General features: G+C 43.5%; 1 protein-coding gene across 1 annotated transcript; it reads left to right on the top strand.

Moving 5' to 3' along the window:
- Nucleotides 1–9,278: 9,278 nt before the first annotated feature.
- On the top strand, nucleotides 9,279–16,321 carry NMUR2 (neuromedin U receptor 2). Its single transcript, XM_042826631.1, has 4 exons — nucleotides 9,279–9,995; nucleotides 14,326–14,410; nucleotides 15,121–15,246; nucleotides 16,062–16,321. The coding sequence occupies exons 1-4, from the start codon at nucleotides 9,279–9,281 to the stop codon at nucleotides 16,319–16,321; spliced, it is 1,188 nt and encodes a 395-aa protein (XP_042682565.1).
- The last annotated feature ends 55,768 nt before the right edge of the window (nucleotides 16,322–72,089 follow it).

Raw genomic sequence — 72,089 nt, forward strand, 5'->3', positions numbered from 1 at the left:
TGGTTTGAGCCTTTTTTCCAGCTAACCAGTAAGTGTGGTTCTTCTTTACTCTCTGGCTGTTCAGTATTATTTAAACATTGTACCTTCACAAATTTGAGCATATTCTCTGGTTTTCCCTTTGCTTAGAGGCACGTACAGTGCTGTCAGACTGACTGATTGCCTTCACTATTCTACAGACCCAATAAAACTATTAGCAAAAATGAGAGACGCACCAAGTATTACCTGTATGTCCTCTTTCAGTTCTGTGATAAATCACTGCTTGTCAGCTTTGAGACTTCGTTTCAAAAGGATGTTACTAAGACCATGTATTTCAAAAGATGTGACTGTCAAACAAAAGAAAGAACATATAGATCCTTCGGATGACATGAAGGGCTGGATCTTCTGGGAAGTGGAATACCTAGGACTTACTTATACCTTGAGCAAAAGTCCGGATTGATCTCTATACGCCATTTATTAGTGCTAACAGACTAACCAGGACCAACTCATTGTGCATTATATCCTCCAGAGAAACCGCAAGGTTAATTTAAGTAGGGCATCCACAGTGCTGGGAAAAGTTGTATTTCTCTTCTGTTGCCAGTAATATAAGGCTAGGAACTAAATTGAACAGCCTTTAAGACTCAAAGTCTCCTGAGTACCTGCAATGCTATAATATGATAGAAAGCTACTTACCTTCGGAAGGCCTTAGGTACACAGGAAGCTCCAGCCAGACCTCCTCACCTCCACTGCCAAGCCTTAAATGAAGTCTGGGAAGGGGTGGATCCTGGGTCCATCCCTTCCAGTCACTCAGGAATACTGCATACACCTGAGCTCTCTTGGGTTGGCCCTGCCTTCTCACCAGGTGCTCAATCACTGGTTCAAGATGGGACTTAGCATTTCCAGTACAGTACTAGAGAGACCTGGGCTCCCAGACACCGCATAAATCTGTGCTGTGGAGACCATTTCCTTTCTCTTCTGGGATGATTGAATCATTTGAAACGGCAGAAGAGAGAATAATGAATAACAATGCAGGACTAATTGGGGCTTATCCACGGTGTTATCTTGGAAATAGCAATGGAAAAAAAGCCATTTCTCAAATATTAGCAGTAACAGCTTCCACTCAGGGGAATGCAGGGAAAGACAGACCAGTGCATAATAAAGTTAAGCTCTGGGAAGCAACTCTGCTGAAACAGACCTGGGGGTGTTGGTAGGAAGCAATCTGAGCAGCAGCAACCTAAGCAGAAGAACTTGTTAGCACTTATCTAGAATGCTACATCCAATTCTGGACCCTCCAGTGCAGGAAAGACAATGGTAAACTGGAGCAAGGTTAGCAGAGGTCACCAAGATGTTTGGGGCTGGAGCACTTGCCCTATAAAGAGATGCTGGAAGAACAGGTCTGGCTCTGCCGGTGAAGAAAAGTCTTTGGGGTACTTCGTAGCAGCAGTGCCTATGAGGAGGTCAGCCTGTGGTCCAGTTTGTGGTCTGAGTCCACAGCAGACACTGCTCTGAGCAGAAGGTTGGATTACAGCCTTCCAGAGGTTCATTCCAAGCTGCATTAATCTATGATGCTTTGTTCCTATTTCTCTCCAAATTCTTTGTTGTTTCCTTTCTTTTTGTCTCCCATTTTTACACCTACATGTTTTTCATTTTTTATATTCTGTTCTTTTCCCTGTCCTAAATTCATAGAAATCATTTGAGTTGGAAGGGATCTTTAGATGCCATCTGGTCCAACTCTCTTGCACTGAATAGGGACATCCACAGCTCCATCAGTGCTCAGAGCCCCTCCAGCCTGATCTCGGGTGACTGCTGGGATGGGGCACCACCACCTCTCTGGGTAACCTGTGCCACTGCCTCATCGGTTTTCATTAATTTTTTTCCACTTCTATTCCCCAGCACATTGTTTAGTTTCCTAAAAAGCTATTGTTTCAAGGTTGTTAGGTCTTATCCTCCTCCATTTTACCTCCCTTCTTCATCCTTTGCTGGTCAACGTTTTTCTTTCAAGCAATGTGAGCCATCGATCTTTAAACAAAACTGAAAAATAAAACATCAGGTTTCCTAGTTTTCCTTGCTTAATTTCTGATGCCATTTCAGATTTAATAACATTGTCCATTTAAATACAGCTTGCTGTGTTGGAAGAATAATAAGTTGACTCATACTTGAGTCATTTCTATCTGCAGCAGAAATCTGTTTTATTAAAAGATTGTAGAACATGTTCAGATTTTCATCAATGAAAAGACGTGTTTAGCACTTACTGTAATCAGAGCAAATCGATAGAATTCTGGGTCAGCTCAGATCCAGTTGTGCATCAGCATTCACAAACGAACACCAATAATGGAATTGTCTTGGCGAGGGAAAGCATCTATCAGACTGGACGTTACCCTACTGGGTAACTGGATAAAATGAATTTGTGCAGCCTCATCTTCTGCTTTAGCATTAGAAATGAGGCTCCCAGCTCATGGAGTGTGCTGAGTTCTGGTAGAGAATTGATCTTAAAAAAACTGCTGAATCCAAAACCACCATGGCACTGAGGGGCTCCAGCCAGCCAGCACTGCACACAAGAGCTGATCTCATCACATCACACTCCTCCTCTCTTGCTCCTCAGCTCCAGAGGGCACTGATGTCTTACTTTACCTTATTTTGTAGGTCTGCCTCTCAATTCTGAGCGGGCTGCAAACCACGAGAACATTTCTGAGAGGTACACAGCAATTTGAAACACGCTTCTTGATAGGATGACTCAGTTTGCTGCATGTGTCTAAGGCCTGTTAGATTATTTGAAAACTATGGTAAAACATCCCTCTGGCATGTATCTTTCTCATCACTGTTGTGTCTAGAGCTTTCTCTCTGTCTCTAACCTTGTAACAGGAGACATTCAGAAGAACAGAGCCATCCCTCGCTGCATTTAGCTGAGCCAAGATTTGGCTCCTGGGGATAGTATAATGGAGAAACGAGCAGGAAGAGAACATCATCTGCCAGCACATTAATGTTCCAAATTATGCACATCCTTCTTCATAGAAATGGTTTCATTAATTCCAAGTCAAATAATATTGATTCTCAATGTGACACGAAGGCAGGTGATCACAATAACCTTAACCTGCTTTGCAAAGGGATCCAAACAGCTGCTGAGGAAGGGAACATAAACTCTCAACAAGTGTTTTTGACAGCTACCCTAACGAGCAGAATAGTATCCTAATTACCCTAATGAGTAGAATCATAATTTTTCTGGAGCCAAGAAAATTTTACATGCACAGATAGTTTAAACATGTCCTGTCTAAAAACAGACAAGGAAAAATGCGGTTTCATTCCCAGTTGATGTAAGTTGCATTATTATCACGTAAGAAGCTCTGAGCTCCTTGCTTGTTAGAATATAAAATAACACACCACTGCATTTCAGGAAGGAAATGGAAGGTATACATAGTTTTCCAATACGAGCAAGACTTTTAGCACAAAATTTATAATTCTTCTAGCAAGTGCACCTCTGCACAAAACCTAAAACAAAGGGAAGTTCAGCTAAGGGACTCTCTTAATATTTATTTATTGTTTCCTTTATATATGATAAGTGTTATGTAAGTTCCATGTGTCCCACTGACCATATTCATTGATAGATTCAGCTCTCCTACAAGAAATGCCATACTTTTTACCATCTTCAGTTGTACAATGCATCACTGCACTGTGTTTCTTTCAGTGTGTAAAGACTCTTCTGTCATAGAATCATTAAGGTTGGAAAAGACCCCCAAGGTCCCCAGGTCCAATCCCAGCCCATCCCACCATGCCCATAACCACATCCCTCAGTGCCACATCTCCACAGTGCTCAAACACCTCCAGGGATGGTGACCCCCCACCTCCCTGGGCAGCAGTGCCACAGCATCACCACTCTTTTTCCTAATACTCAACCTGAACCTCCCCTGGTGCAACTTGAGCCCAATGCCTCTAACCTTAAGAGCACACTGTGTATCTGTGTGATATACACCAAGGCTATATAGACTCTATGATGTAGGTGTTTTGCAGTCTAGTAGAGAAAAGTTCATGCCCAGTCCCAAGGTGAAGAAAAAGTGAAATGGATACGAGCTGAAAAATAAAATTCATGAGTCAGATCAGGGAAAAAAAAGAAACTAGTTAAGTGTCTTGTGGGTCAGGCAATTAAGTGAGTCGCGCTCTCCAGAGGAACATATAAATCAAAGGAGGAATGAACTGCAATAGAGTATCAATACATTTAGATTAGATGCAAAAAGCCACAGACTGAATAATGTGATTTCTCCTGCATAAGTCAAAGTCTTGCAGTACCAGATCCCCCCTGACTCAAGCAATCTGAGTCATTCTTGGAGTTTCAATACATTTTCTGCTGTGACAATCCTTTCGTCTTCCCCCATATAAATCCATATCACTTCATCGTGACGGATGCACTCAGTATGACAGGATTTTCTGCATCAGTGTACTTTTTCAGCTCTTGTTGCAGTTCACCTGCCCATTAAGCCTGCACCACATCCATACCTGCCACCCACTGCATATTCAAAGCAAGAACACACACACATACAAACAACAGGTAAAAATGCCTTCCGTAAAGGACAGAATTCCCATTAATTTTCATCACTAACAAAGCAATCCATCGCTGGAAGTCCTCTCAGCAAACACATCCCCTCTGTCAGACAAGAGAGGACCAGGGGGTGACTGGGAGCACTGGGCTGCCCTTGCTGCCTCTCTGGTCCTGTTTGTAGCTGATCCAACACCTCCTTCAAGAAAAAGCCTGAACACAGCTCCCTCCTAAGGCTGGTTTTGCTGGGAAGATGGGTGAGCCTGCACATTCAGGTCTAACTCCATCTTGGCTTTTAACAGCTTTCTATTAAACCTTGTTATCCACCTTCCCTCTGCAGACAGCAAGAAAACAACAAGAAGCTTTTCTGTACCTCTTACATACCTTGTTCTGTGGTTTAGGACAGATCACTTTCTGCATGTTCTCCTCATTACTGACTAAAGTAAAGAATTGAAGAACCAGCATCGGCTCATTTGCTGTCTTTAACCTCTAAAATTAGATAAAATGGGTTCTACTCCTGAAGTGGCCTGAGTCTACAGTGTCTGCAGATTGCCAGGTGCTCCAGGCAGAGAGGTGCTCCTTGATATTTTCCACTGTAGGCATGAAATCCTCTTCTTATTTGTGTTGATTGATATCCTAGGGACTTCAGATATCACGCACAGCCATGGAGAAGCTGTCTGTCAAGAGCCTAGATAATTCTGAAATAGCTTACAATAAGGCATAGAAAGACTGCTGCAGATGCAACTATTATTATAGTGCAGCTCACTCCTCCAGCCTGGAGGGAGAGAAAACATACCCAATATATCTATGCATTTGGTGGCATGTTGAGTGTTATACTAAATACTTAGGAAAACAACAACTCACGTTGTAGCTACTGCAGTGAACATTCAAAGGAGAAAATAATAAAAAAAATCAAACCAATGAGTTATAAACTGTATGTGATTTGGAAGGGGAGTGGGGCAATTGTGTTAACACATACAATGCAGTGAGGCTGAATATTTCTGCTTACCAGCTCTGTGCTCTCTAATTTGCATCTCCTTCTTCTTGTATGGGCCTGAGGTTCTTGGTACAAGTTCTTATTTTCAACCTGCAGTTCACATTGCTCAGGGGCTCTGTGTGCAGACCCTGAGCCATGTCCCAGGGCTGGCCAAAGAGGTCAGCTCAGGTCCAGGATGCCAAGCAGATGTGCTGGCGTAGTACTGCATGTCATCTAATCAACAGAATTAATTAGGGTCACACAGCACAGCATTAGCACAGTGCCATTACTTCCCAGTTCCACAACCACATTGTATGAAAACGGATGGGTAGCCTCTGCCTAACCACAGAGATGTAAATATCTAAAAGAGCTTGTTTAGCATGAGTAGATTTCTATATTCTGAGACGAGTAACTTCAAATTAGACCATTAAAATGGTCCATATTTCTTCAAAATATATCCCTCTGTAGCATGACCCATGAAGGATTTCTGCATTTGTTATACTCTTGATTACCTCTACCATTCTCTGTCTCTTTTTTATGAATATGTCCAATTTTCCCTGAAATAAAAAATTGCTCATCATTTACTAACCTAATAGACAGCCGGTAATTGGTGCCCTTGCAGAGGCTTTGGGAAACATGGAAGCATTTGTATTTACCTGTTCTTAAAAGTGCAATTTGCTGCCATTAATGGAACACAGCAGTGTGCCATGGTGCTATTACATTAGCTAAGGAAAAGACTCCATAACATAAAAGTGGCAAGGGAAATGCCACAAGCAGTGAGGGTGTAGTCAATGCCTGAGGAGTCACTGGCACACTCGGAATAAGGTTGGGACATAACTGTGCCAAGAAAACTTGTCTGGCTTTTATCCTGCCAAATAGTATTATAATAGAATTAATAACAGGGCAATAATTAATAAATAATTAAATATTAATAGCATTATTACTGCATTCATGTACATTACGTAACACACATCACAGTCATGTAAATATTGCATTACATGAACTGACACATTTTTATTTGAAACTGCACACTTCTACAGCCAGCTCACTGTCAGCATCCCCCTTTAGCGCAGAACAGCAAACAATGAAGTGTGCGTTCAACTGAAAAATCCCAGATGCTTTAATGTTAATTTCAAAAGGAAAAATCTCTATTTATTTTCCATCTCAACTGTAAAAATAAAATATTTCTAATCATGCAGAGCAAGAACTAATCTTTATCTTCGAGATACATTCTCCTATCCTTGTTGGGATAGATACAATAAAGAACACTGAATAAAGCTTCAAGAAATGAACTGCAATATATTTTTCACTCTCCTGGCCCTTCTTGCCCTCTCCATCTGCCATTTAATTGAGGTCATAGTGACACAGTTCCAGGAGTGGCCTGATAGACCAGTAATCCTGGTTTCCTCCTGAGCTCCTACACTTACAGCCACTCAGCATCATGTCCCTGGCGGGGTCAGAAAGTTTCCAGGAGAGAGAAAAGTGGGAGTAGGTGCAGGTGGAACATTCACTTCTTCAAGTGCCCTCCTGTGTTTCTACAGCCCATAATTTTCCTCTCAAGATCAGCCTGGCTGCCTTGTTGGCATTTTAGTAATAACTCAAATCAATTTTGTTCCCTTATCTGTAAGATTGAGTTCAAGCTGAACAGATCTCAAGTTTCTTTCTCAGTTTCCATAGAGTGCTTAATGTATGTGGATCAAAACACAGACCAATTTGGTGGCTATTTTAGAAGTGTTTACTCACCTCAGTTATGATGCTATGGAACCTACAGGGAAGAAGAAAAAAAAAAAGGAGAAATAGAAATAAATGCGATATCAGTGAGAGACTGGGGATGAGAAAAACCCTGAAATGTAAGTAGAGGTGCAGAAGGTGTCCAGTCCTGCAATGTTCCCCTCCCACAGAACTCTGACATAGTCAATCTCAGCCTCAACCCAGCACTCTAGCAATGATTTCCCTTTTTAGTGCCAACAGTAGTTCAAGATCTAATTCACATTATTTTGACAGTGTTAAAAAGCAAAGTAACCTTTTCCAGGTGAATCCCTAAGGAAGGCAGAAGCAGGTCAAAGGAGCACACTTGCAGCTCCCCAAGCCAAGTAAACTCAGCGGTGTGCTGAGCAAAAATGCCTCCGTGCAACGCTAGAATCAATCAGCAGATTCTTTTTAATGGAGATAGTTTGTGTGAGAGACAATTTCAGCAGGTCTGAAAGGTATCATAGGAAAAGTGTTTCTGTCCTTTAGCATAGCTCTTGTGGTATGCTAGATGCCGCTAACAATTTAAATGAATGCTCAGTCGTAAGGCAAAAAAAATCCTTTGAGCTCCACACGTCAGATGCTGCAGTGGGACTGGACCTTTGTTCCTTACCTCCCGCTGCTATTTTTTGAGGACAACTGTGCTTTTTGCAACATTTTTCTTTAATTTCCAAAGTTTCTGGACTACTACTAATCTAGAAGTTAAAGCAGGAAGAAGTATAAATCAGAAAAACTGTTTGAAAGTGATAAGACACTTCACTGTGATGCCTTCTGTCACAGAATCACAGAATCATTAAAGATGGAAAAGACCCCAAAGATCCCCAAATCCAAACCCAGGCCACCCCCCCCATGCCCACTGACCATGTCCCTCGATGCCACATCTCCACAGTTCTGGAACATCCCCAGGGATGGTGATCCCCCCACTTTCCTGAGCAGCTGTGACACTGCATCACTGCTCTTTCAGAGAAAAAATTTTTCCTAATATCCAAACTGAACGTCCCCTAGTTCAACTTGAGGCCACCATCTCAACCAAGGATCAAGAATTGATCAGGAGTTAAATACTCTATTGTGACACAGTCATCGTCCTTGTAGATCAGAAAGTTCATTTACAGAATAGTTTTCATTCAAGAAGAAGCAATTTACGAGCATCCAAGTAACTTTCATTCTAGAGGCATTAAATACATCTTTGGAGTAACATGATCTTCAGAAAGATCCCTGATCTGATCCCCAAATGAGATCAAATTCCATAATTCTCTAATCTCCTATCAGCCCTTTTTGCAACCCTCAGTGCAAATTCCATGTGCACTTTGACACAATGCTCCCTTATAAACGCTGTGAAATATTGTATTGTGAGAAGAGCAGTTAAAACCCTGTGTCAGATTTCAGGAGAAAAAAATATATAGTCCTTAAAAAGAGGCTGAAACTGTATAGATTGCCATATAGATGTCATTCCATAGGAATGACTACAAAGACAGGATGACTTTCTGCCAATCACACTCTGTTTCCAAGCATTTACTGCTGCAGAAAACAGAGAATAAAAATCAGCAGAGATATGAAAGATAAAATCATGTCAGATTTTCTTTTTGTGCTTGTGGATAGCAGAATGTAGTATGAACACAGTTTTTTTGTGCCTGGCTTCCCACCACATGACAAATACAAGCGTCTCACAGCAAGCTTCTCATCCTATATTTCACATCCCCACCTCTCTGAATCCCACATCTTTCATTCAGTAAATGTATCTGCTACAGGAGGTAATACAAGTAGCCAAAACCTCTTTTCTTACTCTATAATCTAATGCACTTAGTGAGCCAATGAATATGTGTGAAAGGAGGGGCTTTCTGGCTTAGGGACTCCTCACAGGGGAACAGCTGTTACAACAGCAAACCCTCAACCGAAGCCAGGCAAACACTCATCTCTCCGTGGTTGTGTGCATCGAGGTCTGGCAAGAAAACTCCTCTCTCCTTCTCCCTGCAAAAAGTGAGTGAACGACCACAGAGGGACTTAAAGAAGGCTGGATATCAGCTGTGGGACATTTCAGCAAGTCCAGTGATGGCCTGGATCGGCAATTCCTCCTGGTTTAATCACCTTGCTCTGCAGGAACATTTCAGGAGGTACTTAAACAGCACTGAGGATTATTTAGCCTTCCTATGTGGGCCCAAACGCAGCCATCTGTTCTTGCCTATGGCTCTGGTGTACTCTGTGATCTTCGTTGTTGGGGTGATTGGTAACTTCTTAGTTTGCCTGGTGATCCTTACTCACCGGAACATGAAGACCCCAACCAACTACTACCTCTTCAGCCTTGCCGTGTCAGACCTGCTTGTGCTACTTTTTGGGATGCCTCTGGAAGTCTACGAGATGTGGAGCAACTACCCCTTCTTATTCGGTCCCATCGGCTGCTATTTCAAGACAGCTCTCTTTGAGACGGTGTGCTTTGCCTCCATCCTCAGCGTCACCACAGTCAGCGTGGAGAGATACTTTGCCATCCTCCATCCCTTCCGTGCCAAGCTGGAAAGCACTCGCAAGCGTGCCCTGAGGACCATCGTGGTGCTCTGGGTCCTCTCCATCCTCTTTGCCCTCCCCAACACAGGCACCCATGGTATCATGCTGCAGTATTTCCCCAACGGCACCCTGGTCCCTGGCTCTGCCACCTGCACTGTGGTCGTGCCCATGTGGATCTACAACTGGATTGTCCAGATTACTTCCTTCCTCTTCTATGTGCTGCCTATGGGGGTCATAAGTGTGCTGTATTATCTGATGGGGCTAAGAGTAAGTCCTGCTCAAGTGCTCAGTGTTTCTGTAACCCATTCTTGTGTGTTTGTGTCTGTGATTTCAACATTTTCTTGCCCATCTGTCTCGCCAAAAGTATATATATATAAATACGTATCCATTTGAAACCCCTGGAAACACCCCTTCTTTGCTGTAATCCTATTCTCAAAAGAATACAGCTATGCTTTGGAATAATATACCCCAACCTTTTTCTAAAAATGAACATATTGCTTCTCACATTCAAACGTTATTTAAACATCCCATTGATGATTCCAGCCTCTCAGAGATTTACACCTCTGTGACAGGGACTAGAAAGAAATAAAACAGAAAGAAAATGTGAAAAGAATGAAAAGGAGTGGGCTGGTGATAGAATCCCGTGTATGATTTGTTTTCCCTCTTCTTGTGACTGTGGAATTTCCATTACACCACTTTATTTTTTTCCTTCCCTGGAGAGGATGTTAATACTCAGTTGTTAAAACTCACAAAGCTGTCACAAACTGAAATGCTACTTGCTGCTGCAGCCAGCGATTTCAGCAGTCTTCTCTTTGGATAACTATAGCACAGCTTAGCCACTGATTAAGGCTACCTTAGAGCTCACATTTGGGATCTTTTCAGAAAGTGAGACTAGTTTTGCCAATTGTCATTATTTAAATAGAAGGAGAAAATAGCCAGCATCACAGCATTATTAACCTGTGTAGCCCAGTGTTAATAATCATAGAGAGTCTGTGGGTTTTTTTCTTCTCTTATGTTACATACATTTCAGAAATATGAATCCTATCTCACTGCACTGCATATAATTTAGAGTTTAAAATGCTGTGTCTGATCACAGAGAAAGAAAGGAATGCAACATGCTTGTAAAGACTGCTTAACTTACCAAACAACATGCAAGAAATTTAACCCCATCTGTGCTAGTTCGTACACCATTCTATTGTTGTGGCTGGTATTTACTACTCTCTGGCACTACAGAAAAGCAATTCTTCCCTAAGCAGGAAAAGCCACAGGGATTATCTACCAGAAATCTATACATGCAGAAGATCTTTGAAGCAACTACTTTTCAGTGGCTGCTGTGAAATCTTTGCATCGTTTCATAGTTCCTAATCCTCACCCTAGAAGAGAAGCCAGGTGCCAAACAAGGGCTGCTATCCAGGGGTATCTGTTTATTGACAGATTTGTTTGAGCTGTCTTTCCTAAGGGCTGCAATATTTATCGTATAATGCCTTTGCTTTCCTGTATATCCAATTGTTATTTCCAAATTTTAACAATACGCACCCCTGGTTTGTCTGCATTGCATCCCAAATTGTGCTGGGCAAAGGTTTCATTTTTATGTTCAACAGAAATGACAGGGGAATGGTGTGTGTGTGATTTCCAACAGAAGACTTTTTTTCTCTACTCACAGCTGATGAAAGCCTTGAAGCTTCAGCAACACTGCAGAATCTCCTGAGTGCCATACATTGCTCACAGAGAGCAGTGGAAAAGTTCAGAGTTGATCCAAAGGTTGGACAACAATTCCAATTCAGCAAACAGCTCCAGTTCAGCAGGCAGTTCTAGCTGACTTTGTGGAAGGGGCATCTTATTGATATAGTTTCTCCTTCAAGCTTTGTCAAGGCTCCAGAGTTTGTGCCTCAGGATAAAACAGAAGGAAGCACGTGTGACACATTAGGCAGTTGTGAAAGGTTACCCTGTCATACGGTCAATTACTTAATTATTAATTTTATTACTTTTAAAAATAAATAAGTATATATTTCTCTTTCTCAAGAGGTAATTCATGGCCAGCAAAGACTTCAGGTTACTTCATCACCATTGCCTCATGATCAACCTGGATTTAATTTGACAACGTTCTGGTTTAATATCACAACCTAAGAGTCAATAAATAGTTCCAACACTTGAGGTAGTTAGGATTTTTGATATTCAGTGAGGAGTGCAGAGAGTCCAGAGACTTGATTACCCATCTATCTGAGACACCTACAGAGGTGAAATAGATGACAAGATGTGACCAGACTGATCACATCTAAGCAAAATTCTCCTCGGAGTCCAACACTTCTCTTGTTGTCACAATGGGCACATTTTAACTGATTTGAGTCAAAGCAACTTATTCATGCCGCTGTGGAGCTTTTCTTGATCTTCTCACCAAAACCTGCTCTGTCCCTCAAACACCCTGCTGTTAAAACCAAAACCACTTGTTGATGTTGGCTACCTTTGGCTAATTTGTGCAGAGCTCAGTACTGTACCTCCAGAGTTCTGTCTCCCTTTACATGGAGTTATGCAAGCCCTGTCCCCACTAACACATTTCCCTTTGCAATGAGGTGAGCTGAGAACACACAGGGCAGCAATGGCATTTCAGCAGCTGGGTCCCAACAGCACCGACAAATCACTCGGGTTGGCAGGACTGCATGCCCTAGTATAAGGCATGTACCTTCTAAACACCACATTTTTAATCATCTGGAGTGAACATTTGATCATTGTTTGTGTCAGTAACTTGCAGGAAACTTACTGAAAAATGTTGTCCTGCTTCTGCTGAATGGCTCCATCATCTTTGTCCAGGGATAGGTGAGGCCCTAATTTCACTCTGCCTGCTGACTTCCAACATGAAATGCTATAGCTAATAAAGATGTCAAAGTTAAAAGCCAATTTTCAACTTCTTGCTCCAGACACTTCTAAGTCTCTTGCATTGACTGCGTAACATCCATCTCCAGGCAACTCTATATAGCCTCGTATATCCACAGTGATGTAAAAGTAGCCACCACCTTGGTAGTACTTCTGTTACACCATTGGCATGAACTCAGGCTTTGCCATGAACTCATTTCCTTTTTCCTTTCTCATGACTCATTGTTCTACTAAATTGCAACTGCTGAGCTGTTCTTACCAGTTACACCCCCATATATTACCACTGGAGGCTAAAGAGGAGCCTTAAAGCATATTCAAAATGACAAGAGGAGGGTGAAAAATAAAGATACGTGTGCCTCCGTTTCATTATAACATCAGAGCACTGTATTCTACCAGGCTTTGGAATATTCCTGGGATAAATTACTGCTGAGGCAGAAAATCACTGGAGGGAATCTTGGGATTTTAATCAATCCGAACAGACATCTATCACCAGATATGTTACAAATCAGCTGATCCTATTCTTAAGCAACAGCTATTCTTAAAGTGACAAAAGGGAATAATGTAAAATGTGGGAAACTATAATTGAATATAATTCAATTTGCATGTGTTTCTCTTTTATTGGCTTTACTAATAAATAGAGTATTGGCAGAAGGTCTCTTTGACTGTGGTTACAACAATAGCAGATAAATACTGTCAATCAAACACCTGGAAACAAAATCACTGTGCTGGATAAGAAAACGGCACAACTGATGTGTTTTCAAGCCCACACTGATCTTTATCTTCTCCCTCATTCCTGCTACTCTTCCCCACGTAATTTAAAGTTCTGTTTCCAGTCTCTCTGTCAAAAAAGCACTGCTCTGAAGATGTAGTATAATCAGCAGCCCTCTCTGCAAGAAGCTGGGTGCAATTATGCAGTCTCCATAGATGATTCCTTTTATAATCAAAGCAAAAACGTGTTTTCATCCTGATTATCTAGCTGTTGTTTTTCATCTCCAAAGCATCAGTGCTTTCACCATAAGTATGTGGGGGGAGAAGCATTTGGGGGGGATAAATTGTTGTTCTTTGTATCTATTTTTTCAGAAAACTGATTAAAACAGCAACCAAAACCAAAGAAAACAAAGCAAAAGTATAAATCCTTGTAATTGAGCAGTGGGTGCTTGGATCTGTGCTGATCGCATGCACTGGCTGCTTGCTATAGAGTATCCATGGATCTTTTTCATCAGATGGATGGAATATCAATTAGTCCAAACACTCAGGGCATGAAACGAACTCCTTTGAATGGCACACAATTCTTTCCAGTGATTACAGCTGTGTTTCACTAAGACCTCTCTGGGCATTTTTTTGGATCATTGCTTTGTGTTTAATTGTGGGGAACTCTTTTAGAAAAACAAACAAAGAATATTTTGCTAGAAGAGAAAATAATGCTGAAATTGAACAGGCTGTGAACCAAATATTGACTCATTGAGAAAGGAATGTGGAATTGCAATTCCAATTTGCTGTTAATGCAGATATTCAAAATCTGCACATTGTTTGGAACCCGAGGCTTCAACCTTCAGTGTAGACTAAAACTGAAACTTCAGTGCAATTTCCTTCAGGGAGCCCTGGGTTGTCTCAAATTTTGCCCTCTTAAAGTCAAAGTACAGCTATTAAAGATACCAAAAGCAGTGTGCACTGTGGGGCTGTCTTCTCCTATCTAATCCCTCTTATGCCTCCCTCCCTTTGCCAGCTGAAAGGAGACAGATCTTTGGAAGCAGAGGAAATGTCCATGAATGTTCAGAGGCCATCCAGAAAATCAGTCACCAAGATGTTGTGTAAGTAGTGGGTCCTTCTGTCTTTTGTTTAGCATAGGCAAATATGTGCATGTTTACTTCAGACAGCTGAGGAACTTATACATAAAAACCTTTTGGAGTTTTAGTGAAATATTCAGTGACCAGGTCCTGAAATGAAAGCTACCAAGCAATAGACTTGAGACTGGCGCATTATGGTTAATGATCAAAAGACTCATAATCAAATTTTCTTCTTTCTCAGAGTGAAAATAAACTCTTAGAGCTTCCCAAGGAAGAGGTGAATTGATACACTGGACAGCACTCTGGACCACTGGTGTTCCAACAGCCCTGAAGCACTATGAATACTTCATAATTAAGGGCTATGTTTAAGCACAGTTCACCCTGCTACCGAGATGACGTTCATGCAGGAAACGTAGATCAGCTTCAATATTTCATGCTCCATCATTCTCTTAGGCAGCTTAACTCACCTTCTAGGACTAAGAGCTTGCACTCCAAAACCAGCTTATTTTTCTGTGCCCACAACTGTGCCAACCGATATTCACTGTACCCAGCTGGAACAGGTTTACAAGAATCCTTACTGGAGTCAGCAGAGGCCAAGTTCTGCATGGAGAACACATTCTCATTCATCCTGAATCTTTCATCCAACTTTCTCAACTAGCTTTGCTCTGTACTGGCAATTGAACCATGTCCTTGCATAACCAACTAACTTTTCTTCTCCTCTTTCTCCATGGCAGTTGTTCTTGTGATGGTTTTTGCTGTCTGCTGGGCTCCATTCCATATAGATCGCCTTTTCTTCAGCTTTGTTGTGGAATGGACTGAGCCTCTGGCTAATATATTCAATTTAATTCATGTGGTGTCAGGTAAAGCTTTCTTCTTCCATTTCCATGGGTGCTGGCAAAAAAACAGAACACAGTATTTGTGTTTGACTTGAAGTGTGTAGTCATTTATTTTTAGGTAACATGAGGCATGCATGAAAAAGCTTCTTGGATTTGGTAGACAGTGATGAGACTCGTGCCTTAAATAAATAAAAACATCTGGCAAGTTTCTGCAGCATTCAGGACATTGTCCAGTACAGTTGTCTGAATATTTGCAAAAAATAAGAGAAAAAAAAAGAAAAAGGATATTATGCATCATTACCAGCTGTTTTTCCATCTTGGAAACATTCAGAAATGAATGTTTTTGTCATTCAGCTGCTTCTAATGAATACACAGCAGCAGGCATCATCCTGCAGGAAACCTTACCGAATGGCAGGGCAGCAGACTTACCTCCTGCCCAGAGCTGAGTGATACAACCAAACATTTATGGCCCAACAAACCACAAAATGAGAGCTTTTTCAAGGAGGACGCTTCTTTTCAGTATGCCATGGGAAAACACTGAATGTGGCCATTATGCAGCTCAGACAGATTCAATCTCATGCAATCATCCTGGGGGTGCTGAGAGAAATTAGCTCCCCTTGTCTGGAAGTTATCTCATGGCAGCTGTGATGGGGCACCAGCTGTGCAGATCCCACTGTGGGGATGAGGGCTGTGCTGCAGGCAGGTCGGGACAGCTCGAGAGAGCTGGGTCTTGAACAGCTGGAGATGGAGAGCTCTAGCTAATAATATCCGCCACTTTCCTTTCTCCTCTTGCTTAATTCCACCCATGAATGAGGTCTCTCTATCTCCTTTCCCTGTAGGCGTTTTCTTCTACCTGAGTTCTGCTGTGAATCCCATCATCTACAACCTGCTGTCCCAGCGCTTCAGGATGGCATTCCTCAGCGTCATCTCCCCTGGCTGCAAGCTCTGGGCCCCTAAGCATGCTGCCAGCAAGACTGCTGCCCAGCAGAGCATCTTCATGGTCGAAGACCACAATCTCGTGGACTCTGCAGATGACACAAGCATGCCTGGCACCAACAGGACATCTGTCAGCAGTTCTCAGCTCTCCACTGGACTGTGATTTGCCATGGTCTGATGCATCCAAGGGAGGGAAGCTGAAGAAAATGACTGTGGGAAATAGAAAGGGAAGACAGCCTCCTGGAAGTTCGATTTCAGCAAGAGCTTGCAGACTGTGTTGTTGAATGAATGAATGAGGAGGCTGTCATTAGCAGGTTATTAATCATAGAACCATGGAATAGTTTGGGTTGGAAGGGACATATTTTATTACCCTCAAGATAACTGGAGGGATGGAAATCTCTGCTTCCTGGCTGCAAACTCTGCAGCAGGGACTTACTCTGCAATGCTACCAGCACAGGAGAGACACAGCTTACCCAAATCTTACATAAGAGCCTTTCCGTGCACCAGCCTGAAGGTCAGCTCTTACACGTGAGCAAGAATTTTATAAAATGCTGTGTCTCAAATTTCAAAGCACATTTGCTGTGTTTCAGAGAAATGCTTCTCTTGTGAATCATGGTATAGCGGTGGGTTTAGCCAGCACGACAGGCTCAGGCTTGGCATAGAAAATCATCCTCTGCGTGCCATCATGGGGCTGGGACTTCCATAAGGAGTCATCATCACAGTGAATAAGGACATCAGCTTCTGAAAGATGGCATACTGTGTGTGTCATCAAAGCTCATTCCAGTCTGGTCACTGGGGATCTAGATGACATTATCCCCCATAGGAGGAATGGGTTATATCCCTGCTACGGTGAGCTCTTACTTTGTTTTACCTGAAAGTCTTTCATTTTGTTCATGCCTGCTGGTAGCAGTAAGACCTGGGGGTCACACTGCAGCTGGTGACTCCCATTTTCCTGCAACTCAGGGGGAATTTTAGCTCATGTTTCCTAACAGAGTCATTTTACCAGCTGCAGTCTTGAGAGACAGCCAAAGAAAAGGTAACAGACACGCACAAGGCCCTGGAGAGAAAAGACAATTTCAGCTCCCCAAAGACACAGCTGAAATACTTTGCCACCCCCAAGTGGACACTCCAGCACTTCCCAGCTGTAGCCAGCTCTGCATTACCATTTTTCCCTTTACCAGTCAATAAATTAAGTCTGTTTTCCTGCTCCCAGTGAGGGGCTGGGATTCTCCCCTCACCCTACTTGTGCAACACTCTAACTGATCCCAGTGCATCCACCTGAGCTGCATGCCCCTAAATGCATGTATTCTGCACTGTCCTACACCCCAAACCAGTGAAGTGAGAGTGCAGTTCAACATACTCACACATCTGTCATACGATAGAGACACTCCTCTGCAAGATATTGTGGCTCTTTGAGTGCATTTCATTCATTCAGGTCCAGACAGTGTCTTGAGTTCTCTTCCCATTACAGAAGATTACAACCTTGGCTACAAAGCTCAAAGATGTCAAATGCATCTCTGTCTTGTGACCTGCAGGTGAGATGGGAAGCTGTAGGGTGAAGATTTTGTGTGGTCAGTCTCATAAAAAGTGCCACATTTTTGTTCCTAAGGAGAACAAAAGGCTTTGGGAAGCGTGGACAAAGAGGGAGATTTTTGAAAGAGAAGAACTGGGAATCAAGTGGCCAGGAACTCACCTTCAGTTTTGAACAAAATATCTTCTTTTTGGCCTGAAAGCAGCTTTTAGCATATCGAGTTTGGCATCACTCAGAAGAAATCATGCTTGTAACCAAAACTTATTGTGCTTTTTTGACAAAAAAAAAAAAAAAAAAAAAAAAAAAAAAAAAAATTTTAAATTGCATCAACAAAAGCATTCCTTGAAAACGTCACTGGGGGACATGCTGAAATTCTGCTGTTTTGTTAAAATAAATGCAGTGAACAAAATGGGGGCTGATTTGAGGATGGATGCCCCAAATTCTTCTCCTAAGACAGCACAGCTCAGTGCCCAGCTCGATCCCAAGTGAGGGTTCCTAAAGGGAAGTAAATGCATTTTGTCCCTAAGAAGTGTTCAATGTCCACTGGCGGCTTTTCTTCCCAAGAGGTCGGTGTCTGAGTGTTATTTATCACCCTGCCCTGTTATTTACCCTAGCTTGGAAGCTGGTCACAAACGTGAAAATACTGGGAAGATAGATAGACATGTCATGAAAGCCCATGATACTCCTTTATTTGTACGTTTAGCACTTCCATAGCCAAGTGCTGAAAAATGCTGGTAAATGGATGAGATCAACTCCTGCTGCAAGAAAGAGAGTTACAACTCACTTTCCCCCAAAGTGTGATGAAAATGTATTTATTTGAAGTCAAGCGTGACTTCCTAGGCAGAACTACCTATTGATTTATTTCTCTGCCTCTCTTCCCCTCTGGGAAACACGCGAGTGAATGAGCAGAGGTGCATGGAGCAACTCTCCAGCACTGTGAGCAAAGCATGGGCAGTTTGCAACGTGTTGTAAGGAAGTGCTTAAAGGGGAGAAGAATTGCCTGTGTTGTAAAGCGATACCCAGGTCCAGAGCCAAGTTTGATACTGAAAAAAAATCATCTTGACAGCCAAGTGACTCTACTGAGTTTATACGAAGAGGTTTTGGAAACTACGGTGTTTTCAATGTGCAAGCTGTGGCTTGTCAATAAAATTAAACATACACTTCAGCTGCAGAATTGGTTATGTGCATCTGTGTGTAAAATGAAAATAAACTTACTGACAACTCTCCTCTGATGTCTGGTCTGTCCTCCAGGGCTCCTTGTCCTGCTAATTTCACATGAGTGGCAAAAGATGAACATTTCCTGGTGGTTCAGCTTGCACCACACAGAACACTTAGGACTTACTACCAATCACAGTAATCCTTAAAAAAATAAATGCAAATGATTTCATCTGGTTTATATGCATGAAAGTACAGCACAAATCCCAGGGTGGATTGTTGTATCCAAAGTGCTCTGCTTCTTCAGTGGAGAAGGTTAAAAATTAGCATGGTTGTCATAACCAGAGAAGGTCCCAGAGTGAAAAGTGCTGCTTCCCGGGCTGTGTGACAGGTTTGCTCTCCCTATCTGCTTCTCTACAATAATTTGCTTCATTTTCTCTGCTGCCTATTAAGACACTCGCTGGGTTTTCCTCCACTGAGACTTCTTGTTCCACTAACTGGCAAATGCTCAGCAAATTGCTGGGCTGTAGCATTCCCCAGTCAAATGTAAATTCAGTTAGGGAAAATGATGGTGACAAAAACAGAAGAATAATATGGAGGTTTTCTTTCTGCAGTGAACTAAGGATGAATAATAAGACAAGAAATGAAACAACCTTTCACTCCTACCAGGATAAAAATTTGGTTTTAGAATCAATTCCAAGCAGATCCAATGATGGCAAAAGCCCTTCAGAGGGAAATGGGAGATAAAAGAGGTTCGGAAGAGATTCTGTAGTGAATTACCCTCTTTGGGCATTGCAGATGCCCAGGAAAGTAAACATGTTTGGGGTTGTTAGGGCTGAACTGTAAGGACTGTTAGAGACTCACTGTAAAGTCTTGCATGCAGAAAGGCAGGGATCGTTTTATTCCCCTTGATGTCACATTTTGGCTAGTCAGACAAAGAGAGTTTGGCCCATTTGCCACCAGAAGCAGAAGGCTGTTACTGCGTAGAGCACTGGAAAGATGCAGACTGTTTTTAAGGGAAATTATCTTAAATCCACTTAATTTTTAAAGACAGGATTTTTTAGGAGTAAGAGAGCTGTTGAAATAATTTGCTTCCCACTGGTATAGCTAATTCATTAATGAAGAACTGAAGTCTTTGTTATAAGTCCAAATAACTCTATTTTCTCATTCCTCTTCAGTTTATATTATGCTGTGAGATGCAACAAAGCTCCTTCCCAGAGGAAAAGGCTTTCGTTTGCTTTTTTTGGCTAGAAATGGGTTTTCTAAGAGAGACTTAATCTCAGAAGTCTACTACACAAAGAGGTCCATCACAAGAACCCTGAATTGCCCTCACAGCCAAGAAGGAAAAAGCTGTTTAAAATCAATTCATCTGACCTGTTTCAGACACCTACCTGGTCAGGTACAGGGACAGGTCATCTTGGAACTCTTTATGTTCTTTATTTCAGAGGCTGCAGAGCAGGTGTGTCCATCAGTCCCTTCCAATTTTCCCTGTTTCTTTGTAACACAAGAGATTCCCTTAGCAATAACTCACTAAGCACATCGTGCTTCATGTGAGCAAAGCAAATGGCTAAAAACGAAGTCATGGCAAAACACTGGGAAGAAGAGAACGGCATCCCTGGGGGCTCACCTACCTCTTCATTCATTGATCAGGGACTGGTGCCTCCGAGATGCTCTCCTGAGCTGGGGACTTCTGAAGAGCTAGGTCCATCCATCTGCCGTATTTACCCTCACTCAGTGAGAGAGAATCCTATCCGCAGACTTAATTCTGCTCTGATGGTATGACTGCAGGGTTTTTTGAGTGTCAACAAATAGCCAGTTCTCCAGAAGAAACCAGTCCCATTCCCAAGGTAGCGTATCCCTTCCCTTACTTTTATAGGCACTGGCAAAGGCAGGAAGGATATCTGACCTTGACAGTGAACACACTCAGCAGCTACCCAAACTCCACGGACAGGCTCCAAAGGGAAGGTTTTTCAGCATGCTGTTGACTGCAGTGCAGCTGCGTTGGGCAGTGCTGAGCAACTGCAGCAAAACCTCAGAAGAGCATCATGGTTTTGGGGAACAGAAGCACTCCACAGCCTTTCTGTGAGGAAGGAAATAAAACACCAACGCAGGCACCTGGAGATAAAGTTATTGTTTATTTAAATGCATACAAACTAACAGTTTCTGTTAGTTGGTTTGGTGCTAGGGAAATAATACAGGCAGAGGGTTTCCTTGAATGTGAATGAACTTGGCTAACACCACACAACTCAGCTTCCCCAGAGACCTGCAACATTTCCTCCCTGATGAAGTTACCCGTTCCGGTAGAAAAACAGACCACACATGTAAACACAGGTTTACATTACAGCATCAGTGCCAGGATCCTGCAGATACAGAGATACAACAACACCCAGTGGGGTGCTTCACAGTAACAACGTATCTCCCCACTCCTAGCCTAAAGTAATGCAAACCTGACTGTGCCTCTGCACAGAGCAAAGATGAACAGGCAATTGACGTTGATCCAGTCACATCTTGCTTGTGTACATACAAAACCCCAAGATGAGGAGCTGAGTCATGGCATATAGCAACAGTCCCTAAGCTGGGTTTAACACGCAGCCCAACAAATCCCAGTAAAACTGTTGTGCTACTAAGAGGCAATGAATGCCATCCATGAGCCAGCCTGGCTCACTCTGTTTTTTTATAGAGTAACTGCAAGGAGCACTTGTAAAACTGTTAGTTTTCACCTGATCACTTTAGATCTCATTTCTTCTCCTCCCTTCCCTCCCATAGGAACAGGAATGTTGCAGAACCCCCCCCCCAGACATGCAACCCCCGCCTTTTTGCCACTAAGAAATTCCATCGAGGATCGACTCTTTTCTTCCAGCTGTAGGGTTTTCATACCGTGTTTGTATTCCAGTCCCGATTTCAATTACCTAGCTAACCTTTTCAATTTTCACAGAGAGTGAGAATCAGAAAACAGCAGGTCCCTTATTACAGCTCACACTGGCGGGGAACGTTTCACTCCCCTTCCCTCCCCCATGTTTGTAGGAAAGCTCTGTCAAATTCAAACAAACTCATTGATCATAACTTGTCTATTTACTTACGCTTTGCTGACTGTTAAGTATTCTGGTTCCTTCTGCACTCCTCTTTTCCGTCCTCTTTCTGACTTGAATGTGCTGTTTTTTATACCTTTTCTGAAAGCCAAGGAGAGATAGTATTAAGTCTTAGCCCTGGAGTTCGACTCCAATGGGAACTCTCACCAGGGTCAAATAGTGGAGAATGGAAAAGCTTTGTGTTTCAAGAGAGGATGTTAGCTGATTTTTAATAACAAGACATGATGTTATTCAGTCCTTATTTACATGTCTCTGGGCACTTTCCAGTGGAGGCTCAAGGCATCACAGAGATTCTCCCAGGCAAGGGGCAATTCAGGCACAGGACAACACTGTGCTAATCCCAAAGCCACAGCTCTGTCACTGAACTGCACTGGCCAAAGCTATCACCTGCAAAATAAATCATGTTCCTCCTTCTTTTTGCTTTACTTACTTCCCCAAGTCATGACCCTCCTCTTATCTCCTTCAAGAGCAAGTGTAGAGTTTTGCATCGGGGGAGGAAGAATCGCATGCATCAGTACAGGTTAGGGGATGACCTGATGGAGAGGGGCTCTGTGGAGAAGGCCCTGGTGGACAACAGGTTGGCCATGAGCCAGCAGCGAGCCCTTGTGGCCAAGAAGGCCAATGGGATCCTGAGATGCATTAGGAATAGTGTGGCCAGCAGGTCAATGGAGGTGATCCTTCCCCTTTACTCTGTCCTGGTAAGGCTGCATTTGGACTATTATGTCCAGTTCTGGGCTACCCAGTTCAAAAAAGACAGATCTCCTAGGAAGAGCACAATGGAGGAGCACAAAGATGATTAAGGGCCTGGAATATCTCCCATATGAAGAAAGGCTGAGTAACCTGGGTCTGTTCAGCCTGGGGAAAAGACTGGGAGGGGATCTGATAAATATTTACAAATATATAAATGGAGGTGGGAGCCAAATGGATGAGGCCAGGTTCTTCTCGGTGCTGTGTAGCAATAGGACAGGGAGTAATGGCCTAAAACTCGAACACAGAACTTCTTTACGGTCAGGGTGATGGAGCACTGGAGCAGGCTGCTCAGGGAGGTTGTGAAGTCTCCTCCTATGCAGATATACAAGACCCAGCTGGACACCTACCTGTGCAACCTATTGCAGGGTACCTGCTTCAGCAGAGGGGTTGGATTCAATGAACTCTTGAGATGTCTTCCAACTACTGAGATTTGTGATTCTGTGATTGACATAAAAATCATTTCCAGGCAAGAGCTCTGCCTGCCCCATCTCTAATCCACGCAGCTCCTCAAAATGATGTATTTGATTTTTTAGGGGATTTAGTGAAATAGATCAGCTTCTTTGCAACTCCTCCCCTCCTTGTTATTCTTCCTTTGTTGTTTCTAGCTCATTATCTTTGCCCACATACAATTTCAAATTAACTTATTTACCCATAGATTTCATCTCTCTAAAAACCAGCAGGGGGCCGTGGTAAGACATTCCTTTAGTTAGCAGCAAATGAAGGTCTTAGCCTATGCTAACTAGGCTCTGGGAAAGGTGGCTCAGCTGGGACTGTTCTTGTCCTGCTTCCTTCAGACACCTCTCCCAATCGCTCAAGTGAGGCACTCCATCCACCCATTTTGCAGCCAAAGTTCATCACAACCACTGAACTCCACAACAGTCATCTTCATAAACTGCAAAAACAGGGTTTTCTCAGGAAATCAGGAGGAGTCTATAGCAGTAGATGATATTCCCACTTCATAGCAGGTAAGCTGCACCGCTCACCAAAGTTCCCCTTTGTTTTTCAGGGAGAAGGGACATATATCAGGTATTTTTTTCCTGTTAGCAAATACCTTCTTCAGAATTACCTACTGCAGCACAACTGCAGTTAGAATTATCTACCTCAGTGCAGCTACGGTTCCATTTATCAGCAGAGACTGCTGCTAAGCTCCATTTTTAGGCCAGAAGGGTCTGAAAAAGGCAAGGGGCAGATATCTGCTCTGACACCTGCACATATAGCCTCTAAAGAGCATTTGCAGACAACATACCTGGATTTACAGGCCAGCTACTCTGGTAAGAGCCCACTGGAGGTCAGCCTTGTGCTGTAAGAGCCTGTGTGGGGAGCGAGGTGATGGGGGGCTCTCTGAGTTCTACCAACCCAGACCCTAAGCCTGAATGTGGGGCGCACAGTGTGCCCCACAAGAACAGTTCATGCAGACCCAGGGTGCTCCTCAGGTCCAAGCCAACTTGTGCCACGGCACCACAGCTGGCCAGTCAGGCTTAGCACTTGCACTCCTCTCATTCCATGGTCTGTTCATCCAAGCTGACCTGAAAAATGCAGTTTCAGGACTGTTCTCAGTCTTCTGGTTTTGTTTCACAAGACTGCAGCATCATAATGAAATAAGGTTGCACGTTGTGGATGAGAGATCAGGATACTGATGCAGGACCAACACAAGTACACGTCCAGACACACTTATTTAAGAGCCACGTTCCTTACCAGAGTCAGTAATTAAGGTTTTAATACTGAACATCAGTGTCCTAACTTTACAGTCATCTCCTCTCACCCTGTGGGACAATCCAGGAGCTTAAAAAGCATTTCATGGAGAACAAACTCCTTCTGCTAAACGCTTTGAGAAAATGTATTTTTGCCCAAAAGAATCTGTGTTTTACTACAGAACCCCATGAGTAGCACTGCAAAGTCAGCTTCGTCTCTACCAACTGAAATCAGCTCTTCGTGACTCACAGACTTACATAAAAACTGCAGATCAACAAGGCCTACACAGAAAGAGACAGAAGAGTACTCAGTTGTGATTTCCTCTGGTCACTATTCCACCAATCTGTCTGCAGCAAAATTTCTCCGTTTCACCTTCATGGTGACTTACTTTTCCTCTCTGAAACAAGAATCAGAGCTGTCCTACCTTGCCTTCAGTCAGCCCACGCCTGGAAGGAAGGTTGCACATCATCCACACACACTCACTGCAGCTCATGACTGCGATGATAGCCAGCATTGAACAAACCCTCTTTGGGCTTTGAAAAGAACAATCACAAGAAGCTGCAGGCATATATTCCTCCTGCTTTGCTGTGAGAGATAAAGCCATTCTTTTTCACTATTTTTCTAGCACAGCAATAGAAATATCGATCCCCACCAGTGGTTTCCTCCTCTCTGAATGATCAGTTATCCTCTGGTGTTAAACAAGCTGCAATTATGCATTCCAAACGCCTGGAGAATCACAAGGGTCAAGGCACTTTCTGATCTCCTGCCTCCTATTCCCATCAGTATTGCCATCTGCATGGCCTCGTGCATGCCACATCTTCTCAGTAATAAAAAGGCAGCCTCAGCCCACCCATCCTTCACACCTCAAGGAACAGCAAACAACTTTCTAAAGTCTAAAATGCACTTAAGAGGAACTGGAGTAGATAAAATAAAATAAAATAAAATAAAATAAAATAAAATAAAATAAAATAAAGAGAGAGACAAAGTGGGCCACTGCAATAATACAGTAACATTGGCTCTCCATAATTTGGTGATAAATCCAGACTGGAATGATTACTTGGAAAATGCAACCCTAAGCAGCCTGAAACTTTGCAGCCAAGTTATGACACAGTCAGAAGTCAGGCAAGCAATGAGTAGGAACAGAGACACAATTGGTGCCTTGACAACATCCATTTCCATATCTGATATCTTTCTATCCCTTTGGTGTGCCCCTCTTGCTGCATACTGGACACTTAGGAGAATAGGGTGCACTGTGCTCAATATGGGCAAGTCACACACCAGTGAGCTTGGGCCAAGGCAACTCTCACGTCCTATTTCTTTGTTTTGTTTGTCTTTTCCCGCTTATCCTTTGTTACAACATCGTTGCTGTTTACTAAAGAAAGTGAAGCATGCCTTCACCTTGCTTTTTGAATGCTTTGCAACCAATGGCCCATTACCACTTCATTTACCTGTTAACATTTTGTACCTTCACACATAGGACTGGACCACTTTCCTTTACCAACACATCACAGTAGATGAAGTCCTGGTTTGCTACCAGGCCAATCCAATGGTGGAACATGGTGGAAGCAGGACCCAATCTCACACGTCTTGTCTGATTTGCTCCACTGATTTGCCCTGTGCATTTCAGAGACAAAGTCAAGACTTACTCAGCCTTCCTGGAACTGTCTCACTTTTCCCCATCATAGCCCAGCTGCCACTGCTCCCAGTGCTGCAGGCTGAGTCCTGGCCATGATGCACTTCTGCTGTGGGCACAACTGGATGAAAATACCCTATAACACTGAGGGATAAGGGCACATTATTCTTTAGCACAGCTCAGAGGGAAATAGTGCTTGTTTTAGCATTTCTAAAACAGAAGGTTTTATGGATATTGGGGGTTTGTTTGTTTGATTCTGGCAGAAGCAGCTTTTCAATCTATTTATCAAGCTGCCTGCAGCTCCCATTTCAAGGCTGATGAAGGTATAATAAACAACGAGAGGAAAAATGTCCTTTGCAAGGTGTAATTCAGAATGATTTAATAAATAAAATAAGATTGGGAAAAGAAAAACAATCTGTGCAAATTTTAGCTTTCTTCTTCTCTTCACTTTGTAGTATACATTTAAATAAATGCATGAAGTAAGTTGATTGAATCATTCTTTCAAAGTCATTCTATAAAAAGTCCTGCCTATGAATTCATCTGCCTACAATGGCTCATGTCTCACCTGCCAATCTCCAAACTGCCCTCCAGATTTCCTCTTTGAAATTTATAAGACCCCCAGAGTTCCTTTGAAAAAAACCACACGTATTCTTTACTAATGAAACCTTTGTGGAAACACCTGTGCAATCAAGTGCAATCAACATCAATACTGCAAAGCACCTGGGTACCACATAGCTCAGATGACTCAGGCTAGCCTTCCCAAAAGCAATATTGCCCCCTTTCTTCTGCCCTGGAGAGAAGAACTTGAAGTCTGCAATAGGCTTTTGTTCTCCATAGTGGAGACATCACTCTCATTGTCACTATGGACTCTCCTCTATATCTTTGCTGTGCAAGTTCTGCCATTTATCTCTGGGGTATGTCAATGAAGTTACTGCATTTCTTTCTAGCACATTTGGGATATCAAGCACTGATAGACATTCAGATTGGATGTCTGAGTGTCAGCTTCAGCACTTTTCTTCCAGAAGCTGTCACCAAGTTTAATTAAATCACAGCAACTCTTCCCTGGGTCCAACTTTTTCTGCAGCTTATTTAGGTTAAGGCTCGTGGGCTTCAGCAAATATTAAAACCCTGTTAGCAATAGAGAAAACAACGAGGAAATTGTAGACAGAAGAAAATGCTGAAAGATGAAAAGAAATGAAAAAGGCACAGAGAAGAGGGAGGAAAAAACGACCCCAGAAAAACTGGGACTGAAAAGAAAATAGGAAAAAGGGAAAAGGACAAAGAAAGAGAATGAGAGTAAGGATGAAAGAATGGAAGATGAGGACAAGGGAATGGGAAGGAAGGAAGAAGGCACAGAAGTATGCATAAAGAAAAATCCGCATTGGTTTGTGCTAATGCTTCAACAAATGAAAATGTTATCAACAATAACAGAACCCCTGAGCTCCATAACAATAGGCAAAGTAATTCAAGCACCACTTCCAGATTAAACAAACATCGAAGGGTGGTTGATTTCTTTTTCTTTTCCTTTAGTATATGTAGAAAATAACCTCATGCACTCACTCACATTCTGTGGCTCACCATCACAAAAACATAACTGAAAGAATGAAGCCATCCTTCTGTGCAGACAGAAAACAAACCAGAGGTCTCAGTGCTTTCTGGTTGTTGCAGCTGGGGCCTATCTTCTTATTTATTTTTAAAGTCCCTCCTTGTACTCTAGAGACCATATCCCATAAAATATTGGGATATCAAGTTAAGTGTGAATAATTCATGAGGTAATTATAAAACATTTACACCAAAACATTATTATCTTGCAACTGAAAAAAAAAAAACCCCAAATACTTAATGTCCTCCAATACTGATGGCAAACCTCTTGTGCCCTCCACGCTCTTTATTGCCAGAATTAAATGAAATTAATCTTCAATACTGCTTTTGTGCCTACCAACCCTGAACCACACAAGAAACACTCTGAGGTAACATAAGAAGATGGAAATATCTCTCTTTATATATGTTTATATTCTGACACATGGACACAGAGGGGATTTCATTTCAGTCTTGCCCCCTGAAACATACTCTGAGGCATAAGGGAGTTAAGCTCTTATGCTCAAGTGATAGATTCAGTGCATGCTGATGGGTTATTACCATCCACAGCCACTCCGGAGCTGTGCATGTGGTGAGGAGTTATTGTGACTCATAGAGACAGATGAGTGCAAACACACACCCAAACAATACACAGAGGGATTGGGGTAGGATATCAGCTTTTCTTTCTCACACTGCAAGGATGCATTTTTCCCTTCAGCCATAAGTGAACCTTAAGTTTTGGCTCCCGTTATTACTGCCTGGAACTTGCTTTGAATTGAAAATAATAATTAATTTCAGATTTACGCTGGTGTCACCAAACCAGGATTTGGCCTTGCGTATGCATCCAAAATTAACACTGCCCTCTCTGTCTGTAAAGAGTTCTAGGAAAGCATCTCTGATAATGCAAACCTGTAGCAGGACAAGTATAACTGGCAGGGGAGAACTTCTCCAGCCTGGATAACCATTCCTCTGTCACCTTCCACTGGGACACGAGGACAGAGAAAGTGGGAAAATTCCCATGGCCAAACCTTCACTGTGTTCTCTTGGACCTAATCACCACAATACTCCTGAAGGCTTCAATAGACGCATACTGAAGAATCTTAAAACTGGTTAGCTTACAAAAACCTGGTAGTTTTTCGTCAGCCTTGTTTCTTGACAAATGCTAGTTTTTAAATAAATCACTCTCCAACTCACCATCTCCCTGATGGGCATATGATCATCCATGCAAAAGGAAGGCCAAGGTCTCCTCTTCCTCCCAGCAGCTATTAAAAGGTTGTGTTAGGCAGCATAGCTGGTGCACCTGCCTTACAACCCAACCAGGAGCAGCCTTGTCCCTCTGCGAGGGCTACAAGCACATTGCACATGCTGAGCAGGTGAACATGTCCCCCAGAGATTTATGATTAAGCTGATGTTAAACAAAGCCACCCGGAGCCCGCAGCATTGCAGTTTGATTAACCACACACACCTTTGTAGAAGGATTAGGAGGACTCAATCATTGTGATGCTTGAATCTTAATTGAAAACCAGAAATCTGGTCCCAGCGGTGTGCTGGGCTGGGATCTGGCAGGGGAGCATCTGCTTTAGGGGAATGGGGAGGCTCACAGCTCCAAAGAGCCATGCTTACCTCCTGTCGCATGCCACGGGATTGTAGAAGACTGATGGATGCAGCAGGGATGGATGGGGGTTTATTTTTCAATCATCTATGAGGAGCCCATTTAGAAATCTGTCTGCTGTATGCAAGTGTCAACACTCATGAAATTTCATCTCTGAATCAATTTGCAAAATAGGAAAAATGCTTTGTGAACACCAACGTAGTCCTGTGTATACAGCTGCCAACAGATGCCCTCTGGGATGATTCCTGCTATTTGCTATGTTTCTCTCAGCAAGATGTCAGAAATATATGAGGTGAAGATGAACTGTAAGAAGGTCTATTATCCCCAGCCCTGAAACACAAAGGAGTTCTGGTTCAGGTCTTCTCCCTTGGGTACCTAACTCAGCCCTATTACATGAGGATCTGTGATTAAGAGAGTGCTAAGCACTTCGGATTGCCACGGTCGTGTGCTCCATGCTGTCCACGCAGGGAAGCAGTCCCAAGATCTTACCTGGAGTCCATCCACTGCTCTCTGAATCCCCAGGAGTCCCATTCCCGAGCATTTTATCTCAGTGCTGATGTTGCAGTGCAGTGCTGGCATGAGGAAAGCAACAAGACTGCCCATGAATGGTTATTACTGTTAGCTATGTCATCCTGCAGCCAAAGACCACAAATCACTGTGCTAAATGTCGTTCATGTCCCCCTCAGATATTTAACTATGATTACAAGACTGAGCCCTAATTTGATACATTAGGACAGAGGCAATAGAACAGGCTGTGTTTCAGTTCATGCATTTGTTCACATTCTTCCTGAACTCCTCTATCTAACAAGTGAGATCTCTGCAGTTCACAGCTCCCAGTGAAAGAGCTGAACACCACAGCATTTGTTTCTCTGTGGAAGGACAAAGGGAGGATCAAGTCCAAGCAGTTTCTCCTCAAATCATGGATCAATCGAGCAGCTCTGATGATGTCACTATTCCTGGCAGCAGGACCAAATTCAAAATTACCTCAAATTTGAAAGATTGATTTCCACCACCAGCATTTAATGTCTGCTCTACCTTTCTTTTCCCAGAGCAGCACAAATAAAAAGAGAGGGAGAAAGAGACGGTTCAGATTCAAGTGCAATTTAGCATTCATTTGCATTTTTAAATTAGTTAAGCTATGGTCCGTTGCAAAGCAATGACAGAGAATTTTTGTAATAATTAGTCTGCTGGGAGTGCAGAAATGGCTATGGAGGCAGGTTGTGCTCAAAGATGAAGCAGTGCTCAAATGCTCGAACTGGGATTTGCACAGGCACACATACTCTCATTCATACAGGGCCAGATTCAGCTCACCAGACACAGGTAGCTACAATTCAGACAACTTCATCTGCACTAGACACTGACTACAGTGGAGAGACAGGGATGTTTCTGGAGTATGATTCATCTCATTCAAAAGTAGAAGACTGAATCAGACCACCTGAGCAGTCAGATTACTTTGACGAGAGTGTAGCTACCTCACACAGCCAAAGACATCTGTAGCAGAATCATAGCATCATAAAGGTTGGAAAAGACCACTAAGATCCCCAAGCCCAATCGCTGACCCACCCCCACCACGCCCCCTGACCACATCCCTCAGTACCACCTCCCACAGTACTTGAACACCTCCAGTTAATTACAGTGATCCCACCACAACCCTGGGCAGTCCGTTCCTGCTAGACATCACCAATTTTCGGTTCATTTCACATCTCAATTCCCAGTGACCATAGTAGTCACCTGAAGTGATGTGAGATTAAATTCTGCAGTCTCTTGGTGTGTGTCAGTGTTTCTTCAGTGGGTTCCACAAGCATTCTTCCCTTCTCCTTTCCTTCTGCAGCTCCTACCACAAATCTCCTGGTGCCTGACATACATCTCTTTCCTACATCCAGCTCTAATTGCTTCAGAGCCACCAGTAAGTGGTGAGGGAATAAGGAAGTGGTGATCAGAGTGGAAGTAAACTAAATGACCTCCAATTTTGCCAAAGGGGTCTACCATCCTTCAGCTTGTATTAAGAGATACAACCACACAAGCACAGGGCAAGTTGCTGTAAATTCAGCAATCTGATTTGAATTCACTGCTTTTGCATCTCATGCATCTCATGTTTGTTATTTGAGAGGTGGGTGGATGTTATAATGCTTTAATGCCTCCTTTTGTGGATGGCAGAACATGACAGCACTAATGCCCGCTTTTCTCGGTGGTAGGAAGAGACTACTTGTGATTAAACACCACAGAAACACTGTGCACTCAACCATCTTGAAAGCAATTGTCCACCACCCATTAGATACTCTCACACATCATTCTGAGTTTGTTGCCAGCTTTTAGAGCAGGGCAAGCAAAGGACATCTGTTTCTCAGTGTGACTGCTACTTTTTGCTTAAGTTTCCCTCTGGGCGAGCCGAAGCACAAGGAACATTGTGTAAATTTCCTGAAGTGCAAACTTTTCACCTTATCTGAAACTTCAATACTCAGTATACTTAAATTTCTCCAGTTCTGTCATTGCATTGCCCAGAAATGAATGCTTTCTCCTTCGAAGCAACAACATTCAGTCCCAGCAGCTCACCATCAGAAATCAGCCAGTCCTATGTATCTGGCATGGTGATGCAATACCCTCAGTAAGGACAAAAAGTTAAATGATAAAAAGAGCCCATCTCTAACCATTACACTGGCTAAAATATTTCTGGTGTTTCATTACAGATAGTATTTGCAATCTGTCCATATTCAAGCGATACAATGAAAACTAAAGCCAAAATCACTAAGAACATAGAGCACAAATGCTTGAGTTAATGTCACTAATTAGGTACTCATCAGCCCCAAGGGGATCAACAGTTCAAGGGATCAACAATTCAAAGAATATACACACTGAACTGTTTTCTTAACCTATGCTACAGAAAATTGCATATTCCATTCAGAGTAATTACAAAGGACCAGGCTTAGAGCTTTGCCGTGGAATGGTTTGCTATTCTTCAAGCATAACACAGGATTCAGAGTGCCAACATTTTACAGTCACTTAGTTTATAACGATGTGTCATCTGCGTATCCAGGAACCAGCCATCTTTGAAAAGTTTCACCTGAAGTCTCCCTCCAAAGTCACGGTGACTCAATAATCATTCTACCTGCATCAAATGCATTAACTCCATGACAGCAGAAATTGAGACCTCATTATTTTGACAACAAAGTGAGTGCAACTGGATTTCCCTGAAGGAACCTAAGCCTTTATGGTTACATTACCACGTCACTCTGAGTTTTCATAGGTATTAATCATAAAGTTACACTTTGTTTCAGCAGGAATTTAGGTGGCTTGATCTAAAATATCTGTTGAGGTGAGAAGGGCAAGAACTTAAAAGCTAAAATAAATAAATGATCTATACTCACATTAAGGATGCCCAGACCAAAATGCACACCATTCTACATCTGTAGTCACCTGTGCAACCTCTGGGACAGGCACCTCATTTTCCCTGCAGAAGTTGTGGTACATTAAGTGTTACCAGTTTGCCCCATCACACTGGTGGGTCTCAGCTACAAGAAATAACACCACTTTAGAAAGTTCGGGTTTCTTGTTCACTCACCCAGCATTCTGCCCCTAGTCCTGTGCCTAAATTGCAGTGCAAGTACTTCCTAGGATCACCTGTGCGTTTTCCCTTAGGATGTCCTTTTGTTCTTCCTCAGGCAGAGAATTGTTGTGGTCATTATGCTTTGCAGCTGTAGTGTAAGGTTTGGAAAAGGTTTTTTTAGCTTGCAACATACAGAGAGATGGAAAACAAACCCTCTTTCAACACTGCTGCACATTTAGATTAAATGAAATACTCTCAAAATCCAAAGCATTTTTGTGGATCTGCCTCAGCACCTGAGAGTGAATTCATTCTAATTCATTCATTCTTTGTTCCTAAGGTTTCTCACAAAAGCATCACCTTGGAAAGAAGTCTATATTCACACAGAACCAAGCTGATCAAAACTCTACAGGCATATCTGAAAACATCCACAGCCTTATGAACATTTACTCCCAGCTAGTCCTCTAATTACAACAGTATCTTCCCTGTGAGATACAGAAAAGAGATGGAAAGAAGACAGAAAAGGAACTTCATTGTTGACCAGTTCCTTGGGATAGACCTGTATTTCCAAAATACTGAATTTTCAGAGGGTTTTTTTTTCTGAAATATCTCTAGCTATTCAAAGGCTGCCGAAGTAGTTACATGACCTATTTCCTTGTTAAGCTTTTCTTCTTGTTCTCAATGTGGCAGACAGGCTGGTCACCACGCTGCCAAAGGAGTCAATTCCAACACCCTCAGACCTACTCCTGTGGAGAAACAATTGTCTATGACTTTGTTTGCTGTGCATTTCCATAAGTGCAAGCAGATTCAGATAGCCCATAGTTCTGCAAAGTACTGCTCCATAAAAATTAGATCCTGTTAAACCTACACCTCTAGGACATCCCTCCTTTGAGATAGCCTACGTCTCTCTATTTTACAGAATAAAGGCTTGAGAGCTCATTCTCTTGAGTCTAATGCTTCCACCGTGTTATCTGTATTATCTGTGATTGTCTTGAAAACCGAGCTCACCCTGAGGCCAGCTATTAGCATCTTTCAGCATTACAACAGCTTTTATTGTCCCACTATTTCACATGCATCCTGTCAAGACAGCAGATGAATGAGTTACCAGGGGGTAAGCTTAAATATAAATTTACAAGGCCTCTACTCCATCATAATTGCCAGTATTCATATTCTCATTCTTTATGCTCAACCAGATGTACTTGGAAGTGATTCGTCCTCAGGAAAAAAAAAAAAAAAGAAAAGAAAAAAAATACAAGAGGGAGTTGGTTGCTTTGTCTTGGCTCTGCAGAAACAAAGAAAAGGCTGTCCTGGAGCTCCTTATGGTCAAGCTGCCTTCCAAGGAGGTCACTCACTGATTCTCCCCGCCTAACTTGTTCTTCTGTCTGTAGCCCCTTCCCTTGTGCCCATTCCACACCATTAGAAATGTTTGGGGGAGGGGGGGAAATGAAGTCGGCTATTTAATTTGAAAGAGAATTTTCATCCAAGAAGCTGAAGTATTTCAGCAAGGAAACGCATCATCAGGGAGAAAATACTGAATGGGATTGTCTACTAAAATTATTGACACTGTATGTATGTGAGCAACCAAGCAACCACCCATAAAGGACACGCAGTACAAATCAGTAGAAGACTCTTGTCCAAGCTCAGCTGCAGTAATTCTCCAGAGACACAACATAAGAACATTTGGCTATCTGCATTTTTGCATGTGCCTAAAAGCCTTTTGTTAGCATGACTATGATGTCTAGTGGGTATGATTTGCTCACATTTCCAGCTGACAATCAGATCAGCAAAATCTCATCTTTTATATACAGGCTCTGATTCTTTTTATTATTTAATGGATTGATGAAGAAGCTCTTAATGACTCCAATGACCGTTCTGTTTTCAGTGAAGCAGCAAATAACTGAAAACAGTAAATACTCATGATTTCAGATGACAATTACAACTAGTAATTGTCAGTAATAGGCAGACAAACATTAGATGAGGCCATTGGACGAGGCCACATAGAACAAAGCTTGTTGTCAGAGAAATAAGCCATGAAGGGCATCCATCCTGTAATTTGCCCTTATAACCTATGGTGCTATTTCAGCCAGAAGGAGAGTAAAGCTAAAAAAGAGCTCAAAAGAGCTCCAGATTGTACACATGCATATGTTGCTTAGCATCTAACCATTATGTGAGAACACTGACTTCAGTGATCTTCAGCTCACACCAGTGGAACTCTACTTTATCCTTTCTGACTGCTTGCCCATTCTGTCAATGGCTGAAGACAGAACTGCTCTATAATGATTTGTGAATGCTGTATGATGGTGTGATGTCCTAATTACTGCAGTGCTTGTTGTATTCATATGTTGGATGAACTGAAAGGTATGTGGGGAAAGAAGTCATGAGGGGACTTATACCTCCTTACAAGGAAAAACGTGGCTCAACGTATACATCCTACTACAGCCAGCTCTGGGATGTTAAGAACCACATCCAGGATGTGAAAAAGGCTGAGCATCACAATACCAAAACCATTCGCCTGTGGTCTTGCATCAGTGTGGCCGAAATGTGGCTGGGAATGGATTTCTATTCTCTTTTAACTTCAACTTGCCTATGGAAAAAAAAAAAAAAAAGAAAAAAAAGGAGGAGGAGAAGATACAAAGATAATAAAAAACTCTTGGTTTGGATTCCCTTTCTGTCTTATACAGACATAAAGAACATACAGACATGGATAAGTCTGTTAAAAGAGAATTAAAACATACTAACCAATTTGCATTGCTGAAGCAATTGAAATCTTGAAGGGCATAGTCATAAAACTGGTTTCCCCTGAATTTCTTCTTCTATACTCATTAAGAGTCTTGGTTAAATTCCTTCCTTGTTCAAGTTTCACCAATAAGAAAATGATTCAACTAAAGGCTTCAGAGTAACTATGGTTTTGCTCCAGTGTAGAGGTAAAAGCTAATGTAGATAATTGCTAGAATTATCAATATTCAAATACAGATTGGGTAATTGGTACCAGAGACCCAGCGTGGCCTACTGAGAGTCACACGAATCTTCAAAAAAGTCAAACTTGAGCACTCAGAGAGGGGAGAGCATTATAGATAAAGCACGCTTGCTCTATCCTTATTCTCTACCAGAATAAGAGAATATGCTTGTGACCTCAGATGGAAACTGGGTACTGTCCTTGGAGATCTGAAGCAGTGCTGCTAATCTTATATTCCTAGCATTTACATCCACTGACTATGTGGAGATACACTTCTTCAGGGACAATTCATAGCTGCTGCCCCCCAGCCCTATGACTGATGCTGTCAGGAATGCTGGAGGCTCAATGACTAATTTACAGACTTAGCTGTACCACAAACATCATCTCCATAATTCAAGTCTGACAAGAAAACAGACAGGACAGGAGAAGATTAGGTGGAGAAAGGTGATTTAGCAGAAAGAAGCTCTCTTCATTCCTGCTGATGTCCTCAGGAACAAACAGGGACAGAACAACATAAAAATTGCCTGTCCCTGGCAGAATGATTCCACAAGTTTTGCCTCAGAGTTTTGCGAGAGGGACAGAACCAATCCCAGTATGTCAAGTTTTAACACTTTATGGCAGAACAAGGCTGAGTTCCTACAGGAGTAAAATAACCAATTGACCCATAATCTATAAGAGCAACAATGGAGAATAAAATTTCCAGTATAATTGGTTTATAAATCATTCCTGTGATACCAGGACCTGGCAATTTATTCTGAACATTTGAGCATTTATTCTAGGGAAATGCTGTGGTTTAGCTATATTTAAACTCTTTGGCTTGTGCTACCGGGGGAAAGATGACAACTGTGCACAATGATTTATTTCTCCACTTTACTTGGATTGTAAAGGTGTAAAGACACAGCCCTGAAAAAGCACTCTATCCAGTGGGCAGAGTGCATTGTGCAAATGCTGTCCTTCCTGGCCCCAGCATTCTGCAGTGCTAGATTTCCACTCAGAATAGCTGGTGATGGGCAGTCACCTTCATCCTCCAAATTTACTCACTGTATATCCTGTTTCTCAGGTCATGAGCTCTTCTTGTGCCATGCATTCCTATCTCACCTGCATTATAGGAATTTTAATATGTGATTAGCTGCTCTTGGACAAAGAAATCACCAGGGACATTTCTCATTGCTTCCAGGCTGGCTGGTTATTCCTTACTGCCTTGGTTGGTGACGTACAGCCTTCATTCCTCAGCAAAAAGAGCATAAACACTTTCTGGATGTGGATTCTAGAGACATTAACAGTCTTCTTGGACAGTGGGGTGAGATGGAGCCAACACCTGAAATGGGATGAGCTCAAGAATCAGCACTGAAAGTACATTATGGCAGTTTTATTTAAGCATTAGCTTAGCAGACACGAGGAAAAGATCCTGCCTTTCTTCAAGGTAAAAGAATGGAGACACTTGCCAAACTTTTCCCATACTCAGATGGCCAGGACAGGGAGCATGGCTGACAGTTTCCTTTTCCTGAGGCTTATTTCCACTTTCATCCCTCCGGGAAGCAGTAGCAGAACCATCACTCAATCTCTGCAGCTGTTCTGCTCCGTGCCAGAGCAGTGACCTCAGTGACAGCAGATGGGAAGCAATAATGTCATCCCCGTGCCATAGATTTAAAAGGACAAACCATCCTGAATGACCAGCTTTTCATTAGCAGAATTTCACAGAAAAATAGCTGAAGTTCAGGAAGTGCCATATGCATATCCTAAGCAGACAGAGAGATCCAGTTACTTTTATCCTAACGAATGATGCTCCCGACGTTTAATACAGCGCTGAAATCTGTTGAAAAGGAGCAAGATGGAAAGGTAAGATTCAGCATCACACTGCTTTTCTAAGTTATCAAAGGCAATGTGAAAACACTGGACTCTGGTTACAAATTTGATCATGAGAACTATGTTCTTGGGGGAGGATAAAGAAACCAGAATTTAAGCTAGACATGCCCTTGCTTTCCAAAAGTACAAAGCAGTGAGCGAAAAGCAATGGCCCTAGCTTCAGCAGCAGAGCCTCAGCCCAACCATTCGATCACATGGACTGGCAGTTAAATACATGTCACAGCATACGTACCTTCTCCAGACAGAAGTGCCACTCAACGGCAGCTTCCTCACATACAGACTTCAAGATCAGAGGATATTTGGCATGCAGACACATCAGCATGCATGCTCCTGCCTCGCCTATCCAACATCTATCTCTTTATCTCTTTCTAGAGATGAAACTACAAGCATGCTATAAGCATGAAAAAGCCTAACTTGTTCTTTGTTTAGTTACATACAACATACATTATCTACAAACTCCTATATCTTCACCCAAAAAGATGGGTTGCACTGGATCTAGAGGTTTCATCATGCAGTAAGTTGTCCCTAAGCCTCCTCTTCCAACCTGGCAAAGAATTTCAACTGGCCCTTTGCTCAATGGGAAGAGATAGAGTAAACCAAGCACAGCAGTGACTGTGCATGGCACTTGCCTTCTCCTCCAGCTGTAGCAAATGGAGCTGATTTTATCTTCAAAATCTTCTGTTTGGTTCCTCTCCTGGACACTTATCAGACAACCAGCTGATCTGAGCTAAGATCAAGGTGAACTTATCAGAAGGAAGGATCTATATGGAACGGATTATTGCTGCCCATTGTGGACACTGATGCCTAGAACTGTATTTTTAAAGAGAATAATCTTGCTGGTGTGTCTCTTCTGATCAGCCTTTCAAAAATATATTCATATAAGTAGGAGCTGCAGCATCTCTGTTGAAGTGTTCTGACAACATGATGGCCTATTATAAACATATAATTTGCACAAGTGTAACCAGTCCAGATATTTAGGGTAGGTCAGAGAACTGACTTACCGTGCCCTCTCTAACATAATTCTTGCTATCTCTTGGTCAGGAAGACCCTGTTTAAATGCAAAGGCAATCTGCAAGACAGTGAAAGAAATATGCACAACATGGGTTGCTGACCAAGCAAAACTTTGCCGGCGTAGGATATGGTGTTAAAGGCTTACCAGCTGTTTTCTTCTGTCATTAACAGTACTTTAGAAAATACACTTACACACAGTACAAAAAAAAGTCAAGAATAAAACCTGGAGATATTTAACTTGCAAATAACAGCACGAAAGCAGGAAAATCTGTGAGTGCAGGCAAGATGCTGATGATTGAGAGATGTTCACCATCACATAGGCTACCTTCCCAAGAAGAGTAATACCCTCTTTTCCAGTAGGAAGGGATGAAATAGCACTTATTTTATCCGCTACTGATACACATGAACTAAAGAGGTTGATGTTCAGTACTTGCTTTTTCTATCCATTATTTCCTGCGGTGTTTTTTCCTCCTAATATTGCAAAGAGAAACAGCTATTTGCAACACTGTAAATAATGGTTAATGCTTAGATTAAATGTGAGCTGGGAGGCAGAGAAGGATTAAATGCAGAGATGATACTGTCTTAACAGACTGCTGGCCTTTGTCGTAAGTGAGCTATCAGACTTACACCCAACAAAATCCATTAGGAGAACAGCAGCTTTGCCAGCAGCCATTACAAAGGGAAGAGGAAAACATTTCAAATCAAGGGGAATAACTTCTATTGGGATTAGACAAATTCACAGATGGTAGAAATACCAGATTCTTTCAAAAACAACAGCCCATATGAATGCTCAGCATATCTCTAGCCTGAGATAAAGAGAAGGAAAGCAGAAAGCAAAGCATTTGGGCTTGTTTCTTTGTTTCTCACAACAGGTAAGCAAGTTGACATGTCAGCTACAAGAAAAACATTGGACCCTCTCCTGTATTCTACAGGCTGCAGTGTTGATGCTGTGAAGCACATCCTAGATCTGAGGCAAGGAGTCAGAAACTCAAAAGACAGGGGAAGAAAGATCCAAACAGCTCAAAGGGAGGTGGTGGAAGACGTGACAAGGAAAAGGGAACAGCAATAACCCAAGTCAAAATAAACAGAGAACCACTTGCCTGAACAAACCTTTGGTACAATACCACCTGTGAGTTCTTCTGATCACGTTTGCCAGGTCTCCAGGAGACAGAATTCTCCAGCACCAGTAAATGAGCCCCTGGGGGAAAACATGGCAGACAAAGCAGGAGCATTCAGCCTAATAATGTAACTGAGAATAGCAGGGGAAGTAAAACCTGAAAAGCTCCCGGTCCTGCAGATGTAAACGCAATCCCAAAAGACTGATAATCTTCATTTCTTAATGTGGGGCTGCATCATGATAAGCACAGGGAATGGCAGTGACCCTTACCATGGCTGTGTGCAGGAGGTCAGCACACAGCACAGTGGTCACATCCAACACAGAAGTGAATGTAGAGCCAAAGCTGTGCCAGCACAAGGATTAGTTTCTCATTTTCTATCTGCTATGAAGCTTGTGATGGCAGGCACATGGGAAAGGCCAATTACACTTCTGCTGATGGTTGCAGCACGCCCTGTGAAATGCTGCATCCCTTCAGTACCTCATGTCAAAGACTGCAAAAGCTGGGTCAGAGAGGCTGAGCAGGCTGAGGAAAACCTGCGTGCACCGAGTCACAGGAGCAGACTTCCACCTTATGGAGCTCTCACAAGGTCTGAACACCTCCCAAACACACACAAAAAAACCACACAACCTACCTTATTCCCTTAATTTGCCCACTTCAGCACAATTCAGGCTGCTGCACTGTGAAGAGAAGCACAAACATGTCAGATGGACTGCCACAGTGGGACTGAGCACCAGAGCAAGCAGCAGCAGGGACTGATTCCCTAGCTGCTTTGAGACCTGCTGATGCAAGGTATAGCTCGGGGGGTGAACAAGAAACAACTTCTTGCTGTTGCCTTCTTGCTCCCAACAAAGTGTCACAGCCTACTCAGACTCCCTCCACGTTCTGATGCTCAATATAGTTATTATTCCACCCTCAGCAAGGCTTTTGCGTCCGTCTCTGAGAAGAGCAGGGGTTGCTTTGTCTGTCGCAGTGATCTTGCATTGCTTCACAAAGCACAGGAATGCATGCTGCCAGAGCTCACCAGGCCATATAGCACAAACCAGAACTCAAAAAGCTTCTGCGTTCTCCACCTTAAAGCACAGGGAAAGCCCACAGGGAAGAGAAGCTGCCAGCTGTTCCCTACATTGATGCTTTTTACACTTCCCAGTCACCCACTCCAAGCCCCATAAATACCTGCAGGGTCAAAGCCCTGTCCTCACAAGTAAGAGCAGTGACCTTGACAAGTGACATAGCCAGTATACAGTCATTTCTTTAGAGGGACTTGCCCCCGGTACAATTTTTTGCTCATTCAGTCTTCCTCCTCCTTCAAGCAATATCTGCCAGAACTAACTACATTCAATTCATTTTCCTCTTCCTCTTTCTCCTTCTTTTATTTTATTTTTTGTGTTGTCCCAGCCTACCCCTCTCTGAGGTGTCTCCCTGGGGAAATTCATGTCCCTTGCACTTTTTACTCTGTGCATAATAGAACGTTATCTGCATAATTTATCTTTCACTGCATGTTGTGTTCCTCCTGGCTAAGTGTTTTTCTAAAATAAATATATATCCTTATTGCGTACACCGAGAAAATGAGCCAGCAAACTTGTCCTGTGTGAGAATTCTATGATACCCAAAACCTGAACTACCAACTATTGGCTCAGTCCTTCAGGTCAAATGCAACTGTCAAGCTGATTGCTGTTCATCTCTGAATGCACATTTTGTAGTGTTCAGTTCTTCACATAGATCTAATGAAACCCCTGCAAGGCTGAATCCAGATAGAATTTGGAATTGAAATGCAACCCAGAAAACAAGGGAATTCCATGAGATAAGGCAAAACAAATAAACAAATAAACCCCTTCCTGAAGCACCTCGTTACATCTCTTAATGAAACAACACCTATGGGAAAATCATAGAGTGGAATCATAGAATCATTAAGGCTCGAAAAGACCTGTAAGATCATCCAGTCCAACCATCAACCCAGAATGAGGAACACAAGCACAGGTCATAGACTAATTGACACAACCACGACACCCATCCCACGTTGGGCAGCCATGCTGCTCCCACTTAGTGAGCTTTCAAGAAGCACAGCTGCCAGCTAGTTCACACTACAACTCACAGAATGCTGACAAAACAGCTGACTCTTTCTTGAAGTTAAATGTGCTGGGGCAGTTTTGAGGTCCAGTCACCACAATCTTCAGTCAGCTTCTCTCATGGGCTGATGAGCATGAGAACAGCGCTGTGTTTTGCTGACACTGTTTGGGTCTCCAGGTGTTTACAGCTAGAGCAAGAAAAATTGAAAAAAAAAATACAAAAAAAGACCAAAATAAATCATATTCTTTTCTATTGTGGCCTAAGATTTCATAGCAAATCAGAATCAAAGTATATTAGGGTGAAATTGTGCCCTGAGTAACTAAGGGAGTTAAAAATCAATCTTTATTTATTCTACCACGTGACTGCATCCATTCAAATGAAAGTGAATGCGATGTTTCTGAGTTTCTCTCCATTTTCCTTTACAATTCTGAAAGTGTCCAAGTTTTCTTCTCGACCCAACAGTTGTGCTCCTTGTTTTGCACCATCTTTCCCACTTGCAGCCATTCACCAGCAGGTTCAGCACCCAGGGTTACAAGGTACTGGATCTACGCCATAGTAGGACTGAATTGGATACTTGCAATGGTAGCAAATACAAGAACAATGTCATACAGGTTTGGAGTTTCCTATCAATCTCTTCATAATTCAGATGTCTACAGATACCTTTGGTAGACTGAGATGTCCTTGGAGAGTCTAGATCTTCCCATGGGAAGCTTGCAGGATAAATTCAGGGCCTGAATTCAATTCAAATTCCTGGGCACAGATGTTTGGGACCTCTTCAAACAACTGATTTCTGAAAGTGCTGAGTCTCCTGGACAGAAAAGACTGAGAAGCAGCTCTTTTACCTAAAAAATGACAACATGGGAGGGGGATCTCAGCAGAACCAATTTGAATTTGACAGACAACACTTTAGAGGTAGGAGTGTGGCAACTGATGGAATCAGCTAAAAAGCCCTGCAAACAGGAAAAAAAAACCAGTATGTCTTCTCTCTTCTTTGACAGTATTGCAAAGCTCTGCTGTGCATTTTTCTGTTTTAGCAGAAGAGTTGAAAATGAACTTAAAAGCTGTGGGTAAAGGATGGGTTTTCATCACAGTTTCTTTGACAGTCTCTGAGACTTTGATGCTCTTACCCAGGGAGACAAGCATGGAGGAGGACTGTGCATGGCCACAATGGGAAGAGGAGGAAGAGAGGAAGGTTTAGCTTAAAACAAATACACATGTTTTAAAACTTCTCATCACCTCTAAACATCAACTGTTCCTTACAAACCTTCCTCTGAAATCAAAGGCAGCAGTTACATCTTGAAGGACTTCTATTGAGGAAAGACATTTCTTCCACTGATCTGCCTGCGGGGCTGCTATCAGGACTCAGACTAGAACTGCTCTTCCTCAGTATTTCAGTAGGTATTACCAGTTTCCAAGTGCAGCCAACACCGGTGTCCTTCAAGCAGGTAAAGTGACACTGTACTTTCTTCCATTTTTGCTGTGTTTGGGCAATTCTCTGTTATCAGAAATGGGAAGAAGTGGTTCTTATGTTTTATTGGCACAGAGATGATTTTGCCAACTTGGCTTTCCAGCCTTTAATGGCTCTGGTATCAGATCTGGTGCTGGTACCTGTATTGACATTGCTTCTGGTATTGCATCAGTTCCGGTACTGACTGGAATTATTTGCCCCAGTGGATATAAACATTAACATTTGGTGAGGGGAAGGAAGCCTGACAACACACAGGTCGTTTCAACCAGCTCAGCATGATCAAACTCTGGGACACATCTGCTCAAAGCATCTGTGGTGTTTAAATGTTTGCCCCAGAGCCAAAAAGCCAGGATACAGAAAACACCGACGTGTTATGCACCAGAGAAATCAGAAGTCATGTCCTCAGTGAGCACTGAGAGCTCAGGTTCCAGAAGAAAAGGTAAAAAGGGGACACAGTTTCAGAAAGGACTTGAAAACCTAACAAAGAGTTTTTTCCCTGTGCTCAAGTCACAACACTGGTGGCTGCTGAAGAAAACTCAGACAGGTGATAGAGAACAGGTATGGTCATGAAAACACTTTTTCTTTTTCAGAAAGCAGTTCGGGACAATTAAAGTAATTAAAACAGAACTTGCTGAGAAGTCCTATTAAAAAACAAAAAACCACATTTTTAAATTAAATATAATTTCTGCAATTTGCTGCTGCACAACACAGCAGAAGGTTGTGATAGCTTTTTGTTTTGTAACCTAAGAAGGCCTATTTAGCACAAGCAGCAGGCAGCGTGATTTCTAGCATAAGGGATATGTGAACATTTGTATTTCATTTGTTGGCTCTGGGAATTTTTTTGGTTGTTTTTTTTTTCCCTTCCTCTCTTCATAAAGATGAAGCTTGGTTTGGGAACTTGCATCCAGGCAAGAAATCTCTGTAGGAAGCTCAGTTGGAAAAAGCTGAGCTATATCTCTGCTCTGAGTTTTTCTCTGGAAGCAGTTCTTCCACTCAGGACTACAGAGGGAGCCTCTCTCTTGCCATAAAGCACCTTCCCCAGCGGCATCAGCTGGGTAACACCAATAACACACTCAACAATTAAATTGGGCTGCACTCACCTTTTCCTTGGGGGTCACGAATGAGGATGTTTGATGACAAACCTCCGGGGATTCTGGAACATGAAGGAAAAGGCAAGGGAAATCTTTCAGCTCTGAAAAATAAATCAGGTCAGTTTATTGTAGCAGTTTGTAAGTACTTAAGTGAGCCAAAAATAGTTTAGCAATTCGATGGAGCAATACAGGCACCGTATCTATGCTGGGCTGGACATGTGTGTGTTAGCTGCATCACTAACCATAATAATGTCCTTAGGTGTAAGAACAGGATTCATGTGCTCTTCCAGCTGATGTTTTAGTGTAATTCTATGTTAATAAAAGTGCAGCTGAAAAATTCCTGCAGAAAACAAGTCTAAAGCACTGAAAATGGAGGAACCCCCCCCCTGTGGAAGTCTCTCTGATTTTGGGGGTTGGAGGTAAATGAAACAAGCCTATATATGAAAGGACTAGCACCCAGCAGCACTGTCCTCCCTGTTACTACAGGCAGTCAGGCCTTGAAATGATGACAAATTGACTTGGAAATGCTCTGATGCACCTGGATGATCTCAGAAAATGAAAGGCCTGGGGGATTCCCTTTTCAGCCTAAAAGGGAAATACACGTTTATGAAAATCAGCCATGCTTCTTTACTTTTGTTTTCATCACTGCAATAGAATTGAAACATACACAGTCCCAGGGAGAGCCGCTGTCCCACCAGCAGCCAATAACCAGACTCATCCTTTGATGGTTTCATGGCTTCAGCACATAACTGCAGCTGGGTTTTATCCTTCCCTTGTCCTCTTTAACTGCGGATGGACTCAACTTTTGTTTAGAGCATTCCCCAGTCTCTTGGACAATCAGATAAGCAGAGGCGTGCTTTGGCCTTAAGATGTTACCCTGGAGCTTACTGGGACTAGCAAGTAGAGAGGAAGGAGCAAGTAAGTATTAAACAGGATGATAAATCCTACACCACTCCCAGCCACTATAAGGAAATACTAATTTCTTAGCTCTCACAGACCACCCCCCCATCCCTCAAGCAAAAATGTCATTTTTCTTTCTAACAGAAGCATGAGTTACTTTAGGTCAATGCTGCGATCAATACCAGCAGCCCTGGGACTTCTCATACAACATTAATTGTATAACCAGGTTACCAGCTGAGTACTGCATCTTAACCAAGGAGCAGCTCCTAAACTTAGAAGTTGAAGTACTTCTGCCCAGGTGAGTCACAACCACAGAGCCAGCACTGGATGCTTCAGAGTTCATTTAAACTTTGCAAAGAACAAGAAATGACTGTTAGCATTTGAAATCATTTGCTCTTATTTATCAACATAAAACCAAAGTACACTCTGAGAATAAGTCAGCTCTGTATTAGAAGCTGTTCCTTTCCCTCTCTTGATAGCGTTCGAAGTGCTAAACTGAAAATACCGAGTGCAGAAAAGTTACATCAAATCCTGGGCCTGCCCCACAACTCACTCTATGGACTCATTTCCACCCCTCTGCAGAAGTGCCAAGCCTTCTCCTCTACAAATGTCACACAGAGGAGCAGAGACTTCTCTGTGAAAACTGAACTGGATTTATAACCATCCACATATGCATGTACCAGGAGATGGCTCAAGAAAGGCAATGAAGACCCAGATCCCAGTACACTCTCAAGGCAGAGTTCTGTATTTGTAGCCACAAATGCTTCAATGTTCACATTTTCTTCTTTGTTCACGCTGGAGACAATTTCACAGACTCTCACTCTTTCATTCCTCCCATCCCTTAATGGAAGTTCATTGAGGAGCTTCAACAAGCATCCAAAACACTGCAGAATGGGAGCAGCACGAGGTCAGCTGAGTGACTCATGGTCCTTCTGGAGAGCCAGGACCTACCCAAGTTGCTGAGCATTACAAGGGATGCAGAACAGAAGGATGGCAGTGCGAGGCCACAGGGCCGCCTGGAACCTGCTGAGCTAGGAGAAGGAAGAGCACATTCCCCTGCTGCCCTCATGGCTGCCTGCTGGTGACAAAGCTCTTGTTTGGAGCCCTACTGAGAAGCACTGTTTTACCTCATCACTTCATTTCCAGCCTCTGGCCCAGAATATGACCAAATGTGAATTACAATTTATCAAGAACCAGCCCCTGGGGCTGATCATCCTTCTAGAGCTCACCTTTTTTCTATTACTTGGACAAAATGCTTCCACGTAGATGCCTTCATGTAACTAATGGAGCTGAACCTCTTCTCTGCTCCTGTAGCATCAAGTTAATAACAAATTGTACCCCCTCACCAGGCAAAATAATCCCCTCAGAAACTCTAATCAAACGTGAAAACTCAAAAGACAAAACCAGACGTATGCAAAACATCTGCAGCGCACATAATTTCAGGCACCCCTGGAGCAGGGGCTCTTCTCACAGCCCCCTCCCTGTCTGCAGCTCCTGTTTGCCAGAGACAACAAGAGGAACCTGTGTTCTGCTGCTCCCTCCGCATGGAGATAATTCACTGACAAGGCTCCCAGTAATGTGCCAACTCATTAATTACTGTAAGAACTGTGTCAGCGAGAAGCAGGCAAGGTGACTGCTGAAAATGGTCAGAGAGAGCTGCCTATTAGCACTTGCTACCTTGTCCATTACATGCTGAAAAACAAACCAATAATACCTGACAGACATCTCTTAACTAGTAAATATCACAAGCTGGCTAAATTACATACACAAAGCACTAATTTAAACCAGCTTTGGGGAAATGGACTAAAAGAAAACTGGGCCTCTAAGCCAGTCAGTCCTGTTCCAGGTCCATGGGTCCCATCCTATGGGCACAGCTGAGCCCTGGGGTACAATGGCACAGCATCTGCTTATGCAAACAAGTGCTTGACTCACAACCCTGTGCCACCTACAGAGGGAGAGAGATGGCCACAGCCCATTTCAGATGGCACAGCTCTGCCCCATCTCTCCCCTTGGAGATGGCATGTGAGAGCTCAGATGAACTCTGGAGTATCTGTGAGAAAAAAAAACAGCAACAAACAAAGAACCAGATTACAGCTTCTCTCCATGGAGCTGGTGAGTTTATACCTTAGCAAAGAGGCAGAGAGGGAAGCATCAGGTTAATAGTTATGGAAGCATCTTGAGCACTCCTGAAGATCTGCCCACACTTCCCAATCACCACACTAAATCCAAGAGGGTGACCTTCCTTCATGCTCCATAACTGCTTTCTCTCCTTCCAGTCTTTTAATTTCATTGTTTTTAATTTTATTTTCTCCCTTTTCTTTAGCCAGTCTCAGTGCAGGCCACAGGGCTAAGAATCCTCACTTTTATCATCTGATATAAGAGGGATATGACAGACGCATGCTATAAAATGCCAAATGGCAAACCATAAGGAATCCCAGAAACAACAGTTTGGATGTCCAAAGGGAAGGGCAGGGTATGGATGGCTCCCAAGTGCATCTCTAAGTCTACCAGTGCTGCAGAGAGAAATGTGCTTCTTCCCAGCATGGTTGTACCCAGACTTGTAAGGTTCCTGGGGAAATCCCTGTGTGTGTTGAGAGCAATCCCTGCAAGAAGGAGACAGGCAGTGCTGGCAGCTCATACCTTTGGAAAAGGTTCTGCAGAGCCTCTGGGTGATAGCATTAACTGTGTCACACACCTGCAGTGATCACTTTGAAGAAATCAGTACTTGCTGGCGGAACGCACAGAATGAGTGACACAGGTTCCCCTAAGGGATGCATAGTGAGAACTGGGAGGAAATCAGTAAAGGAAATCTGTGAGGGAACCACCTGGCAGCAGTGAGCCAGGACCAGGCTGATGCTGAGCAGCTGAGAGAGGTTTGGGGCAGAGCAGGGGGCCCTGGTATGCTGGGAGGGGGAGAGGAGGAGCTGCCCCCAGGGATGGAGGGGAGAGGGTGGGCTGGGAGATTAGAAAGATGAGTGTTGGGGGTGAGGAGGTGGAGGGAAAATCAGAAATGAGGGCCAGAGATTCAGATACAAATGGATTACACTGGGATAAAGGCAGCTGGGAGGGAGACAAAGGATGTGAGATTAAGAAGCACGCACAAGAAAAGCACAGGAGAGCTGATCGACATTCAAGGGGAATGAGAAAACAGGGTCAGCTCAATGAGTTGAAACAGTGTGAGATGGGGTTAGCCACAGAGCAGAGCAAGAGGCCCTGGATGCATTTGTAGGTAATAAATACATCAGCTGCTATTAAATGGAGTACGCACACTGCGCAGGGATATCTTATATTTTGGTTTAACTGAGAGAGAGCTCCATCCCAGGGACACAACAGCACTGCTAAAGTGCCCCAGCTAAAGGCTCGCTGCCCAGCACTGATTCCTTGCCCTGACCCCTACGTGCTGAGCTTCATGTGGTCACCACACAACCTGTGTGAGCTGGGACGAAAAGATGATTGAGAGGGCAGAATGATGCAGCGATGAGATGACAGAAAAACAGTAGAAGTGCTGGCTCTGGGCTGGGAATCAACATGCATGGGTCGGGCATTTGGTCGTGCAAGAGGGCCCACATTGGTGTGTGCTGCTCCTCCACAAGCCATCCTTTAGCACTTCCTAATAGATTCCTGCATTGCAGCTACTGTGGAATGAGTTGAAACAGATTCTGACTTCAGAAAGCAGCTCTGGAACGTTGCCTCTGCACAGTAGTGAGTGGGGAAAAGCACCTTCAAATGAGGCAGTGGATAGTCTGACTGTAGCCTGCTCACAAATGCACACCCTAGCGCAGAAAGCAGCACAACAGCAGAAATAATCAGCAGGAGAGTAGATAATGCAAAAGTCCTCCTCACATGCTGAAGAAACACACGTTTAAGTACAGCCTAAATGACATTAACGGCGCTATGAAGCTGCTGCTTCAGTCTCATTTCACATCCTGGAGCTGCAGCCCTGTTCTTCCCAGCCCGAGGAGGAGCACACGGTGACCCCCTGCTCAAACACAAGCACAAGAGACTTTTATTTCTATTATTCCTGACAAACAAAGAGGTTAAAGCTGAGAGGGGGAAAAAAAAGAGAAGAAAAAGGGAAGAAGGAACGAACAAGAGGAACCTACTTTGAACAACTGAGGTTAATCTGACTCAAAGCCTAAATCCATGTTAGCGGTTAATCCAGTTAGTAAAGCTTTCATTGGAAGCTTTGAAAAATCCTTTAACCTCTTGCTGTAAACTAGGAGCAGCTTAACAGCTCAATGTTCATGAGAAAAGCCTGTCAATAACGCTGCTAAGCAGGTGTTTAGCAGGATTTAAGAAACAAGCATGTGACAACTCTTCTTTAATGAAGCAATTGGGCTTCTCTCCAGGATCCAAATGGTCACTGTATTCTTGAGCCTTTTCACAATCTGCTTTTCACGTTCCAAAAGGAGATGCAGTTATGGTCTGTCATCTTGGGAAGTATTCCTTCTTGGCAAGACCACAGCCAAAAGCAGATTTCAGTAGTGGTTTTCATAAACCCGATGGATTCTTCACCCTGAGAGATCTTGTACGAAGAAGAATGCAGCGTTCAAAAAATTAAATGAACTTCCCTGTGACTTTTTCCCCTTTCAGGGTCCTCTACACCATTCCAAGGGATGCAGATTGACAAATAGCTTTGACGTTTATGACTTTCTACCCCCAGCCTGAGTCTAGCAGGATAAACAGCAAACCAAGCCTTTTTTTTTTTTTTTTTTTTTTTAACCATCTGTCTGCAAAGTCATTACGCATTCGCTCCACCTGCAGAGATAGCCAAAAATGAGCTAGCTGCACTCCAGAAATCGTGCAGCCACATTGGCAGTGCTGTGCTCTGGTTCTTGGCTAAGGCAGAGTAGGGGAACAGGGACACAAGGCAAAAGTCCTGCCCTGGGGCCTTTTGCTCTGTACCAAGAGGTATAATCAGGCCAAGGCCCCTCAGCCTCTTGGGTTCCAGTTATCCGTGCATCCCATTGCCATTCACTTTCACAGATAAAAGGTCATTCTGTATTTTTCCCCCCTCTCGATGTTCCTCCCAAGCAGGAATGTCGCATTACCTTTGCTATTTGCTGTGCTCAGCCAGAGCCCCACGGAACATTAAGCCGCTTTTACCGCTGCGCTGTGCAGGGATGCTCAAAGGGAGGTGGATCATTGCCATTCTGCTGCTGTCTCTAATTCAAGAGAGCCAGGAGAGCGAGCAGGGTCTTTCAGAGAGAAATGCTTTGCAGCCAGGCTGAGAAATCCAACATGCAGAAAGATACAAGAGAAAATAATTCCTCTCTAAGCACCCAATCAGAATTTCAATAGTGCACAGGTTTTGTGTCACTCCAAAGTACTTCCAGTTCTGTCCATTTAGTCTCTGACTTTTTCTGCTGATAAGTGAAAAAATTTTCCAGGCACACACACAGACATATTAAAGCACTTTCAGAAGGATTGCCTTTATGGGAGGCCTATCTAATGAGGCTGTGATCCATGGTCCCCTGTGAATCACTCTGATAGGCATAAGGACAGCACACATACTAATTAACCTATAACTCTGCCACTAAAAAAATCACGCCATGAGTTAATAAACTAAGATAATTATTTTTTCTTTCATAAATCATATTTTCCTATAGCTCAGTGAGGTATTTGCAACTACTGTTCTATCCCCAGTCACTATCCTATGCCATTTCCAAGAAGAGCTTTTAAGCAAGGAAAGAATTACCTTAAAAATAGAGAGTGGTAAAAGCAAGTGAGCTTCCACTCAATTCAAATTCCAGCTTAGTCCTTGTTACCTTCAGGTATACCAATGGAAACTGAACTCTTTCTGCATCGTGAAGAGTCATCTTCACTGCAAATCACTCTTGCAGCAGGTGCAGTTTTAGCAGATATGCTGTTTCTTACTGCAGAGCCTATTGTATCTAGGTTTGCTGGAAATGTGCAAGGTAAAACGTTCTGGTTTGTTACAAGCATTAATACAAAAGGCAAAGTGGATAAGGGTAGCATTTGTTAGATTTTTGCCACAGCTGTACTGCAGCATCTGGATACAGGGGGAAAGGTTCAAGCTGTGGAATTTAACTTCGTAAAAAGCTTTGGCAGCAATCACACATAAGCAAAAGAGAAAAAAAACCACCCAACCCTCAGTTCTACACAACCTTTGCTGTGCTGCAGTCACTGCCAATTCCCACAAATTCCAGAGGGAATGTCCACCCCAAATTTTCTCCCGTTATGATTCACCCCCTTCCCAGAACTAAGATATTTGGGGCTTTTCCAGCCCAGTTGGTTCCCCAAGCCATCCAGGGCTTCTCAGAGGCTACCAGCAGCCTGAGCTGCCAAGGAGGGCAGCACGATGAGCCCATGGGCCCAATGGTGCCCGCATCCCTCCAGTACCAGTGTGGCCCACACAGCTGGGACACACATTGCAGATGGCCCTGTGCTGCCCCAATGGGAGCTGTGTTCTGCTCAGCCTGGCTGTGTCCCAGTGGCTCGCTGGTTGGCATTGCCCTGGGGGTCACCTCGAGCCATCTGCCCACCGTGCCCATCTGAGCAGACCTTCTGCTACTTCTGCTGCATGTGGAGGAGGCTGGATACTGCCAGGCTCCCTGCCGCTCTCCTCTGAATAAATAAATAACCAGGGAGCAAGGGGAGCCATCGCTCTTTGGTTCAGATGTGGTCTGGCAAGCTGAGTACTGGTACGCTGCTGGGAAAGAGCCAGGAAAAGGCCACCCCTGAGGGGCTCTGCTGTCAGTGCTGCTGGAGAGAAAGGAGGATGTGCTGGGATGCTGTCCCCATGGCAGCACCAGCATGCTGAAAGCATGAACCCCAGCTACATAGAAAGCTGGATGAGACTCCAGGGAGAACCTGTTCTTCGGGTGGGTTGTTAAACTCAGGATTATGTTTTCTCAGGTGGGGATGTATCCCAATGTGGCCCTTCTAATTTGCGTCAGTGGGAGCTGAGCATAAAGAGCAGCTCTGCGAAGAGGCCTGGGACACTGCATCCATCCACCTCCATCACCAAACAAGGAAACACTGAGCACAGCCCTGCTCTGGAGATGTCAGGGGAAAGAGAAAGGAGGGAGAAAAGGAATAAGCAGATGCAAAAAAGTTCTGAGTTCATGTTAGGCTGAAGAAACGTAAACTGGACTGTAAGGAGCACAGAGCAGTCTAAGGCTCACTGCAGTTATTAATACAGAGATTTTACAAGCACACAGTATGATGGTGTTGCTGTGGTACTGGCACAATCACTCCCAGTCTCTGTAGACCTCTCATGTTCTCTCATGCAGTTCCAGGATCTCTGGTTGCTTTCAAACCTGGCTCAGTTTTTAAAAAGCCTCTGCAGACCCTTCTTGGAAACAGGGATCAGGAACCGGCCCTCCATCTGCAGCTCACAAACAGCATTCCCCACCCCAGCCCCTTCCCATATTCTCTTCCACCTGAAGCTAAGCAGCTTGCAGAGCCTCAGACTGTGACTAACTGCTGAAAACACACTTGCTGAAGAAGTGGGGATCATCTATCACAAGAGGCTGGCAAAACCTACAGGAGATGGGAGCTAAGATGGAAAGTTATGCAGCAAAGCTATGCAAAGGATCAGGCTGAGTCAGGGCCCCTTTACAATAGCATAGTCATGCACTCAGATCAAGCTCCTTGGCCACTGCTAGCACAACTGACCTTCTGTCCTGTTGTCACCTGATGACTGACAAGTTCATCAGCCACACTGCATGCCAGGGAGATGATGAGGGAATCAATGGGACCCTTCTCCCCAGCAGCTGAGAGCTGTGGCTGTGCAGTCACAGGCTCTAGCCTCTCTGCTCTCAGTAATCAGGGCAAACTCAGACTGAATGCACAAAGCAGGAGATGGCTGGGCAATAGGGGAGGACCGGAAGAACATCAGGTAGTGCCAGGCCGCAGGCAGGGACGGATGGCACAGAGTTTCCCTGCATCAGGCTTTTGGTCCCAGCAGGTTAGCTACAGCCATACTGACAGATGCAACTACCCAGCTTGGAGGGATTCAAATTAAGGTCAAAAGGGGTAATGCAACAGTGAACGAATGAATGCGTTGTTCCTGGCTCACAGTCATGCCCAGATGCACGTTCCTCATTATTTGAGGATAATTAAAATGCATCATTTGCTTGTGTGTGTGCACAAGTACACAGTTTACAACTCTGGAGAAGAATACAACTACAGGAGCCATTTCTCTCACTGTCTCTGAAGCAGCTCTCTGGATTTTAAACTTGGGAAAGGGGGAAGGAAGATGGGAAGGGAAAGATAACCTCTTTTTTTAATCTAACCTTGCTGGGAGAGGAGGAGAAGGCTGCTCAGAGCCTTTCAGTCCTGAGCAGCAATTTGGCAGAACACTATTCATGCAATTTCACATTTGCAAGGAGCAGGGCTTGTAGTGCTCATGGCTGGAATTGAGACCAGGAAGGGTGGCTTTGCCCCCTATCCCCATCATTCAAGAGATTAATTAGCCATTATTCTCAGTTCCACAATGTAATTCCAACCCAGATCTGCAACAGCAAACTCTGAACCCATCCCAGAGCATGATGCCAGCTGTGCCCAGCTCCTATCCAACAACCATGAAGGTCCTGCATGCCAGAACTCCCTCTCTCCTCCTGTACAGCAAGGCTCAGCTGTGACAGATGCACTTTGCATCCTGCTATGTGCTCCCCATGGAAGCTGGCAAATGAATTTCTGTAAAATCTGACTCCCAGGAAACAAGTTTTGTGTTGATAGTGGTACCCAGAAGCTTTGACCACAACTGGAAGCAGATGAACACAGCGCTGCATAAAGGATAGGACTGAGCTGGGCACAGCCAAAAAGGTTGTCTTGGAACTGAGAGACATTTACATCCTATTCTCCAATTACCCAGCAGAAGCACGCAGCCTGTGTATCTTCTCCTAAGGTATGCACATATTCTGACATTTTGTCCTACTTCTAAACGTGCCTGCAAGCAGAGAAGGCTGTCTGAGCACCAGTCTGTGCATCAGGCTTGTAAAAGCTGTTTTGGCAAGGCTAACACTGTGTTAGTGTCTGTCAGTGGGTACAAAAGCACACGGACGAGATGACAGAATGCTGTTTGATCATTTTAAATTTCTGATGTTTAGGCGGCTGTGTATTCCCAGCTAGAAAATGCTAAGCCCATCAGTTATGTCCTCGCTATTCTCTTCATGCCATCTAATCCACACTGGCCTTCCAGCCAGAGCACTGCCCTAAATTGCCACAAAGAGTTAGCTCTCCATTACTCGGCTCAGTGGAGTGAGGGGCAGAGACATCTGTGTGCACTGCTCAGCGTTACTCAGCACAGGATCCCCAGGCCTAATGAGCTTGGACACTGCACTGAATCCTGGCTGACTCCTGCAGCCCTGATCTCCAGCTCATAAACCTTTCCAGAGTGCCAAGGCACACAGGCAGCCTCCTCCTCAGGCTGGTCCAAGGGCTGCTGCCTCCACAGGCAGCCGTGTCTGATGCATCACAAGGGCTGCAAAGCCTATGTCCATAGCCCCAGCTTGACCACGGCTGGCTCTATCACCTAACTTAACAGCCTGCCTGCACTGCCTGCCTCTGTTCTGAGAAGCTGGGTGAGAGACAAGCCAGCAAAAGTCCTACAGGCTTTAGTAATACAGTGTCTCATTGCTGATTATCTTAATTATGGGTTCTGCATTAGGGGCTTGACCAAGATTATCTGTGAGCTGAGAAACAGGCATCTTTAAGAAGCTTGCAGATTACCCTTGCTTTGATTTACATCAGGATTTGGTCCTCACACAATGCTGTTAGCAACTGGCATGGCTGTATTCTAAGTCTGTTTATAAAGTCTTGCAGCTGCACTGATCAGGAGCTGGGCACAAACAGCAAGATAAGTCAGTCTGGGCTTTGTGCTGATGTGAGTGGCTCTGCATAGAGCCAGCTTTGTTTTTCCTTCTTCTAAAGACTGATGGTGTTTGTAATTCTGTGAAAACGGGGATGGGGTGGGAGGGGGGGACAATCCTGACCTTTGGATCCTTACATTACTCAGACATCACTACCAGCCCTGTCTGATGGTGAGATCTGCAGAGGCTGCCCAGAAACTCCCAGAGTTCAAGTGCTCATTAATTTGTCAGCATTCACACTTGGGATTTCATCAGGCTAAAACTAATGTAGAGTAAAGATCATCTCCAGAGAAGCTACAAAACAAAGAGCATGGTGACATTTCCATCCTACCTCTCCCTACCAGGGACCTTCTGCTAAACACCAGCTCCCAAAGGAGCCTGCCAAACCTCAGCTGTTATCTGACTGCCTTTCTACTTGTCCCAGTAACATATTTCTCTCCAGGGGTGGATCAGCACAGCACCTGATGGCTCGATCTGGACTTGGATCTCATTCCCCAGCACACTGCCATGCCTCTAGCGCTGTCACCAGGCTGTGCTCGCTTCTCTCTGGTGCAACAGCAGTGCAATGCTTTGATTCTGCCTCTGCAGAAGGACAGGAGCCCAAGATGCAGATCTAAAAAAAAAAAAAAAAAAAAAAAAGGTAGAGGGCATCGCCTGGGCTGTTGTCACTATCATATCCACTTGAATGAAGGAGAAGCCCTATATCCCTGCTGACGTTCTTCTTGGCTTGCTTCGCTCTCCTTGCCTGCTCCAGCACCCCTCTGTTTGCCCATGGGTGCCCAGAACAGCACCAAGCTCCTCAGCCCCTCCTGCCATCACAGAACACACGACCGTACAGCTAAGCTACACGAGGCCCCATTAGGAACGGATGCAGATGGACAAGCTGGCTGCAGTAATAAAGTCGGTTTGCAACCATTAAAAAGAGGCGAGAGCAAAATGAAGCCCCATGCAGTGCTGCTGCCATTAGAAAAGCAACAGCAGCAGCAAACAAACACAGGAGTGCATGGAAATTTCTGCCAAGAGGGTCCCGGTCAGGAAACGAGGCACATTCACAATGCAGCAGGAGCCAGATAAAAAGCGATTCCGACTCCAACTTTACGGTGGGTCTTTTAACCAGTGCGGTTGTTTGATCCCACCACTTACATTAAAAGCGCATAACAAAAGGGGCCATTTCCCTGTCCTCATTGTAAAAGCGCTGCGGAATCAGGACTGACTATTATGGGCAACTCTGCTTAAAGACATGGTTAACTGCTGCACTGAAGTAATAATCCTGCCGCTAAATCCAGAATTTAAATGCCCCAAGGGCTTAAGGGCTGTCAGGAGCCGGAATTAATTTCCAGAGGTTTTATTTAGTTGCAGCAGCGATTTTACCTGAGGGCGACAGTAAATTTGAAAAAATACAGGACTAATAATTTAACAGAATTGGCTGCGGTATTTTTTTAGAGACGCACAAACACGCACACCCAGGCTTCATGAAACGAGTTCTGCGCATTGCCCGATCGCAGGTTTCATTTGAATGAAAATGATTAATGGGAGCACAAAAGAAAAACACAGCACAGCAACAAAACAAATCAGCGCTGCCTCCTAAAGGTCAGAGCAAACCTGCCTCCAGATTTGGAAACCATCTCCTAGGACAACAGCAGGCGTCTGCTGCGGCATCCACCTCCTGCCTCTCCCAGCTCATAGGTTCTCATTTCCAACACCCCAGGCTAGCAGCCAGAGATGCAGGATATAACTGGAAGCGGTGATTTACACTGCCAGCTCTCTAATTTCAGAAGGCAACCTTTGCCTGTCTTTATATTAAACATTATTTGCAATCATAGCATCGTAGAATTGTTTGAGGTGGAAGGGACCCTTGGAAGTCATCTGGTCCGATTCCCCTGCACTGAACAGGGACACCCACAGCTTCATCAGTGCTCAGAGCCCCTCCAGACTGACCTTGGGTGTCTGCAGAGATGGGGCACCACCACCTCTGTGGGCAACCTGTGCCACTGCCTCACCACCCTTACTATAAAAACCTCATTCTTTATATCCAATCTAAATCTCCCCTCTTTTAGTTTGAAACCATTTCCCTTTGTCTGTGTCCTATCACAACAGACCACACTAAGGAATCTATCCCTTTCCTTCTTACAGTCCCTTTAGATACTGATAAGCCATTCTCAGGTCTCTGCAGTCTTCTCTTCTTCAGGCTGAACAGCTTCAGCTCTCTCATCCTGTTCTTATAGCGCAGGTGTTCCACCTTTGGATCAGACAAGAAAGTAAAAGATCTTTTACTCAATACCTCAGATAAGCTTGGAAGATGCTTTCCTTCAGGGTAGAGCAAGGGACCCAGTGTTGCAGGCAGGTAGGATTCCCATCACCTATAAGAAGGAACAACACCACAGCAGTTCATAAAAGCACTTGCCTCATTGCCTTGGTTCTAGGCATGAGCAGAACAAACAGCCCTTTTTTTTCCAGCACCATGCTCGGTCACAGCTCTGGGGACATAGCTCTGAAGAAGTTTCCAAACTGCTATTTTGGAGAGAGAAATGAGTGGTGGGGAGACACGGCCAAAGAACTGAATTAAACTTATTAACTGTGAGGTTGCCTTACAGGAAAACCTACAGGATTTAAAGCCATTGATAACTCACCTCCACTACTGTAATTGAGAAATACGTTCTTTTTTCTTTTTAATTACTAATTGGGATGGAACAGATGGTGAAGGCGATGTTTAATGAAATATGTCCATTCAGTTAGCCATGCCACTGGGGATTGGGCAATGCAAAAAGAATCACCTCCTGCTGTACCAGGGTCCTCCTGCCCAAAGCTGCACACCTGGGCAAGGACTGGGATGATGAGGGCAGAGAAGGAGGCAAAAGTTTGGCCTGCAAAGCCCTGCTCGGCTGCTAGTGCTGCTGCCCCAAAAGCTTTGAAAGGAAAGATCTGGTCTATGCGATAATTACAACGATTAATTGGTTCAGCCAACACTGTGCTGTAGCAAAGGGAATCTGCCACCAGACCTTGGGGAGGGGAATCTCCATTCATACCTGGGTTTCCTCATCTGTAGAGGTCAATATTTCTTAGTGCGCTGTGAACATCCCAGTGTGGGCTTTTCTGAGAGCTTGGAAGCCATCCATCAATCAGCACAGCTTCCTAAGGTAAAGCATGACATTTTATTTCAGGCCTTTGTCGGAAACAGAGTTTTGCTCTTTGGCTCTTTTAAAGGGGATAAACGACATTTGGAAATAGGCAAAACCACATTCATACTGCTCAAAAAAAAATAAAGGGGGGAGGGTGGGACAGTTGAGTGTTTGTTCAACTTTACCAGTAGTGCATTTACCATGAGAAACAGGCAAAAAGATACAAAGGCCAGGAATTTGATCATCTGAATGCAGAGTAAGTATTTACATGCAGGTAAATAATTGCTCCCCAGTCTCATTTTAGCTGTTGCAATGAGTGTCTTCAAGGCTGTGGCAGCAGTGTTCATGACATGACATGAATTCATGACATGACAGCTGGAGTTAATTTACCAGTTTAAAGGCAAACCATTACTGATGTTTCATTCCCTGATGATGAACCAGTGCATTTGTCCAAATGAATCACTTTGGCATTTGATTGCTGTTGTTTTCATTTTCTCTGTTTGTTTTTTAAGTAAGAAAAGCGAAAAGAAAATTAAGAAAACTTTTGAGTTGGGAGATGAAATTTTTGTGTTCTATTTTGGGGAATAAGAGAAAGAGAGAAATGAACGTGGAAGAAAGGGATTGGTTCCAGCAAGAAAACCACTAATTTGTTCAGGATTCATTGAATCATTCCATTTCTTTTTGTCCCTTTCCCAGATCAGGAAGGGGTGCACTCAGATGCTTCCCACACTCAGTTGCTGGCTGTTATTGATCTCTATAGCACAGCAAAGAAAATGAAATGCTTCTACAAGAAGTATCTACTCTCAGCAATGATGCTTTTTTTTTTTCACTTTGCAAAAGAAAAAGGGCACAAACAAACAAACGTATTGGTTCTTACGATGGTGGGGAAATACTTACAGCAGTGTAATAGATTTATAGAGGCAGAGGACACCTCCTGGCCACCCTGCCAGCCCCAGCTGAAGAGTGGCACACGCAGTGACACATAATACAGAGTTCCCCTGGGGAATGTGCCAGTCAATGCAGGCACGCATGAGGGAGCACCCAACACGTCCTCTGCCACTCAGCTGCCCCACGAACCCAGATGCCTGCAGTGAGCCATACCCTGCTGGAGTTCCCTCAGCTTTGAACAGCAGCAGACACCTCCCAGGTTCCTCCAGACCTTTCCTAAACATCCTTCAGACATCCCCACTTTCTGACCCAACTTCATCTTCCCTCCCTCCATTACAAAGGAGAGGGGTGCTTTTTTGCTTCCTAACCATACCACCCCTGGAACTAATCTCTCCCTAATGGCATCACAGACGTATTTTCTGATGTTTGTGGCTATTCCAATGATGTCTTGAGCAAAACAGTTTCCAAAACAGTTTGCAAGGCAAAACGACAAACTCTTGCTAGGCTTTCGTAATGAATATTAAGTTGCCAGCTGGTGGAAATTCCCAACTCTCTCAGTTCTCCAAATCTACTATCAACGTTAATCAGCCAAGAGCAGGGAAGTTATTCCATTTTCACTGAATATACATTCTTTTTTTTTTTTTTCTAACAGCAGTATCAACAAAATTGATAATTGCAAAAATGCCATCGTACGTGATACAGTATTTTATCAACAGAATGTACTGGCACATAACTCATACAGTTGTAACATATAACACAACTCATACAAACTACAGACTGCAGAAAACTGACCAGGTTCGCTCATCGATGTTCATGGCAGCAGTTTCAGAGAAGCATCCTAGATCCCGCTGTGATTCATCTTGGCCTGAGAACAGCTCTTAATCTGAACTCTCTTTTTGTGTTGGAGACACTCTGATCTATCTTCAAATCTGCTGACCTGGAGGGCACAGCTTGTCCTCCAGGATGTTTCAGCAGCAGAATCAAATAATTCCACTCTTTCCTGATGCGCCTAACTGGGTGCCACAGGTTGGCTGTGCTGACATAACTGCTGGCTGTAACTACTGCAGGTGACTAACAACAGGACTTGAAAAAAAAGGATAATTTTGCAGCTCTAAAGTGAAGGCGTGCTAGATTAGAAAGTACATAAATGAACTGCAGCCTTCCCAAAATGCTGGAGTCCAGAATCAAATATCTTCATCCATTTGCCTGTGCCAAGTCACAATGGCTAGTGGGCAGGTGGAGATGCCTCTTCACCCAGGGTGCTGGTCTTGGCCAAAGCAAAGGAGCTGGTTCTGCATTTGTATCCTGTCCATAACAGCTCCGAGGAAGGGATGCTTTCTGACAGCTTGACCACCTCTCATGCTCACAAGCTGCCTGCCTCGTCATTGGCAGAGTCCTCAAGCAGATCCAGCTGCCCAGACAGAACTGGCTCATACTTCAGAACGTGGCAGGCAGCCAGAGTAGCAAAGAGACGTGCTGGCTTTTCCCTGCACAATCCCCTAACAAGGAATCCTGATGTTCACAGGTACAGCTTTCATTCCCTGGATTCCACATGCTATTGGGCAGTGACTCTGATCATCTCTGAGACTCCCCTTAGCAGAGAACAAACAACCTTTTTTCTTCCTTACCTCTTGAGATGAATACATCAGCAAACATCACTCAACAGAAGTTCGCCTGGACTGGAGTAGCAACTCTGTGCCATAGATGGTGAATTCTATCCTTGCAATTTTAACATCGGTCCCTGCCAGGATTTTTGCCTTTCCTTAAGCAACCAAACCAGATGCCACCAAGGACAATGAGCCATGCTGAAGGTGTTTACACATTTGGCCACTGGGAATGGGAAAATGTAATATTTTTATTACTTTTCTAGCGCTCCTACCTGCTTTGACCCAGGTGCTGAGCACAGGTCATCTTCAGATGTTAAACCGTGCCCAGACATCCCTCACATCCCCTTCTCTTCAGACGCCTGAGTTTCACAAGAGCTGCATATATGCAACTGCTCCCAAAACCCTTTCAGACACAACATTTTAACCTAGAAGTCTTTGCTAACAATCCTCACAACGGTGCGGATAGAAGCAATCACAGTTTAATGGTACAAGCTACGAAACACTTAATGTGCCACTGGGCAGCAGCCATTGCAGGTGGCTGGGAAAGACTCAGGCCTGTAGTTTCCCCAAAATTCCTACCACTTTCCAATCTCCGTGCATTCTGGAATAGGATGGAGTTTGGGAAAAAAAAAGCAGCAAAGATCAACTGATTTCACAGGCAAAATGGTGCTTGCAGCTTGCCACAGAGAGTCCACAGTATCAAAACACAATTAAGTAGTTGCACATCAACAAGCTTTCCTAATTGCTGCAAGGAGCAATTCAATTATGTTTTCAACATTGAAATGAGTCATTATCAGTCTACAGGGGGAAATTCTGTTTGTGGGGTCGTGTTTTTTTTATAGCATGTGCTATCTTCTTCCCAAAAGTTAGCTATTTTACTGCTGACGATATTCATTTTGGATGGATTCTTCCCTTAGGAACTAAATGGAGCAATTTCTAGTTATAGCAACATTGTTCTGCCGTAGATCAGAAAAGCCCAAAGGCACACTCTCCAATTTGGGGTTACAAAAACAGAAATTTAAGGTCCTTTCTGTCTTGTGACATTCAGCTGCTTCATAATCAGATGATAAGTAATCATCCTTGTACTCTCACTTCATTGTAACTCTAGTCTAGATAGGACCCTAAATACAAGCAGCCTGGTACCCCAGCTCAGCTCAATGCCAGCTGCTTTTCAAGAAAGAAGCAACTCCTGTTACGAAAGCAACTGGGATGAAAGGTGGCAAAGATATTCTGAAGATGCTCTGAATAACAGATGCTAGAAGAATTAAATATGCATTGTATGCTAAGAACGGAAGCACCAGGTTGGGTCTACTTGTTGGGTGACTGAGAAGAACTGAGAGCTACAAGAACACTTGAACCTTCCTCACGGAGAGAGAGCTTCTGTTTTATCATTCCTACAGTGATTTGAAGGCAAGATGATGGCAGAGGGGTGAGATTCAGCAGCACTGAATAAGTTGTGTTCGGAGAGCTGTGGGTTAAGCAGCGCTGATTTAGATGTTCCTGCCCACACCTTAGTTCAGCAGAGGTAGCAGGTTGCAGTAGCTGCTCGGTAATTGATCTGTGGTGATTTAAAACCTTAATTTGTTTTCATGCTTCCTGATTTAAAGTAGCATATACACTTGTGCATAACTGTCTTAAGAAGGCAGAGCAATAGTTCAGCCTGCATTCCTTAGGAAACAAAGCTTAACAGAGCACAGAGACTAAAACCCCTATTAACTCCTAAATGCATTGGCCATTTTCAGGCAAATTTGATGCAGGGCTCTCAAGGTTTACAGCATTCTCATAGATTTTGTAGAGATCCAAATTCTACTCTTACTTATTTTGAGAGGAGGTGTTGGCTGAGCACTGGAGGTAGTGTTGGCTTTGTTGGGACACAAGGGGACAAATTGAGAAGACGATATTTGTTCTACAGTGGGGCTGAGTCACAGATGAGAACAACATAGAAATCTAGGTTGTATCAGACTTGTTGCTTGTAAAAAGTATTGTTATGAAATAGTTGTGTTATATTATATATGTGTGTATATATACACATGGCTTCTGTGACATTTCATTTACATACAGCCATTGACAACAACAGAAACAAAAAGCCAATTTTGATCAGAAAGACAAGCAAAGGGTGCAGCAGATCTGCCTGTTGCTAGGGCACATGGTACCTTTGGATGGGGAACAAGGCTCCCTGGCTGGTTTGAAGGCTCTGAACAGCAAACCTGCTTAAGTATTTCGTAGCTTGTACCATTAAACTGTGATTGCTTCTGTCCACACCATTGTGAGGATTGTTAGCAAAGACCTCTAGGTTACAACGTTGTGTCTGAAATGTGCAAATGTGTCAGCTCCAGTGAATCTTCTTCAGCCTAAGCCTTTACTGAGCTCGCTTACCAACATGCCAGTAAGTGGGGCAAACTGTGGACTTGCTGCAAAGTTCAAAACTTGGCTATTCCATGTGTCTGCACGCCCATCTGCTTTCAGCTCCCAATGTTTCATCTTAAATTTCAGGCTTTGGCTGGTTTTCAGTGGCAAAGGGTTGCTGGAAATGAGCTCTGCTGCTTATCTGCAGGTAAGGCTGTGCTGCCTCCAAGCACAAGATCTGGTGAAGCCAATGCCTGCCCCGCTTCATGGTGGCTTGATCCCAGCACGACCAGCAGGACCCAGCTCTGGGCACAGGGCCTGGGGCCAGCAGGGGAAGTGCCACCCATTAATCAGATGTCTGGAGTTTACAGAAATAGCTTTTTTTCCTCCAGAATAAAACATGACTCTGAATAAATGTTTTATCCCATTGCACATAATGAATGGCAGTGAATGTGATTTGGGGACCTGTCAGAGCGGGGAGCACAGACATAGTACATGCACTGCAGACAGGATTAATGAGATTGTTTAACTGAAACTCAGGGAATTGAGATCACTGTTAATTTTAATCCCCTTTCCTTTTTTTTTTTTCTTCTCATTCTTTTATATTCACCTTCTTGTCTGGCTGATAAAATCAGGCCATCAAATTGTTTATTAGCAACTCTTGGAGAAGCCAATCCATATGCAGCAGCATGGAAGTGTGGAGGCATCCACTGCCTGGCATTTCCAGCATGTTTAGCATCAAGCCCAGCTTGCAGCTCAGCAGACAACACTATTTACTTCCAGAAGGAGTAGTGGGAAAGAAAGAAACAACAAACTGGTCTCCAGACCTGCAGCTGCTTGAATTGGTCTGATCTATGGCAGCACTGCTGTTCTTCATCATTCTCCATGTAATCCATATTGGATGACAGGGGTATGGAGAGCTGTCACTCCTGTGCAGATCAGAGCAGCTCTCACCCCATGCTCACTGATGAACATACTGCACCTTCTGTACCTGCATGGGGAGGTAACGGCAGTGCTCAACGTGTTGTCTGCAGTCTGGCTGTAGAGCCATTTTTGGGAGGGGATTGCTCCAGTTTTTTATTAACTGCTTCAATAGGCAGCGAGTATTCCTGTTGCCAGGTTGGTTGCCTTCTTCAGCTGCCCTTTGCCAGCTGAACATCCCCTCTGTGAGACTCAGGGAGAGGTTGAGTAAAGACTCCTGTGTGCTTCCACCTGGTTTGCTCAAACTACAAAGAAGCTTGTCCTGGCCAAGGAGCACTGTGCTATTAAAAGAGCAGAACAGCAACAGAGCATCATCTCCATCTAATTGTTTCATCAACTTGGAAAACAACAACTGCTTGCTAAATAAGGCTCTTCTTTCCTGCTTTGCAATTGTGCTCTGCTGCCTGCCAAGGGAAGCTCTGCCTCTGGAGGCTTCTCTGGGCCTCTGGAAAAAGTGTCTTTGGGTTTAGTCCAGAAAGACAAAAAAGCAAAACCAAGAGCTGCAACCCAGAAGCAGAGACAGAAACTCTGCAGAGGTTTATCCCCCTCCCACCTAAATGAAAACCACAGAACTGCTAAGCAAGCTCGGACTAGAAGAAAAGGAATTAATGAAACTTATTTGCTGCGTCTGCATCAGAAAATGTTAATGCTCAGCTAAAGAGCAGACACTTGAGAGTTTCCTCAAATAAGTTTATGTTTTCAGTTGCTTTCGGAAAAACAATCAAATTTGCATATTTTTACCAAAATACTTAAAGTGCTTCAGTCTTTCATTTTGCAGGAAACTGAAGCAATCAAGCCAGTCCTGTAGAAGGATTTGAGAAGAAACCAAAAGCCATTTAGAGCTAATTACTGCTTTCATAATGAACTGGCAAATAATCTTACTCTTTTCCTGTCCATGAGTTATCCAGGAATCAAACACGAGGTAAGCACCTATTAGTTAAAGTTAATGCTCAGACACGTTGATTTCCCTTGTCTCAGACTCAGCTCATTGCAGTTTTAAGCATCAACAATAAAACATTTCTGCATTCAAAATCCAGACCTTTTCACCAGTAGATCTTTTTCTGAACAGCCCTCCTTTTAGTGCTGGTTTGCCCATTTGTGTGCTGCCTTTAAATTTCCTGTCTGCACAAAGTTTCTATCTATATAGAATCACTGAATCATGCAATCAGTAATGTTGGAAAAGGCCTCTAAGATCATCTCATCCAGCTGTCCACCTACCAGCAATACTGCCCACTAAACCACATCCCTCAGTGCCATATCTCCATGTTTTGGAACACCTCCACAGACAGTGCCTGGGCAGCAGTTCTAGGGTCAGATCACTCTTATGAAGAAGAATTTTTTCGTAACATCCAACATGAAATATCTATCTGTGGCCCATCCTCCAAGCAGGTGATCAGAGAAGGAACAAGGTCAAATGCCAAACCTCCCTGGGTGCCAAACTTGGCAACAGTGTTACTGGTCTGTTGTTAAAAGTAAAGGTTCATTTGATTATGCAAATAGCTCCCAATCTGTGATCTAAAATTTCTATAGGAGGTCACTCAGCAAAGCTCAAGGTCTCTTTGCAGGATGCAAGAGGGAAGGAGCAGACATTTCTTATTCCTGCAAAAGAGATGGGAAAACACAGTGGGGAGAGAGACCAGGGCTACCCCTGACCCTGGCAGCCAGCTCACCTGAAGCTCAGGGAACACTCAAGGGAGATGTCCCCAAACACCAGACACAGCCTGGGCAGTGTGGCTGATGCCAAGTGAAGCCCAGCTGCCAGATATTTTGTGCGCATAGAACAAGGCAGTCATGATGAGGAATTTCTCTCCTTCAGTTATGATTGACAAGAAAAGGAATAAGAAGATAGGAGCTGAAAAGCTGTGTGCAGTAACCTTTCCCTTTGTCAGAAATGTCAAACCAATTCCTAACAGCTCACTTTAAAATGCATTTTACGTCCTCTTTTTGACATCTTTCCCACCTCCCCAATGTTGCCAGAAGATACAAATTCACTCTGACAGCCAGAAGGGGAAGGAAAAACAAGAGAGAAAATTAAAAAAAAAAAGGAAATCAAATCCCCACTTTTTATAACCATCACAGCAGACAACAAGACTTGGTATAACACAGTTATTGACCAATCAGGCATGAACCACCTTCTCCATGCAAAAAATAAAAATAAAAAATAAAAAAAATAGCACAAAACAGGCAGAAACAAGGTTACTTATCCTAGCAGGACACAAATTTTGTTGTTCTGCTCCCCTGCTAAACGCTGATAGCGCTTTGTAAAATAACATCAGGTTCATTTTCTTAGATTTGTATTGCCTTTCTATTCTCACAAACCTCCTCCTTTCCTTTCCTCCTTCATGCTGTACTGCAGAAACTCATATCTTTGCAGCAGGAAAGCTGAGTGAAGGTGCACGTCACACAAATAAGAAAAACAGCAACCAAAGCCAAACACTGCACAATAAAGAGAACAGAGAGAGGTTTTAAAAACTCTCACATCTGCATTTTACAACTTAATAGGTTGACTTACTTAAAAATTAGATACCCTACCTCATTAGCCAGCCAGGGCTTCTCCATGCTCAGCAAAGAGAGAAAGAGTAAATCAGGAGAATGATTGACCACACGTCCTTTACTAAGCTATTTTGGAATGGACTAAATCACTGTTTGAAGATGAGAGAATTAACACGGAGCAGATATCCACCCATACGCAGTTATAGTGCCCAACCTTAATGTCATGGCTCAGGGAAGGATAGCACAGCTAAACATTAGCACAGCTGGTAAGAGTTACCAGTAACAAATTTTTGGCTTCAAACCTGTGGGAAAGGATAGACCTAGAGAGAGAAAACACTGAAATTCACCGAGAAGGTCAGTGGAACTGCTTGGGTCTGTCAGGTGCACTCCAATGTCCTGAATAAAACATGTTCATTTATCGTGCAAGGAACGAGTTTTAGGAAATGACAGCTCAAAACCCACACTCAATAAATAAATAAATAAATAAATAAATAAATAAATAAACAGATCAGAAGAAAAGCATGACCTTCCATCGGCGTGTTCAACCATGATTTCGTTTACGTGAGCAGAAGTACGGCAGTTCCCCAAAATTTCTGAGAGTATTTGGGGTAGGAAAACGCAATCCTGTAGATTTTCAGTAGCTGTTTGCCTTAACATAAACCTTAAGCATAAGGCCATATCAGTGACAGCATTACCTCAGCAAACTTATAAGTCTAACTAGAACTGGGGCAAAAACTGTAGGAACAGAAGGACTTCACACTGCACGAAATCAATGCTGGCTCTGGTCTAAGCAATAGGAGATGCCTTGTCATTTGCAGCTGCACTGAGGACAGCAGCCGGTATTAAAAAATGCCCTTTATGTTGTCAGTGTAGAAAAGCCCTCACAGACCTGAAAAATGTTTTTATCCCTATCCCACCACATCCCTTTGGACTCCCTTTCAACTTGAGCCACTTCCTCAGAACAAGAAATAACTGCCAGTCGAGTCAGTGCTTCCCCTCCTCTAAACACTTGGTGAGCGCAAACCTCAGCCGCTCTTACTTATTTCTTGTGTTTACCCAACGGATCACAGCAAAGAGGGAGAGGAGGAAGAAGTTTATAATGGGAAAATAATCAATGGTGACATGCCATCGCTGTCTGCAAGGCGATCATTAGCTGCTCAGGAGGGACCTCAGGGCTCCTGTTTGCTTGGTGTGTGGTCGCCTCTAGCAGAGAGCTGAGGCTGTAGGACAGGCATCAGCAGGTGCCTCTTCTGCTGCTCCTGCTACAGCCCAGGGAATTCAGTGTGAATCAGGCAGCTAAATTACACCTCTGGGTTATTATCTGTGGTATTAATTACAGTGTTCTCCCTAATTATCCTCTCTTAACACACTCAGTTTGCGGGAACAATGCAAGGTTGGCAAACGGTGGTATTTAAAAACAATTGGGCCAGAGGCTCAGCTAATATAAAGCAGCACAGCAGGTTTATGAAAAGGTCAGCCTGTGCTGGAGCTGGAGTTTACCCACTGTTTTACGAGGCTGTGAGCTGAGTTTCAGAGAGGCTGACACGTCCCAGCCAGCTGGCTGGAGTAGAGGTGAACTGTTTGGATCCCTCATTCTGTGGTCTGCATTGTAACTATGTGCAAAGTGCTGTTCCCTAGCACAGGTCTTAGGTGATTTTCTGACCTACAATAAAAGAAGCACAACACAATATCAGCATCCAGAATCATAACTTTTCTTTCATCTCCTGTTCCACCCTGCAATCAGACTTGGAAAATCCAGGGATACTCCGATGTATGTTGGCTGTCTGTTCTGTTCTTGAGATAACCAAACCACCATGGATTGACACTAGGTTCACTGACATACATAATGTCACATTTACAACAGAAGACAATTCAGACATATGCTTCATTACCTTTGTGTGCCCTGTTCCCAGGCTGGCACCCTGCTCAGCTGCATCTGCGTGAGGGATGCAGCCCAGCTCCTCAGACTCACCCACCTCTGATGTGGTGGACTTCTGATTGCTGCAGTCTCATTGGAGCCTTGATGCACTCTGGGGACAGAACTACCCCATAGGAAGGTATGCTTGCCCCACCATATAACTCTATTCCTGAAAAAGCATGGATATTCAGATAAAATGTACTAAAAATAAAGTCTACATACTGAAGCACACCTTCTTGGACTGTGATCTTTCAAGTGATCCATCATACACGTGTTCACAGCCTCAGATCAGCTTCTCTAGCTGTAGAATATTTTCTTCCACTTCACTCAGAATGCGTGAATCTCTTTTGTTCTCATGTGATAGCTCTGCAAATCACATCTGAGCTTCTGTCCTGCAGAAGACACGGCATAAAAAAAACAACAGCACTGAATGACAGAATCATAGAATCAAAAAGGTTGGAAAAGACCTCTAAGATCACCAAGTCCAAGCCCACCAAACCATCCCTACTGACCGTGTTCTTCAGTGCCACATCTCCACAATTCCTGAATACCCCCAGGGATGGTGACACCCCCCCAGCCCCTGGGCAGCAGTGCCACTGCATCACCACTCTTTTGGAGTGGAAATAGTTCCTAATATTTCTAAAGACAGAGATGGACACTGAAAATGTTATCCAGCTTTGTATCCAAAGCTGACTAAAGCTCCATTGGTGCTCGTGACATTACCCATGGAATAGGAGGCACTCTGCAGATATCAGCAGGGCACTGCGTTCGTCTGCTTCCACAGTTCACAGTTTAAAAGAGAGGATTCTGAGGAACCCAGAAAATACAGCTCCAAACAGGAGATGTATATCTTGCAGTGTATAGAGAGAAGCAATAGAAATCCCATTTTAACAAACTGTCCTCCAGTTCAGAGACTGAAATCCAGTTTGCTGAAGGTCACTGCTAGCTCTATGTGTATCATTTAAGTCTCTCTCAGGCCTGTAGCTGTCACAAAGGCCAAAAATTGGAATTGTTTATTCTGATAGAAGATTTGTGTGTTTTTCAAGAACAAATTGTAGTGGCTGCATTTTTAACACAACACATAATCAGGACAATAAGAGTGACAGTCATATTTTTCCACAGGAAAGAGTCAAGGCACAGTTAGGACACTTGTGTTACAATGCCAGAGAAACTATCTCTGTGTGAATTCATTAATGACAAAAAGAAAATTGCCCAACAAAGCAGCAAAAAAGTAAAACAGGAGCATATAAAGGCCCTCCATCCCCTCCTTGTAAGCCTCTTCAATGGCTCTGAGCTCGCTCTGAAGTAGAACTGTTGTTTCAGCAGCAGTGTTGCATCATAAAAATGACTTCTCTGTGTTCCTTCAAAATATTCAGGATAATCAGGTTCGGCTCCTAGTTCCTACCTACACTGCACCAGGCCATTTCAGGTAGTTCTAAAACCCACCACAGTCAAAGGAAATCTCTGCACCAAGTTAGAGTAAATCTGAGTTTTCAGGGCCTCCCTTTTTGTCCAGAGGAAAGATGTTTATGCTGATGAATAGATTGGCATAAGAGCAACAAGGTGCAAGAGATCCAAATCCCTGCTGCTGTTAATATATATGAGTCACCACCGCTGCGTGCTTCCAAATGGAGCTGCAGTTTGTCCTTGGTTGTTTAGCTGGGCAAAGGCAAGTTTGCAAAACTTCATTTTTTCGGTGATTCAATCCCTTGACATAATAGAAATCTCTGTCTCAATCTGCTTACTGGGAAACATCAAACAAAGAAGGCCATTGTGTGCTAGCATTTTATTAATAGTTCACAACTTGAATTTTTCTCCTCTTTTATTCCTGCTGAACTCAGAGAAAACTGTAAATACACATATATATGTACATATATAGCTGCCAAATAGATTTCTTGGAGGAAAGCAGAAAAGTGTGAATAATGGGTTCTGAGGTATGGATAATTAACAGATCAAATACCCCAAGGACTGGGGACTTTTTTCATCAACTGCAGATATTCTCCTTTCCTATTTTTCTAAATAAATTACGTGCACCCTCCAGGTACATTTCTTCTCCTAGTTCACATAATAAAAATAGAGGTGCCTTCTGTGGGGGCAGGGGAGGTTACTTATTTGTTTTAATTTAATTTAGTGCTTCTGACAGTGAGAAAATGACAGCCCTGGCTGCAGTTAGGAACCATACAGGCAGCTGCTGCCCAAACCTCCTGACCATAGCACCTCTACCATGTCATCTCTACTCCTACACAAGAACACTGTTCAATTTAGTCTAGCATTGCCAAGCTAGAGAAGTTTGCCTTTGTCAGCAGGACGGTCCCTTGGTGTGAATGGCTGCAGCCCTGCCCTAGGTTTCCAAGTCACATTCCAGCAGGGTTTTTAAAAATATTTCCTTACTTCTCATGTATTTATTCTGCTTCCTGGTATACCCATAGCTAAGGAACATGCAAGCCTCTGGTAACATGAAACCCAAGAAATTTGCTTTTTACCAAAGCAGGACAAGGATAGGACACAGGAAAGGATCTTTTCCTCTCCCCACACAGCTGTTTATCTGCCTCCAGAGTTCACTCATCACCAATCCACAGCTGATATATGCTCTGAAATGTGTATGCCACTTAGCCCATGTATCTTCGGAAATAAATGACTTTACAAAAGAATGGCTCCTCACTGGAGTGTTCAGCTGCTGAGTTGTGGAAGCAATCAGAGGATGAGGCCTTAGAAATGGACAGAATTGGGTGCAACCTAGAAGCTCACAAAAGCAGATTTTTCATAGCAATTCTCCTCACACAGGGTAGAGAGCCAAAGCTCTGTGTTCTGCTAACATCACAAGAAAAATGATGTAACTTACTTATGATAAATAAACATGATAAAGTGTTTCAAAGCTTTTTTCCCCCTAATGAAACACTGTCATCCTAGAAGCAAAACAAAAGTCTTCCCTTAGTGACAGCAATTTAATAGCAGGGACGTTAATTAATTGCATCTCCGCATCAGTGCTCTGTTTTATTTAAACTCCCATCCTGCAGCCATTGGGGTGTTTGGGCATCTGCAAAGCCAGTGAGGATCCTGGGTTGCAGCCAAGGGGAGGTTTGGGGTAGGTGGCAGATGGCAGAGCGATGGAGACGGCTCCGTGTTACTGTATTGGGGCAGCTGTAATGGTTCACCAAGAGCAGCAGGGGGCTGCAACCAGGAGAAGTGAGATACATTGCAACCACTCATACTTAGGCAATGGGATGACCATAAGCCTTGGCCAGCAAAAATGAAAATAGGGCTGCTGCAAGTAGGCTTTAAGGACTCAGATAGCCTAAAACCATCTATTCTTCATCTTTGTTGGAGGAAGTTTGCCATACTGATTCAGCAGGAACCCAGAATGATGGCTATTACTTGCATGAATGACAATGGTTTTCCTCCTTAGAAATCTCCTCACTGGACTACAATGATAAACCAAATGAATTCAGCCACGGTGCATGGCACACCCAAATCCCATGCCCAGAACTGCAAAAGCAAGGTTTGATGTGACCCACAAACCTTGCTAAATTCGTAGCTACAGCCTGCTAAGGCCTGGAAAAAAGCGTAATTCAACATCAAGGAAAGGTGTTGGTCATGAAGCACTGTCAGGGAGATGACTCCATCAGCAGCCCCGCTGAATCAAATTGATCCTCCATTATGCCTTTCAATTAACCTATGTAAA

Source organism: Centrocercus urophasianus, unplaced genomic scaffold (genome assembly GCF_019232065.1).
Source record: "Centrocercus urophasianus isolate 14NV4802_14NV808 unplaced genomic scaffold, USGS_Curo_1.0 seq_26, whole genome shotgun sequence".
In the NCBI taxonomy this organism is placed as follows: domain Eukaryota; kingdom Metazoa; phylum Chordata; class Aves; order Galliformes; family Phasianidae; genus Centrocercus; species Centrocercus urophasianus.

Excerpts from the sequence above, each read along its gene's own strand:
- NMUR2 (XM_042826631.1), top strand. The coding sequence starts at position 9,279 with ATGGCCTGGATCGGCAATTCCTCCTGGTTTAATCACCTTGCTCTGCAG. Across the intron at positions 9,996-14,325 it reads ATTATCTGATGGGGCTAAGA|CTGAAAGGAGACAGATCTTT; the intron begins GTAAGTCCTGCT and ends TCCCTTTGCCAG. Across the intron at positions 15,247-16,061 it reads TTTAATTCATGTGGTGTCAG|GCGTTTTCTTCTACCTGAGT; the intron begins GTAAAGCTTTCT and ends CTTTCCCTGTAG.